The sequence below is a fragment of the Marmota flaviventris genome, chromosome 14 (genome assembly GCF_047511675.1).
Source record: "Marmota flaviventris isolate mMarFla1 chromosome 14, mMarFla1.hap1, whole genome shotgun sequence".
NCBI classification, from domain to species: domain Eukaryota; kingdom Metazoa; phylum Chordata; class Mammalia; order Rodentia; family Sciuridae; genus Marmota; species Marmota flaviventris.
Genome location: NC_092511.1, coordinates 53,918,352 through 53,990,440, shown reverse-complemented (window position 1 = coordinate 53,990,440; position 72,089 = coordinate 53,918,352).

Sequence of the window (72,089 nt, the reverse complement as noted above, 5' to 3'; positions counted from 1 at the left end):
AAGACTACTGGGGGAGAGGAAAGAAGCCCTGTGGCAAGTCACACTATAGACATTGAAATCCAACCCTCTGGGGTTTGGAAAGCACGTCACCCACCCACGAGAGCCACTCTCCTGGGGGTCAGACCCTGGCGACTGAGATGGATCGAAGTGCTGCATTTTGCAGAGACACCACAAGTTTACCTGTGGTTCTAGGGTCCCCTCTTAGGCACCCATGATGGGTGCACTTTTTTTCCCTATGTTTTAGCACAAGAAACAGAATTTATTAAATAATACCTGATTCATTCTTCTTTATTTTATTTTTCTATTATTAACTAAGCTTCAGACTTTGGCTCTTCTCAGTTTTCCATTGGTGTCATTCTTCTGTCCCAGGGTCCTCTCCAGGCTCACTCTCTGCACTCAGTCATCTCCTTAGTGTCCTTGAGTCTGAGTTTTCCCTGGCTTTTCAAGACCTTGATACTTTTGAGAACTGGTCCAATATTTTGCAGAATGGCCCTCAATTTACATTGGCCTGATGTTCTTCTCATGAGTAGGCTGGGGTTACGGATCTGGGGGGAGAACCGCAGAGGCAAATGCCCTCTCACCCCATGTGCTCAAGAGGTGGATAATATCTATCCACAGGACATCACTGGAGAGGGTCACCCTGACTGCATGGTTAAGGAAATATATTTCTGATTGCTCCCTTTCCCTATTCTTTCAAAGCATGTCACTAAGTTCAGGGAACACTCAGGGGGAATGGAAAATTTTTTTATCACGTTGTGCCTTAAGGATTGACTCCTTAATATGAAATAGAAATTCCACTGAGAAATCAAAGTATGGAAGTCAGGCCTTTGGGCTCCAGTCTGAGCTGTGTGGCCTGGGTCTTCACTCAGTTGCTGAGAGTGGTTGCTGCAGTCCTCCTTCTGTAAGATGCTCAAGGTGGCCCTGCTTTTCCTAGACAGTTAGTGGCATCCAAGGGGTAACACATACGAAAGGACTTTTAGCTGCCAGGTGCCACCCCATGATGTCAAAAGTTGAATAGCTGCTTTTCCTGTGGAGCCCGATGTTCCTGAGAGCAGCCAGTATTTTCCCACTTCTGACATTTGTAGCTGCCCTTCTTCTCTCTCCTGCATTGTAGATCTTTCTCCCTCATTCCACATGAGTATCTGTTCCAATGTCATGTCCACAGGAAGGTCTTCTTTGGCCCTCCTACATTCTTGCATAGACTTGACCTCTTCACCCTTCTGTGGTGTGTGAGTGTGTGTGTGTGTGTGTGTGTGTGTGTGTGTGTGTGTGTGTGAGTGTAGCTTTCAGCACTACTTGACATTATACTCTATATTATCATTTCAGTCCTTTGTCCCCTGCACTAACTTTGCATCATGAAGGACAGGTGTTATGGTTTTGATACCATGTTTGAGACAATGCAAGAAAGTTTAGAGATGAAATTTTGGGGTCATAACAGCCTTAATCTAATCAGCACATTAACTTGTTGATAGGGATTAACTGGGAGGTGACTGTAGGCAGGTAGGGTGTGGCTAGAAGAGGTGGGTCATTGGGACATACTTTTAGGGCATATATTTTTTTTGGTGGTGAGAGAAAATGGCTCTCTCTGCTTCTTGGTGGTGACGTTTCTAAGTCACTGTCCTCTGCCACACTCCTCAGCCATGATGTTCTGCCTCAACTCAGGTGCAGAGCAATGGAGTATGAACTGAGTACTCTGAAACCGAGAGTCCCTAATAAACTTTTCCTCCTCTAAAATTGTTCCTGTCATGTCTTTTGGTCACAGCAGCAAAAAAGCTGGCTAAAACAGGTAGGCAGATATTTGTTATATTTTACTCCCCCACCAGATACCCAGTGACTAGGATAGAGCTTGACATATAATAGTCTGAGCTTCAAGAGATATTTATTGAATGAGAAAATACATGGGAAGCTTTTTTTGTCCTCCTCATGTCTGTACAATGCCTGTTTGGTGCCTTTGTAGATTCAGGAATCCTTGCAATAATTCTATATCATGAAATCTCCCACCAAACTCACAGTGGCTGCTTTTACTTGTTAGTGACTAAGGTTAGAACTTTGGATAGATTGGAGATACTTCAGGTAGAAGAAACGATATACTACAGAGATGGCAAAGAGATTTTATCTTTCATGAAATCTGTGGTCCAGGGGCAATGGCTTCCTGGAAATTCTTGAGAAGGATTCTGAGAGCAGATCTGAATTCAGTAGACGTGCTGTGATTGATTTGTAATGTCTGTCACAGGCAAGAGAATGGGAATCAATGACACACATGGGGTGTCTGGGGGTGTGGATGTGTGTTTTATTCCTGATCCTTAGGTCATTCCACTCTGAGTAGGTCTGATTTCTTAAATAATGCAAAATGATTACCACTTAGCCAAATTCCCACAAGATCACTACCTACATTAGAGGTTTGGCAAATTTTCTGTGTAAAGGGTCAAATAGTAAATATTTGAGGCCTCGTGGACACTACAGTGGCCTCAGTGGCAACTACTTAATTCTGCCTTTGGAATGAAAAGGTTGTCATAGGAAGCAGGCAACCAAAGGCCAACTGGATATAGCTCTGTTAAAAAATATATATATATTTGTACAAAGAGTCTTGGGGCTGGGTTTGGTGGGCCTTATTTTGCCAACCTCTAACCTCCTTCATGGAAGTCACTGCCTTTGCATATCCTCCACCACCCCACTCTTCACCTCCCCCTCAAAAGCAACAAGATCTTCAGGAAATTCAAAACTTATTATTCAACCTTCTCTCCATCATCTGACTCCTTGCTCAATAGTCCACAGAGATTATTTACTTATCAATATTTTCTGGCACTTTAAGAGTTATCAAAAATGTCACCAGTCACCAAATGTTTCATTAATTATTGCAAACATCTTTAGAAAGAATGCCACAGTGGGCTTCTTTCACCGAGTGATTTATTTCAGATATAATTTCAGTTTAATTAATAGGGGATTTTGTTGTGACCCGGAGGGTATAAGAACCAACAGTCTGCGGTTTGGTTAGGAGAGCGGCAGCGACCTGCCTGCCTGTGCCTGTAGAAGGAAAATTTAACAGAAAAAGAAAAAAAAGTGAGCTGTCATTAAGGGCACAGGGGAGCATCTTTTAAAAAGCAAATTAAAAGGTGAGTGGTGGGGCGCTCACAAGTACAAATTGAGGTGGGGGAGGCAGAGGGATTTGGCTTATTTATGATGCCATGTCTGAAAATGATTCCATTTCTTAGCTGGTCTGTGGTCTGTATCTCTGCCATAGTGCATACAAAATCCTAAACCAGCAAAAGCAACAAATCAACAATACCATTTATTAGGCGATGCCTGGCACTCTATAGCAAAAGTCAAAGACACGGTCTCTGCACTTGAGGAGCCAAGTCCTCCTTAAAGTGGCTTCTTTTGAACTTCTGGCATTCTGAAAGCATTTCATCACTTATCTAAGCAATAAAGCTTATTTTCTTTTTGAGGGGTACATTTGGAGGGAAGATGGTTGTTGTTTTCAATTATCAATAAAATGCCTCATCCACATTTCCCAAAACACCAGGTTACATTAGTTTCAGTTTTAATATCCTGCCAAAAAAGAAAAAAAAAAGGTCCCCAAATATGAAGCAAATACATCTGTCTAATATTGCTGCTCAAAATGCCACCGCATTAAATAAAATTCCATGCTGTAAAATTTTGCAAGGTGATAAAACAAAAATGATATAATAAATATAAAACATCTGCTTTTTTTTAACAAGACATTTGGAAACCAATTTCATTTATATTTAAACTTGTTTTGAAGTGTTCTAGTTTTGAAAAACATCCTAGTTACAGTATATTAGATTTTCCCCCCCATGCAAAAGATTAAAGAGCTGATGCCCAAATGGAGGAGGACCAGAGAGGAGAAACCACCATTGTGAGTTCTAGAAGGGACCTCAGATTAAATCTCTAGCTGGATTTTGATCATAAAACAGGGGTACATGTCCTCCATCAGCAGTCCAGAAGATAGATTGTCACACACACACACCCAAAAAAGTGTTAAAACAACATTAAGTTTCTGGCAACAGCTTATGCATATAGATCCCAAGAAGTGAAGAGTTTAGCAGCATCTCTGGCTCCATGTGCCAAGGCAAGGCAGTTCCCAACACATGGAGAGGACAGTAAGACTCTCCTGTGGTGTAGAGGAATAGAATTCAAGAATGGGGCGCTCTCAGCCACCATGAGACTGGGAATCCCCACATCTGAGCATCTGGGCATCAGACCTCACAAGAGCTCCAAAAGGTCTCCGGTTTTTCTCTGGAATACTAAAGCAATAAAAGCAAATGATATTTGAGCAAAATATGTGCATCTCTTTGCTGCAAATTCAAGCAATTCCTCATTCTCCATTACTAAAGAGAAAAGCTTGGATGCCCAGATTCATAGATGGGAAATGCATCATCTCCCACCCACCCCAAACACCTTTTAACACCTATCTTTTGGCCAAAATTCCAGCAGACTGGATAAATTGTGCTTAAAACAATTAAGACAAGAGAATCTTAAGTTGATGACTATCTATTCATAAGTGAGTTTTTGACATTATTATTAGCTATCTTTTCTTGAACACCTTTAGGTCAGGCATTTCACAAACACTACCACTTTTCATTGCTATTCCACAACCGCTATTGTAGGTAAATGTTATTGTCACCTTCCAAATGAAGATGAGCTTCAGCAAGGCCAAATAAACCCCCTTGGGTCACACAGCTAGCAAGAGGCAAAGCAGGAAACCAAACCAGAGTGTTAATCACTCAAAATCTCTACATAGTTATTCCTTAGCATCTGGAACAAAGAAATGAGCTGGTTTTAAGTAGAAAGTTTACTGATTTCAACCACTAAGGAGAGGACCCAAGAATGGACAAAAATTCTGCTTAACAGAATATTTGGAGAGAAATGCAGTTTTTAAATATTGTCCTGGTAAGGCTATATCTGTAACTAGGTTAACCATGTGTTGCTAGTACAAGCAGAAGATAGCGCCTGAATACAGATAATGCTGGCTTGTGTACACTCCATGTCACTTACACATTAATGCATCTTTAAGTCCTTTTGCAAAGAATGTGCTCTCATAAACTCAAACCCTTCTACAATCTTGTCTATTCTTTTGTTTGGGAAACCTTTTCTTCATAACTGGTCTAAAAGTGATCATCATTCCAACCATTATTCCATTCAGACAAATGTTAGTGCACCTTTCCCTCAACACCATCCACATACACAACTATCCACAAAACTTTAACTTTGCCTCTTTACATGACACATATCATGATATTTTTCCCAATTACCTAAATAACTCAGGTCTCAGTATTTTGTTGCTTTCGTGTTTTATAGTTATAGGCAGAGGTATAGATACGAATTCAAGTCAAACATACGTGTCACGCTCATACATATATATCCCAGTCATACCGACACATACACATGTGTACATATTTGTATGTATATGTATGTGTGTGCATGACGGTGGTTATTCTATACTCCCCATAAGATCTGAGTGGACTGACCAGCTTCAGGAATTCATTCAGGCTGTCATGGAAATCTCTTCTCTCTTGACAATCTATCAACACAAATCTAAACCAGTCAACCCAGGATTCAGAAATGATCAACCAGGGTGAAGCTCAGGATTCCTGTTTGATGTTCCTGGGAGGAGAATTCCCCCTTTTTCAAGATATGAATTAGGAAGCAGGTAGCTATAGTCACAGCTGTTTTCTCTTTTGTGTCAAAAGGGAAACCAGCCTGACAATGCAGAGAACAAAATCCAATTCACACTCCAAGGAGAGAGCCAAGAAAAGAATCAGAGCCATGATTGAACTGTATGCTGAAGCTGGACTTCTCAGGTATGTGCACCCATTAATCCCTTCCATTTTTGTGCTGGATTTTATTTTGCTTGTAAATAAAAGACTTCTAACCAGTATGCTGAATTTTTTAGGACACTGTAAGAATGTGCTCGGCAACTTCAGCTGTCCACTTAATTCAATGGAGTTGCATCTTAAGTAAAAAAAAAAAAAAAAAAAAAAAAAGCTAAACATCTAGGGCTGGGGGTGTAGCTCCAGGCCAGAGCACTCTTCTAACATGAGGCTCTGGTTTGATCCCCAGCACTGGGGGGGGGGGGGGGGAGTGCATCTAATTTATCATATCCTAATGTGAAAAAAATCACACATAGCAAAATTTACTCTAAAAAATTATCAAAAGGTGCTACATAGGAAAGGTAGTACAGTAATTTTTATGTGCATTAACATGTGTTATGGTTTAGATGTGGTGTCCCCCAAAAGCTCACATGTGAGACAATGCAAGAAGGTTCAGAGGAGAAATGATTGGGTTGTAATAATCTTAACCCTATCAGTGTTTTAATCCCCTGACAAGGATTAACTGAGTGGTAACTAAAGTGGTAGGGTGTGGCTGGAAGAGGTGGGAATTGGGTATATGTTTGTATCTGATGAATGGAGTCTTTCTTTGCTTCCTGTTCATGATATGAGCTGCTTCCCTCCACCACACTCTCCCGCCATGATGTTCTGACTCACCTTAAGCACTGAGGAATAGAGCTGGCCTTCAATGGACTAACACCTCTGAAACCATGAGCCCTAAAATAAATTTTTCCTCCCCTAAAATTGTTCTGGTCAGATCCTTTAGTCACAGAAGCAAAAAAAAAAAAAAAAAAAAATAGCTGACTAAAAAAACACGTGAAACTCAACTATAAGAAGAAATACTTAAACACGTCTTATTTGACATGACTGTATCTATGGGTTAATTTAACTCAGATTCAATATTCCTACATGGAAAGTTACACCTTAAAGAGGCAGGTGGGGCCCTTCCCAGTCTAAGCCCATCTCCTCCCATGGCATCTCTGGCCTTACAGTTTTTGCACATGCTGTTTCCATTCATGTTCCTTTCGTAGTTTTCTTCACCTGGAATAGAGCTATTTATATTTCAAGGCCCAACTCAAATAGCATCTCCTGCCTACTTGGTTGGACTCTTCCTTGGGGACTTAACTGTGCCCTCTTCCATACTCTCAGAACACTCTGTTACATCTCCACTGTGACCCTTATCCTCCTGGCATGGAACTCACCAGTCTACACATCTTCCTAACTCAGAGACCACGAGCAATTCTACAGAGGGGACATGTCTCATCCACCATCATACCTCTTGCCTTAGTATGTGGGACTGACTCAGAGTGGGTGCTCATTCCATTGGTTGAATAAGTGCCCTTAATTTAGTTGAAGACTTAACTAAATTCATACCTACTTCTCCGTACCTCCCCTACCTGTGCTCTAATCCAAACACTACCATCCTCTCTCCCCTGGGTGACTCCAAGCCCTCCCAAATGATTTGACTGTTTCCATTCCTACCCTTTCTTGATCTCTTTAGGCCCAGAAGTACCTTTGTAAAAATTAGCAAAAACTAGAAAAAGGTGTTCCTACTAGGCTGATACACCTTACTGGGAAACTCTTAAAAAAGAGGTTCTCTTTCTACTAGGGTCACCAAATTGATAGGATAAAAGCCTGGAGGTTCCAGTGGTCATTCTGCTGCTGTATAGGGATGAGGAGGTGCATTCCTGAGATTGAAATCAACCAGAAGGAAGAAAGATGGAAAGGAAAAGATTCTTGTTTGTGCAGCCATACCTGAAAGTTATCCCTGGACTCTCCAATTACCTAACCTAATTATATCACCTTTGTGCTCAAGCTAATTTGAGTTATATTACAGATATTTACCACCTAAGTAGTTCAGATTATATACTATTGTTAAATGTTAAGAGCATAACATGAAAACATAATTAGGGAGAGTGTTCTCGCAAAGATGTAAACTACAGAGGACCAGAGACCAGTCTTACCAGTATTAGTATAGGCCTAGAATCTCCAAGGTCTGTAATTTAAACCCATTTGCAGGAACTGCTTAAATCAGGACTCTATAGTGTAGCTCTGTGCTTTGGATTCGATATGAATGAGCCCCAAATTGCCATACCCTAATTTACCTTTTATTTTTAAACTGTTTTGCCATACACATCAGCACTGAGAGGAGGTACTCATGAGAGGTCATCAGAGACATCCCTCTGTCTGCATGTCACTCTGCCCTCAAATCACCCCCACAACAGAGCTGCCAGATACTTTGTTCCAAAAGGAAACTGCCTGACCTTCTGAAAAGCATTTGAATGTTCAGATGGTTTTATATCATTTTGTTAAGAGTGCTCAAAGATATTGATGCAATCTTATGAAATATTGAACAGAAAGCCTTGAGGGCAAGGCAGAAAGCATCCAACATCATTAGCTACCTTGCCCTATTCTAACCAAGGTTGTAACTGTGGCTAAAAAGGGAGAAACCTGGCCATTGGTTATTTATTTATTTACTGCTACAAGCGTACCCACCCGCCTCCCCACCACAGGCAGGCTGGGTGATCTGACTGAAGAGGACTTTTAGTATAGTAGATAAATGTTGGGTTCTTTTCCTGATATTGCTATTTATTTAGCAGATGACCTGAACCAGCCAATTTCCTTCTCTTAGATTCCCTTTCCTCCCTTGAATGAATAGGGCTCATAATGACGCACGGCTCTTGTGAGGAGAAAATGAGGCACCCAGACCCATTTGTTTGCTTGCCTTTCGTTATCAGTCCGATTTCATCACTTCTTATCCTGACTGAGTTGTACCACTCGCCCAGTTGCTCAGGCTAAGAGCAACGCATAAAAGTGCCTTGAGTCTTCTGCTTCCCTCATATTCCACATTCAATCTATCAGCAAGACCTGTTGACTATACCCCAATTATGTTAGTCAAGTTTTCATTGTTGTGACAAAATATCTGAGAAAAACAACTTAAAGGAGGAAAGATTTATTTGGCTCATGGTTTCAGAGGTTTCAGCCCATGTTTGGCTGGTACCATTGTTTTGTGCCTGAAGTGAAACAGAACATCATGGCAGAAGGGTGAGGAGGAGGAGCACTACTTAGCTCAAGCAGCCAGGAAGCAGAGAGGGGGGGGGGGAGGAAGGAAGAGGCCAGGGGCAAGATATAGTCTCAAAGAACATTGCCCCAAGGATCACTCCCTTAGATGAGGCCCCATGTCCTACAGTGTTCACCAGCTCTCTACAGTCCATTCAGCTAAGAATTTTCAATTGATTGTTCCATTGATGAAGTTAGGAGCCCTCGTGATCCAATCACTTCCCAAAGCTCCACCTTTGAACATGGCTGTATTGGAGACCAAGATTTCAACACATGAGCCCTTGGGGGCATTTCAGGTTCAAATCATAACACCAAGAAATATCTCAAATCTGACACGCTCTCCCTCCTCCTACCACGCTCCCTGTGTCATCTCAGCTGTGTCACACACAACACTTCTAACGGGTCTCCCTGCCTCCACTCTCAGCTCCCTACAGCCTCCATACCGCAATCTGAGTGCCATTTTCTGAAGAATAAATCAAAGCCTTACACTGCTCAAACTTTCCACACCTTCCAGCCCTACTAATACTGAAAAGAAAATCTGTCATTTATTGACCGCTTACTACATATAAAATGCTTAGCACTGTGGACATATCCAATTCTTTCATCTAAAACAACTGTTATATGGCCCGTGTTTTATATATTGAGGTCGACCAGTTAGTGGTACCTGAGCAGGATGAAGCATGAATACTTTCTCTTCCTAGAGACTCCAAAGACCACACCCTACCCTGATAGCTGTCTCATGTCACTTGGTAACACTCTCCTCCCCCTTGTTGCCCGAGCTCTAGCCACTTTGGCCATTTTCTGCCCTCAGACATACCCTAGCCCTTCCTTTCTCTGGTTGCAGGACTCTTGTGTCCAGGCTCTGCTCAAAGGCCACCATCTTGAAGAACCACTCTGACCGCTGATGGGCAAGCAGGCTATGTGTACTCTTCCTTCTGCTGCTGAACAACCAGTGTCTCAGGAGTCCAGAATTCCACAAGGACCTCCTATTCTTTTAGCTTGAAGATCCTGCGGATTTAAAAACATGGGGAGGATGTGGACTCAGTGCTGTGATTTATCATTTATATTTGCTAGTTCATAAATCCTCTTACTTCTGAGTTTGATTCAAGACAGAAAAACGCCTAGAAAAAAAGCAGAAAGTCTAGAGAGTGTTTGTGGAAATTGCTTCTTAGAGTCCTGGTAGTGCTTTTGCCCCTTTAGTGAATGTACTACTCTCTGATAGACAGTACTGAAAACATTCTTATTTTAACTTTAAAAAAAAAATTTGTGTTTCTTCAAATATTCCTATGATTCTTTTTTTTTAAGGCAATCCAATTTAGGGGGCACACAATGACAATATGCTACTTCATGCCAAAAAAAAAGCTCTTTTGTTTTTGGCTTCTCTTCTGTTTCTAGCTTTTGTTTTCCAGCTGTTGTATCAGATTTCCTCATCCAAAACTGTGATTTATCATCCCCATTAAGTCTGGTTTATAATTCTCAGGGTTGCAGTTGACATGAAAACATTCATGGATTAAAACTCAGAGTAAAATGAAGATTTCAGTATTTAGGATCAAGGTTAATATTTCTCAGATTACAAGCAGACCTAAGAGAATACTAGAGTTTATCCAAGATGTCAAATGCCCAGTACTGGCCACTGTACTGAAATGTGCTAAAAAAAAAAAAAAAAAAAAGCAAGACACAGGTCACCCCAACTGCCAACCCAGCCTGGGGAGTTGGTTCCAACCCAAGCAACTAGATGATCTGAAGGAGGGCAGTGGATAAAAACAAGTTCTTCTATCACTTGACCTGTCAATCCAAATAAAAGCATCCTACTTAGGCCCTTGATTAAAATTGATTGAATGGTTATTATATAGTATCCAGTCTACAGTCACTGGCCATAGTAGGTACATATTGATCAACATACCTACCATTTATTGAGTGATTATTATGTGCCAGTCAATGTGCAAGGCAATTTGCATGCCTTATTTTATCAAACAAATATTTATTGAATAAGTGGAACTTCTTCATATTAGGATGAATTATATACAATTGACATTTTTGCAGATAAAATGATCCTATGCCAGCAATTCCTTGCAGTTCAATCTAATACTTGTTCTATGCCTCTCACCTGACCCAGTAAAATACTTCACATAAGCACACACAGTAGAGCTTAGTAAACTCTCATTTCATTTATTAATTTCTTTTTTAAGAAATACCCCTGAGAAAGGGGGCTAAGGAGACAAGATTGCAAGCAAGAATCAATACAGCCAACTCTGCTGCCTTTACCTCAGATATGCAGATTTCTTCTGAAGTGTCTCAGGCTACCCACCTGCCTCTACCTCCGCAAAGCTTACGGAGTATAGCAGAGACCTCCGTCCATGTGCCTCAAGCACAGCAGAGCAGCAGGAAGCCATGGGATACAGCTGCTACTCCCTAAATCACTGCAGTCACCTATTTCCTGGCAACCTGCTTCTTGCTCCCTCGAAAGTCACCCTAAAAGATATTTTATGGCTAAATAGCTACTGAGCAGCACCCCAAGAGAACTGAATTTGGTCCTGAGGTTAACCATAAAAATTGAATTTTAGAATCAATGTGTATCTCAATTAGTAATATTTATATCACTTTTTAGAGGATGAAATGAGATCATTAAAAATATATGGCTTAAGAAAAAAGACTCTATTCCTTAAGGAGTTGGAGGTACAATACTAAGAGCCCCAACTAGAACCCGGGAAATTTAGACTTAAATATGAATATGAAATGCAGAGAAAGCCATACAAAGAAAGGATTGGGCATTTGGTCCATTTTAAAACCGTGCCTGAGGGAGAGTGCCCAGCCCTTTCACAAGGTCTCCACACCCTCATTCCTAAGAAATAAAACCAAACCTTGCCAAAATCAAAAGGCTCCATTTTACCCAGAAGCTAAAAATTAAACCAAAGACTGAACAACAGAACATGCTCCATACCACCCAGCACAGACTTTATTAACCCCAGCCCAGATCAGAGAAGATGGCAGTGAGAGTCTAGATAGCATGTTTTGGATAGGGAATAATTTCCCCTTTGGGATTGGAGGAGGGGCAGAGAGTGTTCCCAAGCCAGTATTTCAAGCCTGCTTATTAGAGAACTAATAGATAGGGAAACATCTGCTTGCCAGCTGTGAATGTGAACCAGCTAATTTATCTACAGACATCAGATGCTCAACTGCCCCAACTCCAGAGTAGGGTGGGGTAGAGGTGGAAAAATAAAGGAAGAGAAGAGAGGGGAAGGAGGGTAAACAGGGCTGGGGAGAGAAGTAAAGAGCTGAGTGGAGAGGCTAGAGGAGAGGGAGTAGAGGAGACCACTTCTTAAACCAGGGACCCAAGGAAGCCCAAGGGCTCACTGTGGTCCTCAGAAATGTCCACCTCTTTTTTCCCACCTCTCCCAGCCCCATCCTTTTAACCAACGAAGCTGATCAATTTCAGCCACAGAAAACCTCACAGGAGTTGTGTGTTCAGCCCCCACAGCGGCATGAACAGATTTTGTAAAGAAAAAATATTTGCAGCATCCATGGCATAAATCCACATGGGCATGTGCCATGGGTTCAAAGCTGCCTCTTACCCGGCCAAAGCTCCCTGTGCTTCTTTCTGTACAGAGTGGCCATGCCCAGCTCAGGCAGGGGCTAGAATGGTGCAGATTAGAGGATATATATATTCTCCACCAAGGTACCCATCAGGCTGATGTTCCCTGGGCAGTGGCCAAGCTTCCAAAAAGCAAAAAAAAAAAAAAAAAAAGCATTGTACCTAAGTCGGATAAGTACAGCACTACAAGAAATCTTATAAAAGACCCTCAAGTCTTGTTCTCTTTTACCAGCCCAGCTTTGTCCTGTACTCAACCCACCTGCTCAAATGGACAAGTGCAAGCTTGATCATAGTCTTGTTCATATTCAAGCAAGAAATCCAAGGTCCGTTGCAGTAATCTTCAAGGAGATCAGCACTGCACTTAGGGCACAGACTTCAAAGTCTGATGACCAGGTGTTGAATGTGGTCTACCCCTTACCTAAGGCAAGTTGATTACCTTCTCTGTGTCTAGCTCCTTTTATAGAAGGTAGGGATAAACACTGATTCTAGTGGCTAGGGTTGTCATATGAATTCAGTGAATTTTTCTAAGACTTAGAAAAATCCTTAGCATAAAGTTTGTGGTCGTCGTCTCCACCATGCGGCCTGCGCAATGGTTTCATTAATGAGGTTCTTGGCATAAAAGTTAGCTAGAAGAGATCGAAATAAAACACACAGACTCAGTTACCTTATTTCTATTGCCAGGTCCGAGACGGCTCCCCTCTCTGGCTCCAACCTCTAACCGCCCAGCAGGGCAGCAAGGATTACTCAGGGCTAGCAGGAGAGAGAGAGAGCGAGCACGCCAGGGAGTAGCCTTTTATTGGGGAACAAGAAATTTAGGGGATAATTCCATGCAATGAAGGTTGAGGGGGGTGCTGCACTCCAAGGTCAGGGTCAGTGATTGGGCCTCCAGGGTCAGTGGTCAGTCACACCCCCACACGGACGGGTTCTCTCATCAGGAAAGGGCCGGGAAGGTTCCGACACAGCCAGAACGCCTCAGACCCTTAACGGGAGCCGCCCAGTCACGTGTCAGGATGGCTTCCCACAGTCATCATTGTCACCATCATGATTTCCCCAACTCCCATCTTTAAAGAAGTGGAAAAGCTCTGTTCTTTGTAGTTTACAGTCTAGTGTGAAGATAAGATCAACACCAAAAAACAAGAGAATGAAATTAACCCAAGTCAGGGTCCATTATGTGACAGAGACTATAGACTCCACGAGATCCAAGGAGGAAGGAACAGGAAGAACTGGGGAGGGAGGCCTCCTCAGGACTGGCATGATGGCAGCATTTTGATAGGTGGAGAGAAAGAACAAGAGGGAGACTCTCAAGTTCATTTTTTTCTGAATGATTCCTAGGAGTGGGGAGTCCTACTATTTACAATAAGGGACTGATGGAAAAGCTCTTCTCTCAATTAGCTCCCTGGTCAATTTTTACTGTGGTGAAACTACACACTGAACACAGGTCGCACTGCAGACAACCAGGGTAAATTCCCACAGAAGCAGCCTCCCATCCACCCCACCCCAGCCTCCCCGCTGCACCCAGTCAACACTGTAAATAGAACTGCCATACTATTACTGAGAAGGGGGGCAGCTCCCATGCAAACTACATATTTGATTAGGATCTGAACTCTTTGCTGAACCCATGAATTCGAAATAATTTAGGTGATACATATAAATTTAATTTCTTTGTTCAAAAACTCCACATCTCGAAATGATGCGCAGCATATATGGAAGTCTCACGGAGGTCTACGAAATGAGTCTCCTTCTAACTCGTCTATACTGTGTGGAAATAATCTTCAAGGAAAGGAATAAACCTATTTTAAAAACAGCTGAGTCCTTTAGATCATATACCCTAACCAATTTATGGAGATAAATGGAATTCAGTATTAAAGAAATATATTTCTTTCCACTCCTCCAGAAAATGTAAATGCTAGCTACAAAATAGAAAAAAAAAGAAAAGAAAAAAAACAAAAGACAAAGACAAAGAAATCAAGAATAGAACAGCACAGAAAGCTGGAAAAAAAAATTCAAGAACTATGGAGGGAGCCTCTGCTTACTAAGTCTCTTGTTGCTTGAATCCCTCACCCCCATTTCCCCATCGACCAAAAGGAATTGTGTATGGGAACATCACAGAGGAGGGAAATCCCAGAGAAAAACAACTTTTGAAGAAAACAGAATTCATTGCCACCATCTGGAATCAGAAGTGGCTTGGTTCTCTGTGGAAACAGACTGCACAGGGGAGCTACCGCAGCCTCTCTTTGTGGCCCCGCCCCATCCATATTTCAGTACCTCTTACATTTACCCCAGGCTAATTACCAGGACTGATGAGAAAATAACAAAGAAGAAAGAGAAAGAAAGGGAAGACCCAAGTAATACCGTGAGTGATCGCTCGTGTCCTGTTAATATAAATGAATACAAAATACTTTAAAAAAATGCATTAGGCAGATATTGGCTTATGATGGGGTCAATATCACGATTTATTTAACTCTGGGGACAATAAATCTTGATATTGACTCAAAACATAAGTCAATATGTGTACTGTTGTGTGCATTCTATTACAAAAATGAGGTTTTTAACTTTAATGGCCACTTTCACAAAAGAGGAAAAATGAAAGAACTCCCTCAAAGTCCCCTGAGTCACAGCCCCACCAACATCTGCTGGGAATGGGCCCTGTGACTGTGGCCCTGTTTCTCAGGGCCATGCTAGTCAACTGGTCAACTGGTCAGTTAATGCAACAGATTGGATTATTGAAAGTTTCATCTTCATGTATCCACGGCCTTATGTTCCTCCTATATAAGTCCACTTCTTGACTTCAGGCTTGGCTTGGAAGTTAGTCAGTGGAATCTGTGCTGGGAGTTTGCTAACTCTTCTCCTAATCTTGGAGAATTTTATGCTCTGCTTATTCTCTTAGGATACTTTTTTTTTTCCAATTAAAAGAGCTTCCATTCAAGTAGATGCTATTTCTTCAGACTGAAATCCAAAATGAGTCCACATGGACAAAATAAGAACCCATGCCATAGCAAGGTACTATGCACAGATGGACCTTCAACTAGAAGCAGAGCCACCTAAATAAGCTTAGCCTAGAGTTGTACCTTCAAGGTGACAGCAGATGCATAAGAAAGAAAGGATCCTTGTGGATGTCACTGAGATTTGGTGGTTGTTATACAGCAGTAGCTGACTGATACAGTTAGCATTCACTAAGGGATAACTATTCTCAGGCCACTGTATATTACTCCCTTGTGGGAGTCTTTAAAGAAAGTCAGAGATATATGACCTGCCCCTTAAGAACTCACAGTACCATAAGAGAGCAGGACACTCAACTTGACACACTGTGCTCCTTTAGGGTATATTCCACTTAAGCCTGATGGTTGTCAGATATCTCTTCACCCCCTTCATCCCTTCCTCCCCTTAACCAGAGATACTAACTTCCTTAGCAAAGGGAGACATCATGAGGAAAAATTAACCCAGGTTGAGGGGATCCATGTGCCAGTCTACACAGGCTGGGTAGCAAAGGCCTCTCTGAGGAGGAGACGTTGAGCAGTGGCCTGAATTGAGCCTAAATCTCAGAGTCTTTGCTTCCTTCTTCCATCTAGTAAGGATTTAATGTGTCTGGTGCACTGTAGGGATTGCATTTGGTCACTGGGGTGCACAGAAAGAACACCTGAATGGACAATCTCCTCAAAGAGACTTTAGTCAAATGAAAGAACTAAGTCACATTTAAAGAAAAAAAAAATATGAAGTTGAGATAGGAAATTACATGTTCTGTGCAGATAGAGTACCAGGGAGATTTGGAGGTATAAGAAATCTTGAAGTCCTTTAAAAATCACCAATTGTAAATAAAGAAAAATCTAAAGAATCTAAGGTAATTTTATTTTAAAACGGAGATATTTTTCTACCTCAAATTTACAGATACTTTGATATCCTTTACATCCCTGGGTATGCTACATGCCACAATTTTATGTGTAAGTCAATGATCTATATTTTTGTTGCAAACATTAATATATAAAGAAGATAAGCAATTTCCATTTTCATGTTTTCCTTCTTTATGTTTGTGGAGTACGAAGGGAATGGTGGATATTTTAGTAAAAAATGATTTTTTTCTATTTTTTTTTTCAAAAGTATTTTTATGTTGTAAAATTTCTAGGCTCAGAAGCACATAAATAAAACTGAGAGATTCAAGCACAGGTGGGTGAGACTTTCTCTGGGAAGTCATAGAGAATATTTTCATACCTGGGTAGCTCTGGATCTCACCCAGACAATGACTAGTGGGCTGATACACAAAATAGGTAGAGAGATCACTACAATCACACTGTGAATTGTCTTCCCACCAACTTCTATAGATTTCTACTGACCATCCATATCTCCAGCTCAGTTCCCCTGTGCTCTTCTAAGAAAAGGTTTACACTTCCTGATGAATAGACCTAGGGTTTATAGGCTGTGGGGAAGGAGTGTGGCAGACATTACCAGTCATCCATCAATATCCTCTTCCTGGTTTTAATTTAATAATAAAACTCTAGAATTTTGGCTGGGTTCATGGCTGTCCAGCAAAAATTACACTTCCTCGACATGAGTGTGGCCATGTAATAATGTTCTCTAGAGGAAGGGGAGAGGGAATGACACATCTTACCTCCAAGGTAGGCAGTGGGCATGCAATCTTCTGGCCCTTCCTCTCTCACCTCCCCATCTCCCACCAACTGGACATGCACAAGCAGAACACTCACTTTGAACCCAGACATGTAAACCACAAGCTAAAGATGGCAGTTACACCTTTTCAAGTCCTGGAGCTCTGACTGTTGTGTTATTCAAGAGAAATAAATTTCCATTGTGGTTAATTCACTGTATTTAAGAGTCTCTTTGTCACAGCATCTTAATCTGCATCCCAAGCAATATGAGGCAGATGTTAGTTAATATGTTGATCCGCAGACCCAGGCTCAGTGAGCACGCTGTTGGCCAGGTTTGTGGAAGTAGTGCTATCAGTGCAGAATGATTTGCCAAAATCTGGACTTTGCATTAATCATCTAGCTATCTTCTCTCTTGGGTATGGCCATGTATGCACAGTTTCCACACATGACTTGTTGCTCATGCTATGTGGCCACTGACAACAGTACTTTCTGGACCAGAAAAAACCAAGCCACTCATTGAAACTAAGCATTGAATGAGCAGAGCTAACATCCAAGAGGCCAGAACATGAGTTCTTAGGGATCCTAATAAATGGAAGCCCATCTATCTACTGGTTTTCAGCTCTAAAACTTAATGCTTCTTGAGTTTCTTAGCTGACATCCTACTCCTACCTTGTTTCCTAACACAGAAGAGAAGTTATTCTCTATGCTGTAGCTTCACAAAAAGTCATTTCGCCATAGGTAAGGAGAAAAGTAAACAAAAGCAATGCAAGGGAACCCAGATATCTTTTACTTGAATGCAGCTTCTCTATTGGGGAACCTATAAAGCAGAGGATTGGAAGGTTTGATCGTTGAGATGGCCCTGACATTTTATTTAAAATTCTGAATAGTTTTTGGCAAGAAACACTTAACTCAATTAAAGTTAAAGGACTTGGGGCAAGGGAGGGGATATTTTAAAAAAGAGAGAGATCTCCTGAAATCTGAGGGTGGGAAATGCAGTAGGAATGGGGATTAAATCTCTGGGGACCTGGGGGAGCTGGACTTGGTGAGTGGTTCTAGATTCAGATGGTCCTGAGCCTTTGTTCTGCTCGACACTGTTGACTTGACTCAGTTATCTCACCGGAAGGCTACTGGGCTTTGTCCCACTCTCAACCAATGTTCCAACCAATATTCCAATTCCATAAAGGCTAGGAGCATAGGAGGTTCACAGGGAAAGCAGACTACAGGTGAGCCAGAAATCCCAAAACAAGCCCTCTGCCCCAGCAATTAGGGGACAACACAGGTGTCTGGGATTTCAGGATGAGTTGGAGGCAAAACACTAGATTCTTTTTTTTATTTTTATTTTTATTTTTTTTTTTGTTTTGGGTACTGTGAATTGAACTCAGGGGCACTTGACCACTGAGCCACATCCCCAGCCCTATTTTATATTTTATTTAGAGACAGGGTCTCACTGAGTTGCTTAGCTCCTCGCTTTTGCTGAGGCTGGCTTTGAACTTGCCATCCTTCTGCCTCAGCCTCCCAGGCCATTGGGATTACAGGCATGCACTACCACGCCTGACTGAACATTAGATTCTTTACCTCTTTTGCTAGTTCTGTGAAAAATACCTTTGGCCAAAGTCAGTTAAGCTAGGAGATCTTAATTCATCTACTTATCATTCAAATATTCCTTCAATAAACATTTATGAGCACTTACTCTGTGCTACGGACTAGGAAAACAAGGTTGAATGAAAAAGAGTCCTTCCTTCAGAATCTCACAGGCAAACACAAAAACAGATACTGTCCAGAGTGCTTCAGTATTTAAGAAAATCAGGAAGGAAGGTCCCATAAAGCTCAAAATATGAATTAAAAAATAACTGGTTGAAATATGGCTTAAACTTATTTAACATAACTGATGTCTAGACTGAATGCTGACTCATTCACATAAGCAACCTTATTGGCACAAAACACATCCACATCTCTTGACGAGGTCAGCCAACAGTAGATCAGCCCACACAGATGTGATCTCACCTTCAGCCAAGCTCTTCCTGGTTGCAGAGAGTATCTACCATGCTACCCACTATGTTACTGTCACTGAGGATCTCAAATGCCAGTTTTCTGAGCCCTTACCCCTGTTTGATATTGTTCAACCAGTAAAATATGAATCAAAGCTACCATCTGCTCCAAGAGTATCAAAGAAGCATTTTCTGTGCTCATCACAGATCTGTCCAGACATATTCCTTTCGCCCATTGCCAGTGGAATTCAACCAGAATTGCCTCATCCCAAGGCTATCGTAAAAGAGGACCTTTTCCATGGTCTTATTCTTTCTTTTTTTCCAGCATTTTCATTGATTCACTGAGAATGCAAAAGAAATAGTGATCACTCATCTTTTTCTTTTTAACTTTAAACCACTTACATTTCCTTGATTTATTTAATTTAATTTGCTTGGTCTGGGTTTTATATTCTATACTTTGACATGTTGTCCCACTTTTTTAACGTTTTTGTAATGCTTGAAGTACTATGGAGGGTTTTTTTCCTTTCCAGTCCTGTATCTTCATTTTAGGTAACTTCACTGCATTTCAATGTACAGCTGTTCACTAACACAGCACTGTTAAGATGCATGCAAGTGACTCCCAGGGTGTATGCCATGTGCCGAATCGGAGAGACGGGAGTAGTTCTACACTACCATGGACAACTTGGCCCCTGTGAAGTTCTAAACCAGAGAAATCTGCAGATTCTGGGTAATGACAATATTTTACAAGTATATTGAAAAACACAATCTACCAATTGATCAATACAAACCTAGATAATAAAAAAAAAGACAATACGTGAATCTTTCCAGATGAAAAGAGGGAATGTCTAATGCCATAGGAAGGTGGGAGTAGGTTGGATATGCGGGTGGAGGCAGGTGTAGAGGAAAATCTCACAGCCAAAGTAACTCTCATTGTACGACTATTCGAGGAAATGAAAGATAAATTATACTTTCTTAAAGCTGAAGTAGGGTAGATATTGGGTTGCCTAATTACCTTAAAAATTGAAGAGCTCTTCCAAAGCAGAGATATTGTCCATGTTATCAATATAAGGTCAAGCCATCTCTGTAGTTGGCAACTGATAGGTAATGTGACGTGCCCTGCTGCATAGGAGTTTTAAAAACAACACAATTCATCCCATCAACCTTCCCTCCAACCTATTATCTCTGGAAAATAAAAAATACCTAAAGGCATTATATAACCAGTGGGCCTTCCACGAAACAACTCCAAAGCTCCATTTAACCAACTTCCAATACAGCAGGCTAGTGTCTGACCCATAAAAGCAGCACCTTTCAGTATCCAATTCAACTTAGCCACACATCATTTAAGAAAAAGTTACAAGTCAAAATAGTGTTGATCTCTTTTAATTAAAAAAAAAATAGACAGGAAAGAGCCCCAGTTAGGAGTTTGTCTCCAAATAATTGAGGAGAAAATGACAAAGTAAAAGACAGTAGCCACAAAGAGGCTCACCTCCTTTGTGACACATGTTCTCATTGTCAGGCCACCTTCACTGGGTTTAAGTCATCGCTAATTTAAATTGCCTTGCTTCTAAAATAAAGATCTTCCCAAGCAGAACATTTCACTTCTTTGTGCACCTGTGAACAGATGCATGCAGAGAGGAACACAGCAACATTACAGCTTACTTATCTGCCTTCCTCTTTCCCAAGACACTGTAAGGACCTGGATATTAGAGGTGGCAGAGAAAGACTTTCCTTTTTAGTATTTTTTCTTTATTTCTTTTTTTTTTCTCTCTCTCTCTTTTCCTCCCTGATACCTTTAAAGACTTCCCTTAGAACTAAGATGGGACTCATCATTTGATAATGAATTTGCATGTCGATCGGCAGCCAGTGTAGCAGCCCTCAGATTAGGGACATTCCGCTGCACACTAAAAGGCACAAAGAACAAGAAGTGCATTTCCATCTGCCCTTCCTTTCCAGTCAGTGCATTCCCAGCCATGTCTATTGACGAGCACTTGGAACAATACCAAAATGCAGGGTAAGATCAATCCTGCTGTTTACTTCGCTGAGCTAAAGGAACAAAGAACAGAAGAAAGGCCTTAAATCCAGCCATCGTAAAGGAGCAGGATGAAGGACAAAAAATGGGTCTGATGGGCAGTTGCACAGAGTAAACGTATTTGGAGAAGCAGCAGCTCCAGCTGAGATAAAAACCAGTGATGATTTGTATTTCATACTGTATCTTCAGGGGATAAAAGTACTTCTAGCAGATAGCATTGGGGGCGAACTCCAAACACTGCAGGAAAGGGCAGTGTTCTCTGCCTTGCCAGGGAGAGAGTCAAAACTCCCATAATTGCTGAGGAGTGTTGAATATCTGATTGTACACGCCTCTCTCCTCCCAGGGTGAGGCAATTCTACCAGGCCCTCCTTTTAGCTCCCCTCGCCCCAGCACACCCAACAGTTGGCTGGGCCCTGCTGTCAACAAAGCAACAGGATACTGGGTTTTACTTGGATAAATACCAGAAACTGTAATTTGTGGGATTATTTGTCTTTAAGCCTTTTTAAAAAGTTATTTCCAATGGGGAGCCTGGCAACTTCATTGCAGCCAAAATAAGAGCTAGGGGGTGGGTTGAGGTGGGGATAGGGTGAGATGAGAGTGCTGAGGCAGAGTTCATGATCAGATGCATTATTTTGAGAAAAGGAAGGCAGAGGAACTGACCATTACAGCCAGGAAGGAATGTTCTCTTTCTGAGCAAAGAGCAGATGCAACACCTAGCTTTAACATTTGTGGCATCAGCCAACCACAAGAAAGGTGTGCTTCAAGTACAGAGGGTAAGGAAGGAGAAGGCCAGAAAGATTCAGGCAAAATGGGGCACATCCTCCTCAACTCTCCTCTCCAAGACATATCTCATCCCCTAGTCTCACAGCTCAAGTGTGATCAAAAGATCCCCAACATCAGCATCACCTGAGAGCTTGCTAGAAATGTAGAATCTTAGGCTCCACCCCAGACCTACTGCCTCTGGATCTCAAGAGCAAAGCCCAGGAAACACCCATTAGTAAGAGTCCAGAACCACTCAGCCTGAGATTATCCCCCAAGAAGTTTTTTCTGAATTCTTCAGCACTCAGCCAACTGAAGTCTGTGTCCCAGTTATTATCTGGTGCCACTCATGAGACACTAACATTCCTTCAATCATGATGGTGATCTAACCAATACATCCATTTGTTTTGTCATTGTTGCTGTTTTTGCTTGTATTTATGTCTTCTGACTCACCGATTAGATGTCAAGGTCTTTGAGGACACGAACTTTCACTTAACTCTTCTTTGAAACCTTCCAAATACCCGGCAGATATCAGTCCTCACTAAGTGTTGAAGGGTAATCTGGGCACTGAGCTTCCTGTTTCCATTGGGAGATATTAAAATAGATGATACTGAGTAGATTCTTCACTGTCAAAGAAAAGTCAGCATTTTCATACTTCAGTTATTTGCAAAAAAGTGACGCTGGTCAGGCTCTCTGACTATAAAGTGACTGTTTCCCCCATTTACAAAGTAAGCATGGAAAATCATAATGCATGAGTAAATGTTTTGTAGAGATATTCAAAATTAAGTACAAAATTTTTTCACCCGGGAAGAATTACTGAATAGATGCAGTCTAGTATAAGCTATGAATTTGTTAAAAAGTCAAATGCATCCATTTAACTTAGCTTTTGTAAGAAAGCCTATTACTAAGTTCCACACATTTTATAGAGGTGACTTAATATAATCCTCAAACAACTAATTGAACTGGCTACAATTTACACTAAAATGAGCTAAGGAAACTGAGGTTTGAACAGATTAAATATATTGGCAAGGTCCACCAAGTTACACAGCAGAGCATAGAGTCTAATACTAGTGGATTCCAGAGCCCATGCCTGCTCTCTCCCTCCACACTGGAGGAAAGAAAGGGGGAAATTAATAGAGTACTGAAATGCAACCTACAGAGCTGGGTGTGATGGTGCATGTCTGTAATCCCAGCAATCAGGGAGGCAAAGGCAGAAGGATCTCAAGTTTAAAGCCAGTCTCAGAAACTTTTGGAGGCTCTCAGCAACTTAGGAGGAGGAGGAGGGGGAGGAGAAGGAGGAAGAGGAGGAGGAGAAGGAGGATTAGGAGGAGGAGGAGGAGGAGGAGGAGGAGATAATAAAGGAAGAAAGAAAAGAAAAGAAATGCAACCTGCAAGTCCTTCTGTATACTTGCAAGGAAGGGAAATGCATGCTGGAGTACAGACCTGAGTATCCACCAGGTCTATCCACCAGTGGTGAAATTACATGTGAGTCGATGAAAACATCAGAGCGTATGACCATGTCTATCCAAGGCCTAACAGCTAGATTCTTTAAATAAAAACATTCTACCAGTAAACCAGTCCTTCAAATATTTGTAAATAGTGAGGCCCTGAACTTTTTCTCACATGTTTGAAAGATATAGACACAACTTAAAAGTCTCAAGCTTCTGAAGGAGATTATTCTCTGAAGAACTTTTGACATTAGCAAAAAAACATCAAGAATCTAAGATGTTTCTTGTTGTATATATTATCTGTGCATAGAAAACACACTAGATACCACAGAGAACATTAAGAGAGACTCAATTTCAGTTGAAAGGGCTCGTAATATAAATTAGAAAGACACAATCTAAATTAGATAAGCAACATCATCAGAGTTCTGATTCCTTCTCAGCAGGGATGGGGGGAGAGGAAGTCTCTAGGAGACACTAATACACAGAAGGGTCTGCATGTCCCCAGGCAATAGGTCATTCGTTATATGTTATTATGTGCCTACTGTGTCCAAATATTGACCTGGGTGTTTTTCTGAATGAATCTAGGATAAATGAAAATAATATTGACTTCATAAGGAGGCTCTAGGATCAAATCTTACAGTCTATTTCATGGAAATTATAATTCTGTGGGACATTTTAGCTTGATTAGAAAGTCCCAGTTATTATCCAATTTGCCCCCCAAAGTAGTATTTACTGCCTTGCCCGTTGAACTCTGTGTTCTTCCCACAAAGAGTGAGTCTGGTGCAGCTGCAAAGGGGTTGCAATATATTTTTCCCAAGTCAGAAGGGCCTGGCCTGCCCCCCCCCCGGCATCCTCTGACATGCTTCAAGAATGAAAATAAGATGATCAGCATCTTGCAAATGTACAGTACTCTTAGAATGTTGTTTTTTCCTTAGGTATCAAAGACTCTGAACAGATCTTTCCAGAAAGACCTAAAAGTACAGAACCTTGAACTTCACCTGTTTAGGGTCACATATTGAATTAGTGCAGAAGCAAGACAGACCAGCTCTGGACCCTGGCCCACCACTCCATCCTATGTCTTGCCCTGAAAGCACATTCCCTGATAGCACTGGCAAAATAATAATACTACTAATAATAATAATAATATGAAGACACATGTAAGACACATATGTGATTTAAAATTTTCTAGTAGCCACATTTTAAAAGGGAAAAAGAAAAAGTAAGTTGTAATAACAGCTATTATTAACCCAAGGTATCCAAAATTTCATTTCATCAAATATTTGTAAATAATATTAAAATTATTAATGAACTATTTTACAGTTTCTTTTTTTTTCAGTCTTCAAAATTCCATGTTTTTCACATGTTTAGTCCATCTCAGTTCACCCTCATTTGCCCAATTTCACATGCTCAATGGTCATACGTGGCTATTGCTGGCCAGCTCAGACTTGGGGCATCTGCCTGAAATATTTTAATAGTAAAGTTCAGCCAAGTCCCACTTTAGTTCCAAGAGTTCTTTTGCAGTCAGGACTAGAAGTTAGATCCATACAACAGCCCTATTGGGAAGTGGGAGGAAGGTTTCCATGCAACCTCCAACCCTTGAGACTTCTATCCCTCCTATGAAGCCCTAGAAGCCTGGAACCCCTCCCTCCCTAGGGAGCCAAGGAGCCAGCACTTTGACTCAGCCTCCACGCAGGTCTCAGAGGGCACATTGTGCAAAGGAGATCTGCATCATGGGTTCTTCAGAGAATCATTTTATCCAAAAAGAAGAAGGAAGAAAGTACATATAGTTTTTCAGCAAATACCTGCTGAGGGACAATCACGGATCAAGCATTGACTCACGTTCTGGAGATACAGTAACCCACAAAGTGACAGGATCTTCATGGAGCTTATCTTCTAGCAGGATGACCTGAGAACCACACACACACAATTGCAACCTGTGATAACTCTCCAAAGGAAATAAAGAGGCTAAGAACAAAGCAGCATTTAGTGAATGTCCACTCCATGCCAGAAACTGCCAATCTCCTTTATCTGAGATAATACAAATAATGGCCACCATTTATGAGTGCTGAAAACACATCAGGAAATACGCTAGGTTCTTTATATTGCCTCTCACTCTCTTAATAACCTTGCAAGTTAAATCTTGCACTTGGAAACCCATGGCTTTTAAAGATCATTGCCAAAGTTTACACAACTAGTAAGCAGAGGATCCAAGCTCAGATCAGACACCCTTCTCTTTCTTCTCCGTGATGTGATGTTTATTTTTATATCACATGGGTTTGTTGGATGACAAAGGAACAGAAACTGCATCTACACTATGTGAACCAATCAGTCTTTCAGCACTGAACTTCAAGTCATTGGGAATAGGATGTCTAAGAAGCCCTGAAATAAGGTCATCAATTCCAACATCGGGACACAGTGTGTCAGGGATAACCAATATCCTAATTCTTAAGGCTGCCTGGGGATAACAAGGCTACATCTGGGCTCAAGGTCAAGTAGGCCATAATCAATTAGTTACATCTGCCATGAGGGCAGGTAGAGGTGACACGTGCTGTGTATTTATCACCCCTGGGTCTAAGGCAAGACCATCATGGACTGAGTAGCAAATTCCTGAATCCTGGAGTACCTAAGAAATGGATCCATCTTGAGACCACATTTGGTCCAATGTAGGTCAGATTCAATGGAATCTGTCTGCCCTGGCTGAGGGTGTACTGAGCATCCCTAGGCCTGGTCATCAGACCCAAGACCCTGATAGGATCCAAGAGTAAACCCATGGACAGGAGTCTGCCTACAAGTTGGATTCAGCCCAAAACTGTCCCTGGCTAACATCTTACCAAAACTCTAGTGAGGCACGTTTTATTGTTTAGCAAACAAACTACCCTATAGTGATAATTTATTTGTAATTTGCCAATGACTTATTTATTGTTAAATTACTTTCTATGAACTGTTCTTAATCTGCATCAAAGCATATGCTTAGTCACTTTTCTCTTTTCATTTTGTTCTATTTTAAAAGCTGCAAGCTAAAAGAAATTATTTTAGGTTATAGAAGCACAAAGACCCCACAGGTGTTTTCCAATCCTAATTCTGATGTCCCTAAAGGATAGACCTGGAAAACATCACTTTAGATCAGCAGAATGTCCAAATTGAGCTTGAAACAACTAGGTGACCAGGGCCATTTTTGTCCCCAGGGACCAGCCTGCATAGAAGGCACACCCACCAAAGCTGGGTGGAGGATCTCCTAACACCAGAAGGAGCACGCATAACATCAGCACACCCCAGGTTAGCGCCTCTCCCTCCCCTGTCCTCTTTAATCCCGGAAAATAGTTGCATTACCTTTCAGTGGCCAAGAGACCACCTCAAAATCTCCTGAAACTCCTACCCTGCCCACCTAAACCCTGATATTACTGTGTTTTCTACAACAGACACAGGGGACGTGAAAATCTCTGTCTTCCGATCATGGCACAGTCACAGAAGGACAATAATCTTGGGATGAGAAAACTTCCTCTTCAAACAAAGGCATTTCTCCCTGTGTGGCGGGAGACATTTAGCCTTCCTAAGAGCTCCTGTTGTAGAAGGTGAGCCTTCCAGGTTTTGGTGCTGGGGATAATTACAAGGGGATTTGCAGGCAGGGCCTGCAGGCGGGTGGGAGGGAGGCAAAAAAGCTAGAGAGCCAACAGCTTTTCCATGTTGGTGAAGCATTTTTGTGCTCAAAATGAGCATCACTTCCTCACCATTGACCCTTCTCTGAAGTGAAATCTTCTTAGTTGTGAAAAAAAAGAAGAAAAAAAAAAGGCTTGTAAAAATGGTTCCCAGAGCCTGAAATGGTGAAATTTCCTGCTTTTAGCACTTCCTGGTCCGGCACATAAAAGTACAATTGCCAGGAAAATAACTCTGACGGCCGCTGCCATCTTGATTTCACATTGGGATGCAGACAGTGAGGGAACAGTCTGACAGGCATTTTACAGCTGAAGCTGGTTATGAAAACAATAAAATAAAATAAAAGCAGAAGGCCCACTGTTTGGAGAGTCCAGGCAACCACCAGTCCATCTGCTCCAACAACCAGGCCACTCTGAAGCGGCATTTCAAGGGCAGAACATCAGAAAAGAGGAGAGATGTAAAAGGCAAGAAAAGACAGACGCCTACCTCCAAGGTGAGTGTCTCTGTGGACAGGCATGTTTCCAGTTCAGTGATCTGAGCTGAAACCAGGGCCTGGGCATCCTGAAGAGCTTGTACAAAGCCATCTGCTCCAGTGAGCAAAGGGACACCCTGCCCTTGTCTGAGTGCATGGGGAAATCTTGTCAACCTCTCCACCACCTGGAACTTCTGCAGTGCCTGGGTAGATGGTAGGCATCCCTCCCAACCACCAAAGAAGTGAGGATGTGCTTTTACAGAACACTTCACAAATCACCTGACACTAGGTGCATTTTATAGTGCATTTGAAACCTCCATGTTCCATTACTTTGGTTGGTCCATTAATTTAATTCACCCTCATTTATACCCCACATAAGCAGGTATCAAGACCTGTCATGAGAAAAAAAATCCAGAAAGATACATGATTCTTCAACAAATGGTACACTGGAGTCTATTATTTCAAAAGTAGAGCAAAGTTGAAAAATAGCACATAATGTTTTGGTTTTGTCACTCAGAATCACATTTGGCCTCTTTCCTGGGTGGGGGAAGATGTCCTCCCTCAGCCCTGCAGCTCAGAAGGACAGGAATCCTTCCCTCATGTCCACACTGCTCTACTTTTATGATGTTAGTTGAGCAGTCCTCACAAAGTGACCAGGAAAGAGCTATCAATTGAACTTTTGATATTTTATTGCAGATTTTAAAATGCATGTCCTTTCAATATTATTTATTCATAAACCACACAATTTTTTCTTTTCTTTTAAACAATACTGGGGATTAAACTCAGGGCCTTGGATGTGTGAGGCAAGAGTTCCACCACTGAGCTACATCCCCAGCCCCAAACACACATTTTTTTGAAGAACACAAATAATTTGTACCCTCATTTACCTCTGACCGGTATGCACATTCTGAAGGACAGCAACTCTCAGATGCACAAGTGATTTTTTTTCCAACATGCAGGTGGAGAATCTCAGAGCCAAGGGCAGTAAAAGACTTGGCCAAGGACAAGCAGGTAGTTCCAACTCTTAGGCTGTAGTTTACCAACATGTTGGATATAAAGCCAGAAAGTGAAGACAAAGGAAGCAAGAAGATGAAGAGAAGGGAAAAGAATGGTTCTCAGTGCCCTACAGACTCTTCCCATTCTTGCCCCACTTTGTGCTACATAGTCACTAGGGGCATAGGCAGGGGAGGGGGAGGGGGTAGACTAGGGTTGGAGCAGGTGGGCAGAGCCATTCTTCTTGCACACCTTGACCTTTCTATCTGCTTATTCTTACCAGTTCCCTGTCTCTCTTTCTCTCTTTCTTTCTCTCTCAAGAATTCCTTCTTGTGTGTACTATCCCTTTTTCTCCCCACATTTTCCCGCTTATCCAGTGTCCTTTCGCATCCAATTTCCAAAATTACTTGCTTTTTTCCAAACTAAGCACTGTACCAAGAGCCACAATAATTTTAAGGATTATCCATTCCTCTGCAGCCTTTCTCCTCCTTCATACCTTAAGTTTCCCCACCCAGTATCCTACCCACACCCATAGTGACAAGAGATCCTAAGTCTCTGGGCTAAAAGTCACCTACTTCTCTTCGAAGATCCCCCTATGCTCAAGCCAGACTCCACCATCAATCAGTCCAGGTGCCCCCAGGACAAGTATGGTAAACAAATGCAGGGATCAAAATTGCAATTAATAATAATTTCATTAACCAGGGCCTGGCAGGCTGGGGTTAATCTGGAAGCACGCATGCTCATCACACAGGAAGCCCGTAAGACACACAGGGAGGACCTTCATGCTCCAACTCACCAGCAATCATTTATATTCCAAGTCTCTATCTCTCTCCCAATGGAATCATTCAACACACTAGGATTTTCTCTGCTCAAACTCACCTTCACTTTAAAAGAACGAGAAAGGATCAGCTTAGCTCCTGTCTCTGGCATCAAGATTTTTTTTTCCCCTTTGACAACTGGCCTATGGATCTGCAGCTTCCTCTCTTCATCTTCTTCCCCCTCTCTATGCACCTGTGCAAAACCCACAGCATCTTTAACATAAGCTCTATGAAATTCTAGTGGATTCCTATTGACCTAGCGTTGGTTGGTGTTGCAAGCTAGAATAATGAGCTGCTCATGTTCTATTGCTCTGGATTAAATGGGCTGGCAGCCCCAGAGATTTTGTAACCCCGGACCTAGTCTATGTCACCTCTTCTGGCTCAACTTTAGAAGAAGCTGCTTCAACATAGAAACGAAGGCAGTGACAGGAGCTTTTTTGTTGACTCAGGAGCTGTCACCCTGGAAGCAATTGCCCTCCCCCACCCCAGGTGAGGTCCCTGTGTGTGTGGCTTCAGTGGCAGCCACACAAGCAAGCTAGGGCTGAACACACCAAGGCTGCTCCATACGACTATTACCAAGTCCCACCTGGAACTTCCCAGAGCTCAGGAAGGAGCAGCATCTTCCAAGCCCCCATCTGTTTGCTTGAAAAAGCTGTCACCTGTGGAAGAATTCTAGCTGGGATGTCCCTGCAGCGACCCAGAAACACGCCCTGCCCTGATCTGCTGGTTCCTGGGCCTCGTATTGCAAAACGGCAAGGTGGCTTTCCTCGCCTCAATGTGTATCCAAAAGTTTTTGGATACTAGACTCAAAACAGAGCTTACTCCATACCTTTTCATTTTTGAAGGCGTTTGACACGACATGTAAGAGGAAATGGAAAGTGAATTATGTTAAAATTAAGCCAAGGACTACTAATAGTGTTGTGGCCCACAAAATAGTCAATGATACTATAAAATGTATTAAATATAGAACAAAAAAAAAATTCAGGCCATCCAATTCACCAGGTACCTTCTTAAAAAAGTAGTGGTCCTAGCGGTTTTAAAGTAGCTGTTTTGCTTTGTGCATAGAGATGCACTCTAATGCATCCAACTGCATTTTACCACACAGTACAATCCAGTCCGTCCTTCACAGATGTGCCCTCAGACTGGTGAGGACTTATACTACTAACTTCTATATTCCTTCCCCAAACAAGCCTCACATGAACACAATCTAAAGACAGATTTGCTCCCCCAGGGAAACACTGGCCACGTCTGGAGATGGAATATAATTTCAGCTGCTGCAATCCCAGACACGTCAATGTTTTCATTGATTCATTCACACAAATTCATTCAACAAACAGGTATGGAGCCTCCAGCACTAGGTGACTAGGATACATACAGCAGTGAACAAGAGCAAACTATCTTTCTTCCTAGGAGCCAGGATTAATGAACAGTAAATGAATCCAGTGATTACAAATTAGAATAAGTGTTGCAAAAAGACAAAGAAAGGTCTCAAGTAAATGCTAACAGTTGGAATTGACTTGGATGGAGTGAAGGCCTCCCTGAGGAGCTAACGTTTAAGCTAAGGCTAACAATATATGGAGAAATTTACAATGCTGAAGTTCAGGGCATTACCTTCTGCTTACATGCAAGAAGAGGGAAGAGAAATTTCAAAAGCCCTGAGATTGTAAAGAACGTGCGCTCAGAGATTGAAAGAAGCTTGATTTTCCTGGTGCATAGTCATTGAGAGGATGAGACAATGTCCTTTACCTGATATAAGGTGTTCTTAGTGCTCTGGTTGCTGTCCCTTCTGAAGGAAATATGTCAGAATGCAAATAAAGAAGAGGATGACCTAGAGAGTCTTGAGTCAACTCTAATTTATGAAAAGAAGCAAGCGAACTCTGAGACTTTTCCTCACATGGGTAATGAATTGTTTGTGGTATGCATCAGTCCTGGGCATACCACGACATCATCTTGGACCACCAGGCTTGAAAGGCAAAGATTTGGGGCATAGGCTCTGGAGTCCCACAGTCCTGCTCCTAAATCAGCTCCGCATCCCTGAACCTCTCTGAGATTCAGCCTTTTGCTGACACAAGGTGAGATTTGCTCAAGAAACTGACTCTGAAGGGCCATCTGCACCAAAGGCTACTTTTATAGTAACCCTTTAGATATCTACCTAAAAGTCACTTAATTGGATACACTATCAAATAAATAACTTATTAATCCAGATTTAGTTAATAAATTAACTTCTTAATCCAGCCCACTTGCCAAATGAACACAAAATTGAGTGTTCTACTGCCAGGCTCTCTAACAGAAACACAGCGTGAGCCACAAGCGTGGACCACTGTGTGGTTCTAGATGCTCTGTAGCCATATTAGAAAACGTTATTTAAAATAGAGAAATTAGGGGCTGAGGCTGTAGCTCAGTGGTAAAACGCTTGCCTCACATGCGTAAGGCACTGAGTTCAATCCTCAGCATCACATAAAAATGAATAAATATACTGTGTTCATCTACAGCAAAAAAAATACATAAAAATATTTTTAATAAATAAATAGAGAAATTAATTTAAATAATGTATTTAACCCAGTAGATCCAAAACATCATTCCAACATGTTATCAATCTGTTAATTAAAAAGTTTTAATATTTTCAAAATTATTGATGAGATATTTTCCATTCCCTTTTTTGTATTGCATTTGAAAATGAGTGGGTGTACCCTACTTATACACATCACCACTCAAACTAGCCTGCAGTAGAACCAGCTACTATATTGGAGAACACTGCTTTATAGAAATAATTGGATTTTTAGATATGGGAATTTCATATCTTCAGTATAAGTACAAGAGTGATGAAAGTTAAGAAGAAAATAAGGCAATCAAGATGAAACCAATCCCCTGCTTCACACATTTATTCTGGTTTCAGAGCACTGTTCAAACTTTCCTCTCTCTTACCTGCCAGAACTATTAGTGGGATATTCACTTCATCACCTACTCAGTCATTTATTCATTCAACAAACATCCATTGCACACCTCCTATTGTCCAAGTATACTAGGTACCAGGTTCCAGGGATGCAGACGTGAACAAACACAACTCCTGCCCATAAAGACGCTCAGTATCAGGAGGGGAAACTTCCATCCTAGCAGGCAGTCAGAGATGCTCCCAATGTCTCCCTCACCAGCTAGAATTTGGGAGAAGCAGATTCTGGTTTGGACTCCTCTGCTAATAAGTTAAGCACCTCAGAGAAAGCATTTCCTCATCAGACCTTTGCTTTCTTGTTTGTCAAACGTGCAAGAGCCGATCTGAATAACTACAGAGATCGCAGCTGCAGCCTGAGCCCTGTCACCCTGTGCCTCATCCTGGCATCTGTGGGAATGTGGGAGCCAACCAAAGAGAACCCCACCCTCAACAAGAGAAGTGGCAATTCTATTCACTTTTGCATCCTTCCCCTCCTGGGCCTCTGTGGTTGCAAGAATGGGCTAGCTTTGTTTTGCTTTGCTTTGTTTTAATTACATTCAAAATTAGCAAAACAATCCCCATGATCCACCTAGAAGAATAATTGGCCCATTTGGTGCTTCTGACTGTGTGGCGAGACCTCCTTGTCATCACACCAGAGCCACACACACATTCTGCTCCCAGATAGATAATGTCTAAGAAACCCAGAGAGCTCATTGGGCCCATCATTAACCTCATTTTGAGACAGCCCCAGAGGCGGTCCTTTAGCCACCGGCACTGCCGGCTGTCAATTGTGTCAAGCCGGTAACATATTAGTTAGCAGGGGAGCAATCCAAAGAGGTAGCCATAGATCCAAATGCCTAAAAGATATTCTGGAATGTGGTAATTATATCCTGCAGCTGCCAAGGGGGTCCTCTGTGGGCTCACAGACAGTAGTTGTACCTTGGAAAGAGGAGGACAGAAAACAGCAACCAAGATGTTAATGACAAACAAAAGATTTGGGTTCTCATCAAAATGGTCCTCAAAACTCACATCATGATTCTTCTTCTAGTCCGTACAACTGTTCCCAGGAAACTCTGATCCCCTTAATGTGGGTGCTCATGTTCCTGAACAGAGGTGATAAGGGGCAGGGTAAAGTGGGGTACAGGGAAAAGTAAATAGTAAGAAGGTAAAAAAGAGAATCCCTGTTTTTTACTAAGCCTTCCATGGCTCTGTTTTTACAAGTAATATTTCCTCTTGTTCATAATTTTTTTAAATGAGTCATTTTTCATGCTCTACCTCAAAATAGCTTTTGCTTAGTTAGCTTTTTTTTTTTTTTTTTTTTTTTTTTTTTTGACAGTGAGTGGAATAACAGGGGCATCAAATAACACAAAATTCAAAAGTCAGTGGGATCACTAGAAGGTAGTGGAAGCAGGGACTAAATATCAGAATATTTGGGTAAAGCCAACAACTTTCCCTTTTCCAGAACAGCTTATAACCAGCTTATCGACAGCTCTGAAAGATGAGCCCCATCTTGGGAAGGATTCAGATGGAGATAGCCAAAGTACAGGGGTTTCAGTGAACAATACTGAAAGAAACCCAGAAAGCTCATCATTAATCTCATTTTGAGAAAGACCCACAAGATTTAGGTTTGAGTCACAGGTACATCCTAAACCCAGTCATGGCTGATTGTGGCAATGTTCCTCACTGAGCAAAAACTCATTCTCAAAATCATTCTAACCCAGAATCATAGGCACCACCTATATACCAATCAGAGTTCACATGCACCTTGGCCTAGACTCTCCCCTAAAACTAATACCACATGTATCAGTTTCCCACAGCTGCTGTAACAAATTACCATGAACTTTGTAGCTTAAAACAAAGCACAAATTTATTACCTGGAGGTCAGACATCAGAAATGGATTCATAGGACTGCATTCCATCTGAAAGTATTAGGGAAGAATCTATTCCCTTGCCTTTTCCACCTTCCACCCATATTCCTTGGCTTATAACCCATTCCTGCTCCTCAAAGCAATGTAGACTACATATAGCATCTTCTTTCCTCTCTGACATGTTTCCAACCCTACATTCTCTGACTCAAATCCTCCTGCCTCCTTCTCATAAATATTCTTGCAACTGCATTGGGCCCATTCTGGTGACCCAGAAAAATCTCCCCATCTCTAGATCCTACTTTAGTTATATCTACAGCCCTATTTTTCCTGTAAGATAACATATTCACAGGTACTGGGGATTAGGATGTGGACCTATTTCAGGGAACATAATTCAGCCTAACATATCACATCTTACAGAAAATTCTGTGTAGAACTATAGAAGATGTCTGTTGGTGAGATTTATCTGTAAGATTCGGATATATAACAGTATAAGCTGAGAGAATGGTTGGCTATGGTTATTAATATACAATGTTTATCTTTTGACCAAAATTGGAATCAAAACATGTCCCTGGACCAGTTCACTAAAGGACACCATTAAAAAAAAAACTTGTTTTTACCATGTAGGGTATGAAGTCTGGTATCATTTGCCCTTTTTCTCTCCCCCTTGTATTATGTCCTGTTGGTATAATTGTTCCTTTAATGCACAGCATTTGAAAATTATGTTGTAACTAAGCCATAACTGAATTTCTTACCTTTTGGGGCTTCAGTAACTACGTGACAATTTTCCAGAACCTAAGGCAAGAAGAATGTAGCCCTCAGTATGCCCTGTTCTTTTTAGGTTTTTATTAAGAGTCCAATTTTTATTACATGTAATGGAGGTCAGCTTCATTACTGCCAATCTGCAAGCCTCTACAGTCACTCTGGGACACATTAGCCTGTCACCACTGAACCAGCTGGGTCACTGAATCCTACCATAGGTCTCTTACTTTTTAACTTAAGAACAAAAATAAAGTTGACCACAGATATCACAGCATTGCTTGACTTTCAGCATCTCCCCCAGGAAAATGACAGTGATAAATTGGCATCATCTAATAACCTGCCGAGGTACAACACCATGACCAGAGGTTGCATCCTTTTGGTAGACCCCAAAAAAAACTTTCCAAAGAAACACATTCTGCATACTTGAAGCCTTAAATACTTAAAATGTCTTTTAAGAAGGTCTTTGTTGAGCAAGACTATCATTATATGAAAAGACATGTCCAATATTCCACTGTGATAAAATGGTGTCACTTTGCTTAAAATGTGTTTTAAAAAAAATTAGAAAGAAACATACCAAAATATCAGTGATGGTTAGCTCAGGAATGTTATATTACAGCTATTTATTTTAAAATTCTTTGTGTTTCTCTATGTTTTCTAAATTTTCTACAATGGAAGTATTAATTGTGTAAATTTAAAAAGTGTATCTTAAATAGCAATCATCCACAGTAACCCATCTTAGTGAGAAGTCTGACCAAGTCATGCATCAGCCTTGAATAAGTCAGAGGCGATAATCTATTTGAATTCGTGAAGCTTGAGCAAATGTCTTAATTTACCTGAGCCAAATATGAGGTATGTACTCAATGTCACATACTGCTCTTAGAGGTGGGGATACAGAGGGAATGAGGTATGCAGAATCTTTGTGAGAGCAGAAGGAAGGTCTTTAAGCTGAGATCCAAACAATGAGAAGGAGCTGGCTATAGGGAAAGCAAGGAAGAGCATTTCAAGCTAAGGGAACAGGCAAGCCAAAGCCCTATGGTGGAAACAAGCTAGATGTGATCACAGGAAGAAAAGAGACCAGAGTGGTCAGAGCTTTATGAAAGAGAAACAAATGGAACAGCATGAGGTCAGAGAGGGCAGCAGCAGGCCAGGTCAGAGGGGAGCCTGTACACCAGCATTAGCAATGGGATTCTATTCAAAATGTAGTAGAAAATCACTAGAGACCTCTCTAGCCATGATGATGACATAATCTGACTTACATTTTCAAAAATTTAATCTAGCTGCTATGAAGAGATTGGGCTGGAAGGTGAAATATCGTAGCAGAAAATCTAGATGAAGGCTAGTGCAATAGTGCCCCTGACAGATGGCAGAGTTTGAACTAAGATGGTTACAGTGGAGGTGTAGGGAAGCAGATGGAAATTGTCAAATAGAACTTCAAGGGCTTATTGATGGATTATATGGCAAAAAGAGAAGGAAATGAACCAAGGATAAGATGCATCTATTTACAAGTATTTATGAGCATCTAGTGTGGGCTGGGCACCCTCACATTGCTGAGCTGCTGATGAATGGTGGACCATTTGCTGAGATGAACAAGACTGCATAGGAGCTGGTTTGGGGTAAAGACAGCCAACTTGCTGGGGAGGTCAAAGCTAAGAATCTGTATTCATTGAGGTGATTTTAGCTGCTCCTGTAGACAAACACAAAAATTCAATGGTTTAAATAAGATTTTATTTCTTGCCCAGATGGAATCCAAATTTGTTATTTCTCATCAATGGGTAGTTGTTTTCATTAGCTTTCACATCTGTGTGACCAAAATACCTAACAAGAACAACTCAAAGAAGCAAAAGTTTATTTAGGGTTCAAGGTTTCAAAAGTCTCAGTCTACAGACAGCCTACCCATTGCTCTGGGCCCAAGATGAGGCAACAGTCATGGGAGAAGGGACCAGTTCCTGGCAGGGTCAGAAGGCAGAGAGAGGGAAATGGAAGAGGCCACAGGGAATATGTAGGGCTTGCCCTCCAGTGACCTATCTCCTCCAGCCATGCCCAACCTGTCTACAATCACCATCCAGTCAAACTAGGATGGACTGACTAGGTTACAAAGATTTTACCTCTGAGTATACCGGCATTAATAGTAACAAGGGACCTACTTTCCTTCCATATTGTGGCCCCTCCATCTTCAAAATTTGGCTTTAAAAGTGACAGTGCTCCTCCACCATTTGACCCAGCTATTCCCCTTCTTGGTCTATTCCCTAAAGACCTAAAAAGAGCATGCTACAGGGACACTGCTACATCGATGTTCATAGCAGCACAGTTCACAATAGCAAGACTGTGGAACCAACCTAGATGGCCTTCAATAGACGAATGGATTAAAAAAATGTGGCATTTATACACAATGGAGTATTACTCTGCATTAAAAAATGACAAAATAATAGAATTTACAGGGAAATGGATGGCATTAGAGCAGATTATGCTAAGTGAAGCTAGCCAATCCCTAAAAAACAAATGCCAAATGTCTTCTTTGATATAAGGAGAGTAACTAAGAACAGAGTAGGGACGAAGAGCAGGAGAAGAAGATTAACATTTAACAGGGATGAGAGGTGGGAGGGAAAGGGAGAGAGAAGGGAAATTGCATGGTAATGGAAGGAGACCCTCAGGGTTATACAGTGGAGGGGGTAGAGAGAGAGGAGGGGAGGGGAGGGGAGAGGTGGGGAGGGGGGAGGGTGGAGGATGGGAAAGGCAGCGGAGCACAACAGACACTAGTATGGCAATTTGTAAATCAATGGATGTGTAACTGATGTGATTCTGCAATCTGTGTATGGGGTGAAGGTGGGAGTTCATAACCCACTTGAATCAAAGTGTGGAATATGATATGTCAAGAAATTTGTAATGTTTTGAACAACCCACAATAAAAAATTAAAAAATTAAAAAAAATTAAAAAAAAGTGACAGTGCTCCTATAAACTGGTCTATGAAAGACAAAGATATGGAAAATCATGTACAGAAGGTTTTAATAGGCCAACCTAGAAGTGTCATACACCACTTCTCCAGTGCCATTTCTAGATACCTGCCAGATGGCCACACTTATTGGCCCAGGAGGCTGTAATTTGCATCTAGGTGAGTGTTCAAGAAGAAAATTTAAGTTTGGGAGACCTCCCAAGAGTGTCTACAGAGATGCTTATTAGTCGTGCAATAGAGAAGTCAAGTAGCCATTTGATGTGGTTTGGATGTGAGGTGTCCTCCCAAGCTCATGTGAGACAATGCAAGAAGGTTTGGAGAAGAAATAATTGTGTTATAACCTTAACTGAATCAGTGAATTAATCCCCAGTGGGATTAACTGAGTGGTAACTGGAGGCAGGTGGGGTGTGGCTGGAGGAAGTGGTTCATTGGAGCGTGGCTACAGGGTATATATTTTGTATATAGAGAGTGGAGTCTCTCTCTCTCTCTCTCTCTCTCTCTCTCTCTCTCTCTCTCTCTCCATTCTGATCTCATGTGAACTGCTTCCCTCTGCCACACACTCCGCCATGATGTTCAGCCTCACTGTAGCCCCAAGGAATGGATCCTGCCCTCTATAGACTAAGACCTCTGAAACCATGAGCCCTCAAATGAACTTTTCCTTGTCTACAATTGTTCTAGTTGGGTTGGTTTAGTCACAGCAGTGAAATAGCTGATTAAAACACCATTGAATATACAAGTTCAGGGGATAGTCTAAGCTGGAGATAACAATTTTGCACAATCATTGTATAGATGATGAGATTATCTAGCTATCATATATATATAGTGAGAAGTGATAGGCCTGGGTTGTGCTATCTTTTGGAGCTCAAGCAATAAAGGATAAAGACCCCGCGAAGGAGGCTAAGACTGAGATGTCAGTGAGGTAGGAGCAAAATCAGAAAGCAATGGTCATGGAGAAAATGAGAAAAACTTCAAGGAGAAAGGTGCTCAGCTATATTGAAAGCTGCTGAGAGGGCAGTAAGATAAAGACCCAAAAAAGGCTGACAATTGGATTTGGAAACCTGAACATCATTTCCCTACAGGTGGAAAAGTAGAATTGGGAATAGATAGGGAGAGACTGCAAGGTGCGGAGGTAGAGAGAGCAACCACAGACAACACCAAGACGTTGCTATAAAGAGAAGCAGAAAAATGAGGCACGGTTCCAAATGGGATGTGGAACAAGAGAGCTTATACATGGAAAATGCTCAAAAATATTTAAATGCTCATGAAATCATCCAGCCTCAAGGAATTATGGTACAGAAAAGAGAAAACTGTAGCATGCAGTCATTGAGAAAGGATGCGGACAACATCTAGAACACACATGAGAAGGCTGGGCTGGAATGTTCCAGAATGTTTCAGTGTAGCAAGAGGGAAGATGGAGGGTGGGAGCAGAGATTCAGATAGGCTGTTAGATTTGGTTGGGTGGGTGTGTCAAGGTTCATTCTTAACTGACTGGTTTTGTTTTCCTAGAAAAGTACAAGGAAAGCTCTTCATTTGGAAGTGAACCTGGACGAAAGGATGCAAAAGATTTGAGAAGAGAGGTGTTAAACAATAGCTCAGAGGGACAGAAAGCTTTTTCCTACTCCACAAATGCAGTGGGGATGTCCAGAGAATGAGAACTCATTTGAGATTCATGGTCCTGATTTTAAACTGAGATTAGTTGGTCCAAGTTCCAACAAGGTTCAGCTTCTCACGTGCGGACATGGAACTGACAGTTGGGTGCTGTTAACCAAAGCTGGGTGTTACCAGGAGAACCGCAGAGTCAGAAAGGGGCAAAGGAGAAGGGTCTGAGCATGGGAGTCATCCTAATGATGAACCAGGAAATCCTACCTGGGGAAGGTAGGAAGAAAAGACACGAGGACAAAAACATGTGGCAAAAAAAGGGATATATGCCCTTGACTTGTAATTCTCCATGAATATAGAGAGAGTGCTGACGATGGGGTTATGAGTGAGACCATGGGAGTGGGCAAAGGAGTTGGGAGGAAGTCAAGATTTGGGAGGTGAAGAAGAAAGACAACTGAGAGACCTCAAAGTTCATGGATCAATACTTGAATACTGAAGTCACCGTCACCAAGAATGGAGAGAGGACTAAGAGAAGAAAGGACCGCAGAGATCTGAACATTACATCCACCAAGCAGCATGGTGGATACACTGGATACTTTCCACCAGCCGCCCACTTTGATTTCCTTTCTCCACCATGCTTAGTATGAAACACGTCAGCAAGCTCCCTCCTCTCTGCCTTCCCAGTGGTTGGTCAGAAGGAGGGAGAAAAGTGACCCCAGAATATTCATTCCCCTTGTTCCATTATTGCAGAATTACCGGAGCCCAACTTTATTCCTTTACAGAAAGATTGAATTCCTGTTGACAGCATCCTCAAACATCTTCTCTGCCCCCTCCCATCCATTTTCTCCCTTCCCCTCTTATTTTTTGGCTTTCAACAAAGAAGAAGTACCATTACTAACCTTAGGCACACTATGCTTGGGATTTCCCTCGCCCTAACCACACTTTTGTTAATAGTGCCTTTATTAAACTCATCACAAATTATCCTAATTTGAGTAAGCCATCTGTTTTCTGCTGGGAGCCAACTGATACAGTAGATGACAGCAGTGTAAATACCTACCTTGAAGGATCCCTGTAACGATTAGGAAAAATATATACAAGGAATCTAGCACAGTGTGGGGCATGTTATAGACTCAACTAATAGCAGGGTAGAAGGGAGAAATAGTAGTTGTTTTAGTTGTTGGTAGCAAAAAAATATGTATTGTATTTAGGTCCAAACACATCCTGAAACCAGCTGTTAAATCAAAAGTTAAGCACCTGGCTTCTACCCAGGAACTCTCAGATCTAGTAGCAGCTAGCAAGGTCAATAAAATACATTCCAAAATAAAAAGAAAGAAAAGTGATTCCAAGAAAATATTTTGACCAAGTAATTGGCTTCTAGGGTGATCTCTGTAGGTAGGTTGGCTGGGCATGATAGGTATAAATGGTAAAAAATGAATCATCTTGAACAAGTAGGAGAAGTCTCTGGAGAACCAAAGAAGCAGAAGCCCCATGCCTGGCCTCTCCCACACACCTCCCTACTCCTTCATTCTGTAACTGCAGTGTTCTTCCAGGGTTCAAGAATAGAACTGCCACTGAGATATAGAATCCAGAACAGGTCTGCAATGGTGTTCAGAAACTGACTTTGTAGAAGGACAGCTTCAAATCCATTTCCCCAACTCTGGAACAGGGAACATGGAACCCACTTGTTCGGGACTTCCAAGTGCAAAGCCCAGATTAAACCCCCCATAGATGGGGGACAAATTGAGATGAGTTTGATGAAAAACATCGAGGAAGGCAAGAATAAACTCAGAACAGATTCAACTTGTTTGTCCATTTTTCAATACAAAGGGCATCACATATATGTCACTACCTATGTTCCATGGAAACCAAAACACTCGAGATTGGTTCACACTGAACATCGTATGCATATAAGATTGCTCCCTGTTTTGTGGTCCATCTGAGCAGGATCTGCTGCTTTGGTTAAAGCAACTCCCCATTATCTTTCCAGTGGAAACCAAGATCCTTAGTGGTACCTCAACTTGTGTCATTCTTTAGTACCCACCACACATGACTCCACCTGGCTTTTCAAGTTCTCCTTTGTATGCTCTCTCTGGCACCAGAGCACATCACTTCACACAAGCTGTTCCCTTGTCCACTCCTCCACTCCTCCACCCCCTCTACCACTCCACTTGTCTCTAGGTAACTCCTCCTGCAACCCGGACTCAGTCAATTTTATCTCTTTCAGAAAGCCTCCGTGACGCCTCAGGAAAGTTAGACCAGCCTGTAATGCCCTCCTCTAGCACTCTGCCCTGATAAAAATTCCACATTTTTGTAATTATGATATGATGTCTATCCTCCCCCGCTGGACCATCTGCTCCATGAATCTGTCCTGCTCTAGATTACTATAACCAAATATCTGATACATAGAAGTCCCTTAGTAAACATTGATTGAATGAAGTTTATAATGTCTATAAAAATATAATGCAGAACTGCTAAACTCATGCAAATCACACATGCCATTACTCCTCTCTCCTTTGGTGTTAGAGGCTGGGTATTGAATCCTAGATCTTGCACATGCTAGGCAAGTGCTCTACCACCAAGCTAAACCCGCAGCCCAGTCATGTTCTTTTAAAAATAAGTGTGCTGTAATCTAGAGTGTAAGAAATTGGAATTTGTGCTTCTCTGTTTCTAATTTAGGTCAAGCTCATTGATTTACAAATAGGCATTTTCATTTACAATTCCTTACAATTTTAAAATAAAATCTTTTGTTACTAGAAAAACATTGATAAGAGTTTTTTTTTTAATTTTTCTCTTTTGTTTTTGATTAATGTGTATTGATTAATGGGCTTCAGTGTGATATTTTAATGCATACATTCTGCGTGTGTGATCAAATCCAACTGTCCTTATTCACCTTGCCTCCTCATAACCTTTAGGAATCATTATTCTATATTCAGGTCAACTGTTATTTTAACTTCCCCCTATAAAAGAAAACATGTAGTACTTATCTTTCTATGTCTAACTTATTTAACATAATATTCTTTATTTCCATCCATTTCCTGCAAATTTCAGGATTTTCTTCTTTTCATGGTTGAATACTATTCCATTGTGTATGTAGACCACATTTTCCCTATCCACTCATCCACTGATGGGCATCTAGTTGGTTCCATATCTTAGCAATTGTGAATAGTGCTGTAATAAACATAGGCACACAGGTATCTCTTTGGTATGCTGATTTCATTTCCTTTGAATATATACCCAGAAGTGGGATAGCTGGATCAAATAGTAGATCTGTTTTCAGTTTTTTGAAGTTTTATACTACTCTCTATAATGACTGTAGTCATTTACATTCCCACCAACAGTGAATAAGAGGTCCTTTTTCTCCCCACTCTCCCCAGCATTTGTAATTTTTTAAAATTTCTTATACCATTTATTATAACAGGCATGAGATGGTATCTCACTGTAGCTTTGATTAGCCTGTCTCTGATGGCTAATAATAGTGAACATTTTTCATATATTTATTGCCCATTTGTATTACTTCTTGTGAGAAGTTTTTATTCAGATCATTTTTCCTTTAGATTATTGGTGGTTGTTGTGGTAGTTGTTTTTAATTTTCGAGTTCCTATATATTCTGCATAATAACCCTTTGTCAGATAAATAGCTGGCTTTTTCTTTTTTTCAATTCTGTACATTTTTCTCTTCACTCTGTTGATTGTGTCTCCTTTGCTGTGCAGAAGCTTTTTAGTTTGATATAATCCCATTGCTCTATTTTTATTTTTGTTTCCTGTGTTTGGGGGTCATATACAAAAGATCGTTTTCTATATCAATGTCTTAAAGTGTTTTCCCTGTTTTATACGAGTAATTTCTGGTATGAAATTCTAGTAATTCACATGCAATTTGGGGTCTTTGATTCATTTTGATTTCTTCTGCCTGTGGATATCCAGTTTCCCAGAACCATTTCTTTAAGAGACTGTCCTTTCTCCAACGTATGTGTTGGCACCTTTGTTGAGAATTGGTTGGCTGTAAATACGTGGGTTTGTTTCTGGGACCTCTGTTCTGTTTCAGTGGTCTGTGTGTCAGTACCATACCATTTGGGTTATTATGGCTCTGTAGTATATCTTAAAATGACATATTTTGATGCTTCCAGCTCTGCTCTTTTAGTTCAAGATTGTTTGGGCTATTTGGAGTATTGCATACTTCCATATGAATTCTCAGCTTGTATTATCTAGTTCTGTGAAAAAAAATGTCATTAGTATTTTGATCAGACTCAACGTAATCCCCATAAAAATACCAAAGAAAACTCTTAAGAGAGAAAGTGATTAGCACTTGCAGTCTAAAACATTCACCAACAAAAAAATCATTCTACACCAATCTGTTATTTTTTAATGAAGCTAATGAATGGTATGTCAGAAAAATGTGACAGCATTCAAAAGACATTTTATCCATTCAACCATATTTGTTGAGACTTCTCCGTGTACCAGAAGCTGTGAATGTGGCAGCGGACAAGATCCCTGTCTTTATTTAGCCCACAAGTGTTGTAGTTTTTGTACCATTGAACTGAGAGCAGTATGACACCACATTGAGTTCAGTGTGCAGTGGCTGCTTAATCAGCCAATAACTAGTCATGGCTTTTCCATCACTGGTGTGAATGGAGACCTAGCAAGTCTTTTGCATTTCTGGTAGAAGTGGTATTGGAGTTTAGAAAGCAATGGCATTGCACTTAAGCAACCTTAAAGACTACTTATCTTCAACCTAGTAATTTGACCTCTATAATTTAGACAAGAAATTAACCCTGAGAAAATAACACAAAACTTATAATGGAAAAATGCACAAAATAAAGATCATGGTTACTGTGTTTTGATAATCGTCAAATGTTAAAAAAAAAAAAAAGAAGAATAGCCTGAATATTGAAACACTGGAATAATGGCATGGTATATTGTGACATAACCACATTTTAGACTATTAAGCAACTAAATTTCATTTTGAAGATTGTTGCAAACCAAAGAAAACATGTGAGATGTGTCATTTTTAAAAAACAGAATACAAAATTTTTATCTATTTTATGATTATGAAGCTATGGTTTCTTTCTGCATATGAAAGACAGACAATCTAATATTAAACTAAGACAGACAATCTAATATTAAAAAATTTGTTAGAAAAGCTGGGTCGATTTTTTTATTTTTTTTAAGTTTTACTCCCAATCTTGTTAAAATAAAAATCTTTTTAAATGCAATATGGCTTATTATTGTTGAGATGGGCACATCAGAATTCAAATAATAATAATAATAGACACAAAAGATTAAATTCTTATTAGAGTTCAAACTGTCAGTTATACAGAAAGAGAAATGGCTTCTTGCCATTGACATGAAAGACTTGGAAGTTTATATTGTGCAGGTTTGAGATCAGCAAACAGTGCAATGTGGCCGTTAACATGAGAATAATCCAGAGCATGCAAATAAAGCAACAGGAAAAAAATCTGCCCCTGCACTCACTGACAATGAGACCATACCTCAGGAATGTGCTAGCTTTCTGGGTCTCCCCTTGAGTGGGACTCTGATAAATCACATTAGGGCCAGAGGGAACAGATCAAGATGAAGAAAGATTTGCCACCTCTCTATTTCAACAACCAAAGGATTGTTGAGGCAGGAGGGAGTACCAGCATCACATTTTTGTGATTCTCATCTTGCAGATGGGAGTTTTACTAACAGGTACATTTTCATCCAGTTAAAAAAGATTTTCTCCCCCTATTAAGTCTCTTGTGGTCCATTTCCACTTCAACTGAAGCACCTACTGTCCCTAACTGAACCTGTCCTCTCTGCCCAGCATCAACATGCACTCAGGTGTGCAGGGCTATACCAGTTGTCCATGCTCCTCTGGGATCCACAGAGATTGCTTCTTCAACACTCACTCCCCAAACCAGCCTGAAGACCTCAGCCCCTCCTCCTCTGTGTTCCATGGCGCCTGGTCCGAGCCTCTACTGGGAAATATTACTTACAATGGAAGGGTTTGGTTACTTCCGCACCTTCACCCTGAGTTTCCTGAGGCAGGAGCCTGACATTTCATTGGTTCATCCCAACAACTTGGCACATCATCTCACACAGAATAGATGCTCTGTTCCTACTTGGCAATGAATTCATTTCTGTTTACAAAATCCATTTTAACCATTTCCGCAGTACACAGATGTCTCTGATTGCAGAATACCTGGGGCAAGTATTGGAAAAACACTGCCTTTGAACAGATACAACATGGCCTCTTTCTCCTTCCTTGTCCTGAGCACTGAACCTCCAAGGGCACAGCCCCCAAAACCACTACAAATGTGTGGAAATCCCATCCTCTTAAAACGCAAAACATAGGCAAAGTATTTTAACTCACACTGTGAACTCTGCCATTGTTGGGTTGTTGGTTTAAAAAAAAAAAGCATTCCATCTGCCATAAATCTACATTCCCCCCAAATGAAATATAATACCCCGCTTTCCTCTAGCAGTCAGATAATCATCTCCTTGTTTTACGGGAAATGATTTAGAAGAGAAAAGAATTGGTCTGACAGTCTCATAAGTTTCAGAAAGTGCTTACCCTGACAGTCCCTTTCTTGCTTGCCCTATTTCTTCTCATGCTATATCTGTCCTGGCATGCACACCCCCTAGACACACGTACACATTCTTGCACACATGCACATAAGCGCTTGCACATGCTCACACATGCACTGAAATCAGAATCTCTGCCATTTTAAGACAAGACTGGAATTAGGCTGTTACTAGTCTATCTTAGACCTAAGCATATTATTCTACTTCTAAATTGTTTCCTGGCTGTTCTTTGTCTTCTGACTATTTTCCCAGCTCTCCATTGATGACTGAAGTCCTGGAAAATATAAAAGGACCCTCAAGATCATATAGCCCTTCAACCTTGACAGTAGAAAACGCTCTTCTGGTACAGTTAGTATGGCCAAGAGATAAGGGAGACCCACTATCTCACTCTATTTTGACCCTACCACAGTATGTCTCCCCCTGAGGCCACAGACAGAGTTGTCCACCTGCCTCCTGTCCAGCAAAGACACATCCTTGTAACGGGAGGCAGTCATTTCCTAAATGCTTCCACAAAACCCTCCTTAGGCTGATGCTTAGCAGTGTTCACCTTGAGACAGCAGGAGATGACACCGTGTAGGTGAAGAGAACGTGACAGAGGCCACCACCGCTCATCACCTCCCTGAGATGGAAAAGCCCTCGGGGTACTCAAGAGAATGAGAAACTTTTTTTCTTTACCACTGATGTTTATTGATTTGTCCAGTTCATAGAGAGCATCCCTTAATGTTCTGCTTTCATGTTTCTGCTTTGTTGCATGCGTGCAGAAAAGAATATTGCAAATTGATCTGTCTTCCCGGCCTTTGTTGAGAATGGACTCCTATTACTTTAGTTTCTCAGGCCTGTCATCACATGCTCACATTCCAGGGCATATATAATCAGCCTGGCTAAACACTGAGAGCTGAGCTGATTAATTTCTAACATTCTCGCCTGAGTCCATTGATGGCATGCCTGTTTGATGATCTCTGCAACAGATAGCCACTTCTGATTGTTTGACCTTTGCCCTTCACCCCAGAGCTGTCTATTCTAGTACCTGTTTAAGTTGACAGCACGTAACATTGCGTCCACATCACGTTTGAAGAAAACCGTAATGTCTTGGTGCTATGAAAGCATGAAAAAAAAGGGTGGGGGGGGGGGCTTTTAAGGGAAACCCATTTCCAGTACCAATTGAACAGCATTTGAGAACCAATCATATAGCCATTAACAAAAAGAAAAGACATTACCCATAACCTATGATATTATACTTGTACTTTAGAATCTACCCATTCATTCTGATTTAGCTTATTGCTAATTATGATCAATGGATTTCCACAAGAATGTAAAACTATATCATAGCTTTTAATTTCCCATTCTACCACTTCCCAGAATTCTGCTATTTTAATTACTTTATATGCCATTTACTTCTAATAGCTCAGAACAAAAGGGTCATCATCACCATCATCAATATATCTAAATACCTGCAATCTTAGGCATGTTGGTCCATTTCTAATGTAACCCTAATGTTAGGTTAGACGGGTTTTATTTTTAGTTTTTATTATAGAGGTGGAGTCTCTAACAGTTTCAGAGATGTATTTCATTTATCCTAAAATACCTTTGGTTGTAAGATAGGTTTGGGTCTATTTATAGAGCTAAGTTCTCAAAAATGCACATAATTTACACCCTAGCTAACTAAGAACCAAGCAGTTAAAGAGCTAATGCAGGTGCACTTGGCAGCCATTTTTTTTTAAGGTCACACCAACTCACATCCACCCCACAAGAAAATGGAAGGTTATGAGCATACCAAGGTCACCCAAGGACAAATCACATATTCATCTACTTTAATGAATCACATATGTGTCCTGTCACTGAACAGCAGACTGAAGTGAGAAAAATCTTAAGTAGGAAGGTAAATACACTGAGCATTAAACATGCCTAATCGTGGGAATGTAATTGTACTATGTCTCCCTTTGAAAATGGCACAGAAAAGAACACGTGCTGTGTTGGTGGAATCACAGAATGTAAGAATTCAGGGGACAGCTAAGACCATAAAGCCCAAACCCTCATTTTTGAAAGAGAAATAGGGACACATGAAGAAGAGCTGAGATGGAATCACATCTGGTCCTCCTGGTGCTAGGGCAATGTCCTGTCACTGTACCAGGTCATCACCCTTTCTCAGGTACAGACCCCCATCTCTCTCACCCCATCTCACTGTATCAGTCTTACCCCATGTTTCAATTAAAAATTAAATACTGAAAGTTTATAACCTTTTGTTCAATTGGATCTGGAGAGACAGCCAAATGGGCTTATGGTCCATGACTGAAATCTGGGCGCTACCAAAAAGCAAACACAATTTCCTTTAGTTTGTGATCAACCTGATTAGTGAGATTGGCTAAATAATTTTTAGAAGAAAAATGACTGAGTCAGGAAAAATGCTTAAACAGCTTAGTTGTTAGCTTTATTCTGCCATGATGTGAGATTCCATATAAGCTTAACTTAACGTTGGGGCAAACATATCCATATGTGTCATTTAGACTTCAGTTTATGTGCTACGCATTTTAAAAGAAAAAAATATCTTAGGATAAATATGCATGTAGACATCTATGTATGAGTTTAAAATAATATTTTTCTCTTATTCTTTTATGAAATATTTCAAACACTAGAAAACAATGTCACAGCTATCACATCCCCCACCCTGCTGCTTGAACAAACATTTGCACTTAATATATTTGTTTCAGCTCTTTCTCATTTTATTTTATTTTTTTAATATTTTTTTAGTTGTAGATGGACACAATACCCTTATTTTATTTTTATGTGGTGATGAGGATCGAACCCAGTGCCTTCCACATGGGAGGCAAGCACTCTACCACTTGAGCTATAATCCCAGCCCTCTCGTTTTATTTAAAAAATAATAAAAGTGCACTTCAAACTGCCTGCATACCCATATCCAAACACATTCCTTTCTTGCCCTCTTCAGAGAAAACCAATGTCTTGAATTGGGTGTTTATCATTCCCATAAACTGTCCTTACTTTTATTACTTACGTACCTATAAATAACATACAATACTATTTTATATGTTTTAAATTTTTATATAAATGGTATCTAAACTACATCATTATTGAACTTTCCTTTTCAAGTCCATCTTTAAGTTTTGAAATTTAACCATTAGATAAATGCAGCACTACCTGTTAATGAAGAATTCTGTATTGTATTTTATCATATGAATATACAGTAATTTAATTGTTCCCCTCTTGGTGGATATTTAGGTCATTTCCAGTTCTTCATTGTTCCATACAAGATTTCAATAAATATTCCCAGGCACATGTTCTTATGCACATTTAAAAAGAAATTCTCTGTGGTACATTCATAGTAATGGTAGCTCTGAGTTATAAGGTATGTATATTTTTAGATTTTTTTAGATATTGATCACCAAATTACTCTCTGAATTAGTTAGTTATAGTAATTTTTAATTTTACACTCACACTGGCAGTATATAAGAAGTCACATGATTCCATACCCTTGCAATATCAGACTTCAATATTTTTGTCACCTGATGGATAGAAACTTACCTCTTACACTGTTTCAGTTTGCATTTTTGTAATTACTTTGAACATTTAACATTGAGCATCTTTTTACATTTATTAACCATACAGAGTTCCTCTATTATTAATTCACATCCATGGCTCTTTTTCTATTGCACTATGGTTAATCTTATTGATTTAGAGCAATTTTTATATAATCTGGATAATATTAGTAATATTTTGGGAGTGCTGACAAATGCAAGACATTATTCTTAGGGCTTCACACATATTAACTGATCTAATCCTCACAACAAGACCACAACACTGTCAAGATCATTATCCCTTTTGTAAAATGAAAAAATTGAGGTTATGAGAGGTTAAATAACTTGCCTCAGGCCACACACAGATAATAAGTGATGGCGTTAAGATTCAGACCCAGGAATCCAGATCTTCTGCCTTTCTTTGTTTCAAAGGATGCAAATTCCTCATCAGCTTTAGGTGCTGCAAATATCTTCTTCCAGTCTACAGCTTGTCTTTTCAATATATTTCTTGTGTATTGCATTGTTTAGAAGTATATGCATACATATGTTTGTACATGTACATGTTAGATGGCTATGTATGATATGCTATCTATGTATCAAATTTTCAAGTACCTATACATGATTTGTGCTTTTTGTTTCTAGTGTAAGCAACATTCCAAACCTCAAAGCCAAAAAGATATTGTAAAATATTTTCTTTTAAAATTTTTGGAAATTTATTTTTCATATTTTTTGCATTTATAATAAAGTCAACGTTTAAATGTACTTCTTATAATATAAAAAAAACTTGCCTTCACATCATTACCTAAATATCTTTCCCTTGTGTTCTGAAATACGATGCCTGTCAAATATCAAGTTTCTATATATGTGTGGATCTATTCTGAGTTCTCCTTTCTCTTCTATTGACCTATTTGTTCCTATTCCAATACCACCTTGTCTTAATTACCATAGCTTATAATAAATCTTAATATCTGATAGCCATGTCTCCCTACTTTTTTCTTTTTAAATTATCTTTGCCAGTTGTAGGGTTTCATTCTTTCTTATAAATTTTAGGACCAGATTGTCAGGTTCCATAAAAAATCCTGATGGAATTTTTATTGTAATAGCACTGAATTTATAGATTAATTTGGAATAAATTAAAGTCTTTATGATATTAAACCTCTCCACACAGGAACATGGTATAATTCTACATTTATTCGGATCCTTTATGTCCTTAAATAATCTTTGGTTAAATTCTACATAAAAGTCGTTTTTTATTATATTTATTCCTCACTGATGCTGTTCCTTTTGTAAGTGGGAGATTTTTCTTATATTATCTGCTTATTCGCTAATTATACTATTTGATGATTTCTGAAGTAGATGGCCTCTTCTGAAAGTCTGACATTTGCCCTTCACTTCAGAACTGTCCCCTACAGTGCCTTCTTAGGTTTATAGTACTTGTATTTTCTCTACATTTCCCCCAAAAGAAATTATAATATCTTAGCTCTATGAAAACTCTAGAAAGGAGAAATTTAGGAAGCCTATTGATTTCTATATTGACCTACAATTCAACAATTTTGCTTAACTCTTTTTATTTCTAAAAATTGTCTACATACTCGCTTGCATTTTTAATGCAGATAGTTATATTGCTTAGAAATAAGACATTTATGTATTCCTTTTAAGTTAGCATATCTTTTTTCTTTTTCTTATTTTATTGCATTGGCTATGATTCCAGAGCAAGACAATAGAAGCCAGGAGTAAACATCATTGCTTTGTTTGTGACATCAGTGGAGATGTATCTAAAGTTTCACCAACTAGATAGGTTTACTGTGAGGTTTTAAAGACAATCATAACAAGTTTAGAAAAGATTTCCTCTTTTCCTTATTTCTTATTTCTTAGAATTCTTATAATAAAGAAATATTTCATTAACTGAATAATTTTTCTGTATCTGTGGAGCACATTAAATGACTTCTTCCTACTATCTGATAATAGAATATGTTGTTAATAGATTTTCTGATGAGTAATTTATTTTCATACTAAGGATAATCTTTACTGAGTTACCACCATGCATCACTTTTTAAAGATTCTTTTAATTTGGAAAAATACTTCCATATTCCTACAAAAAAAATGTCTGCAATTCCACAGCTCACTCTTGTTATATTCATGTTCATTTTTACTAACATTAAGTTCTGAATGCATTCAATAATATTCATCTTTTATTATTCTCTGAAAATATTTGTATAAAGATCACACAGGCCTTAAACATAGGCTAAAAATCCCTTTCTGAAATCACCTGGGCCTTGGATCTATTAAGAAGAAATATTTGTGATCGCTATTGGTCTATTTGGATGTTAGATATTTTTCTAAATAAATTTCTATAAAATTATCCATTTTTCTAAGTCTATAATTCACTATCATAAGGTTATTATAGTCTCATTATTTTAAATCTTTATCTGTAGTAATAATTCTTTTTACCTTTTTATCTTTCTTTTTTATCTTTCTTGAAAGAGGTTCATAAATACATTGAACATGAGTCCTCTCTCAAATAAGTAATTTGATTTTATTGATGATTTTCTTTATTTTCTGTTTCATCAATTTACGTTCTTGTCTTTATTATATCACTCACCCTACTTTCTTTAGGGGTACTCTGTTGTTATTATATAGCTTCTAAAGTTGATCACTTATTCTAAAGTTGATCATGTATCTTATCTCTGTACTTCTTGGTGGCTAGTAAATGCTTTTAAAGTTCTAAATTTACCTTTAAATGCAAATAGTTCCATGACCAACAAATGCCATATCTAGTACTTTCTTTGTCATATCTGCCACTATAATTTCCTCTTTGAAACATGCATTATTAAGAGTGAATTTTATTTTTGCTGTTTTTACTATATTTGTATGATTTTTAATTTAATTTTATTAAGATTCAAGGGCATGATATCTATGATATCAATTCCTTCAAATTTGCCGAGAGTTCCTTAGAAATCTAGAACATAGTCAATTTTGAAAATGTGTCATATGTACTTGAAAAAAAAATGTATATATATTCTGTACTTTGGGGTATAAATTTTTCTTCCAGATTTTCTATATTCATGTTAATATTGTGTATAATAGATAAAATAAACAGAAACCTCACATATTAATTCCAGATTTATCCAATTTATTTTATAATTCTGTGAAGTTTTGATTCATATATTTCAAGACTATATTGTTAAGTAATATGAATTCATGACTGTTTTGACTTTGGTGCATTGTTCCTTTTACTATTGTGTAGTATCCATAACTATACTTGTTAGTGCTTTCTTCTTAAATTCTATTTTGGCTGGTATTAATATCATTATACAAGATTTCTTTTTATTAGTATTTTCCTAGAATGTACTTTTTCCCATCTCTCTATGTTTGGCATTTCTATATATATTTATTTTAGGTTTCTAAGATCTAGATATTGATTTTGTTTCATTTGATTTTCATTCCAAGCTCATCTCGAAAAGTTTATAACAGATGTCTATTCCACAGATCTTAGCTTGCTGAACTACCCCCTTGGAATATCCTCATATTTAATGATTAGCTAACATTCTACTTGGTCCTGTTTTAAACACATACACCAAATAACCAAAGTAATCTTAAGCAAAAGAACAAAGCAAGAGCCATCACACTACCTGATTTCAAAATATATTACAAAGTTGAAGTAATCAAAACAGCATGGTAGAGACATGAACCGAAACACATCAACCAATGGTATAGAATAGAGAGCCCAGAAATAAACCCAAGTATCTACAGTCAATTGATGTTTGACAAAAATCACAAAACACACATTGGGGAAAGGGCAATCTCTTTAATAAATGGTGTCAGGAAAGCTAGACATTCATATGCAGAAGAATGAAATTGCACCTTATTTCACCCCTATGCAAGAATCAATTCAAAATAGGTTAAAGACTTAAATGTAAGACCTATGTCTCAAATAATACTGTAAAACTTCTAGAAAAAAATAGGGAAATCTTCTACAATGTTGATCTGAGCAATAATTTCTTGGATATGATCTTAAAAGCACAAGAAACAAAAGCAAAAATAGACTAATTGGATTATACTAAACTAAAAATTTTCCGCACAGCAAAGGAAACAATTAACAGAGTGGATAGATAAACTACAGAGTGGAGAATATGTTTACAAATCATATAGGCTAATACCCAAAGCACATAAGGAACTCAAACTACTCAATGAAAAAAAAATAAACTTATTTTAAAAGTGGGTTAAAAAAACTGGACATTTCAAAAAAGAACTCATACAAGTGGCCAATAATTATATGGAAAAAAATGTTCAACATCATTGGTCTTCAAGGAAATGCAAATTAAGCCACAATGAAGTATCATTCCACACCTGTTAGAATGGCTATTATAAAAGATGAAAGTGCTGGTGAGGGTGTGGAGAAAGGGGAATCTTTGTACGATGTTGATGTAAATTAACACACCATTTTGGAAAATACTATAGAGGTGCCTCAAAAAACTAAAAATAGAATTTATAATATATGATTCAGCAATCCCACTAATGGATATACAGCCTAAGGAACTGAAGTTGTTATATTAAAAAGATTTCTACACTCTCATGTTCATGGAACCATTATTCATAATAGCCAAGATGGAAACACTGTAAGAACCCATCAATGAATGAATGTATTTTTTTAATGTAGCATATACACAAAATGGAATACCATTCAGCATTTTAAAAAGAAAATTTTATCTTTTACAATGAAAAGGATGAATCTAAAGAACATTACACTTAGTGAAATAAGCCAAGCAGAGAACGAAAAATATCACATGATCTCACTTATAACTGGAATCGAAACAAGACAAATTCATAGAAGAGTAGAAGAGTGGTCATCAGAGATCAAGGTGGAGAAGGTGAATGGGGAGAGGTAGATGTTGGCCAAAGGGTACAAAGTTTCAGTGAGACAAGAGGAATAATTTAGTGATCTATCACACAGCATGTGACAATAGTTAATAACAACGTCTTGTGTATTTTAAAATTGCTTAAGTAATGGATTTTATATGTTCTCAACACAGAGACATGTTTAGGTATGTGAGATTGTAGATATGTTGATTAGCCGGATTTGACATTCCCTAATGTATACATTCATTGAAACATCACATTGTACCCCATAAACAATGCAATTATGATTTGTCAATTAAAAATTAAATTATTAAAAAACAAACTAAGGAGTTTTTCAGGCTATAACCTAAAGTCAATCTTATTTGAATGAATTAATCTTCTTTCTTTTGGTGTGGTTGACTATCTTCTCTTTACTATCTTGTGATTGAAACTTGCTTTTAAGGCTTAAGTGAGAGAATTATAGTCATTGCTTTGTCCTTCCTCATTCCCCTCTTCTGATTTCATCCATTTCTGTGTTTTCCCACAGCTGGCCTCCTACAGCCACAGTCCAGAACATGGTTTGATAAAAGTAGTTTGAGGTCCCTTCTTCATTATTTATACCCACAGAACCAACAGGAGCCATATACCAGCTTGACTGAGTTCAGAATCCCAAGGTTCTTAGTCCCCTGTCTTCCCTAGCTATGCAGACAGATCCTTTCAAACTATAATCCCAGCAGCCTAAGGTGGCATTTTTCTTCCTAATCTTTCATAAGTGGGAGCTAGAGTACAGGGAACCCCCATCCTTACCTTTGGCTTCAAGCCCTAAGCCCAGATCCAATCCCCCATCCTTCCACTGAACATTTTTAGTTTTGGATGGAGCAAAGCCTACAACCACCATTATTTGCTTCTCAACCTGGAGCCCAGCAATCCTGGGCAGCATTTAGCTCAATTCTCCACCTTAGGTAGCTATGCTGTTGTTGGTTTTGCTTATGAAATTAGCTGTGTCATTTTGGTTTCATCTTTCACATAATTGTTATTATGTGTACATATAATTGTCAAGGACAGGTCAAAGCATGGACTCACCATGCAAACATGGTCCATGGATTCAGCTTCATGCTTACAACCCATTACAAAGCATGCAATATGAGGTTCACTATTGTATCCCTCATAGGAGAGGCTCAATGAAGATGTGTTGAGCAAACAGGTACATACAAATCATTTTCCTAGAAAGAGGAGCAGGCAGCAGACACCATGCTTCAGTTTTCTTAGTACACCACAAGCTCTTGAGGACAGAACCAATATCCGATTGATCATATTGCCTAGCTTATTATTTTGCATGTGGTAAATGGGCCATAAATATGCCCAAGGGCCAACACATCTCTCCTGAGATTTTCACATCTCTCCTGTGGATTTTCACTAGGTTTGTAAAAATGATGCCCAGGATACACACAGTACTGCTCCAATGGGTTAAAATCACCATCTCCTGGGAGATTTCATAACGGGTTGGTTCTTCCTCACAAACTATCCTTTTTAAAAATGAATTGCTCCTATTTAAAAACTTTTGATTCAAGCATAGAGATTATCAGACAAAAGTGGAAGATGTCCACCAGAATAATGTAAAAGTTAGTATATTTCCTAAGAAATCAAATGAAAAACCTTTTCCTGCTATCTGATGACAGTATCAGGGACCAATTGTAAGGGAATGCTAAGTGATCACATTTCCTCTAGCCGAAATAACATTTTTCATACCACAATCCAAAGGACAAGGGGACAAAGAAATAGTCCTTGTTGATTAATTACTTTTGGAACCAGGCCCAGCATGAGGAAAGTGTAGTCTAGTGATAAAGTGACAGGTCCACTCTTTGTCCCCTCTGCCCTCCCAAGAAACGATTCTCTGGATTTTTAAGAGACAAATGCATTAGCTGCTCTAAACCATGATACCCATAAAGAAGAGACATTTCCATATATTTTCAAAATGAATTCATATCCTCCCAATCAACAGCTCCTTCAATCCTGTATATATGGGGCACCTATTGTATACCAGGTGCTCCGGTGGCTATGGAAGAATTAGAAAACAATGCATTGAGGGGAATGAGTTAGACTCAGACAAGCCCTGCCACATGTAGGTAACACCTTCATAAGAGCTGCAGGTACAAACAAGATGACAGGTCTGCAAGGGTGACATGGGTGTGGAGGGCTTTGCCTGGAAGCCAGAAAAAAATCAAAGGGCCCTGAAGGATGGTAGGAATTGTGGGGAGACACTCAACATTTCTGGGCTTTGGCTGTCTTGTCTGTTAAGTGAGGGTTGTTGGTTAGGTAATTTTCGTAAAATCCTTTCCAGTTGAAACATCCACAAGTTCTCGTCCTCAGAACCACCGACACCTGTGGGCTGGGCATTTGTAACCTAGTAAACAACCTCCACTGTCTACAAAGAAACTCTTCAGGAACACAGTGAGAAAACTTCACAGACATTTGCCTCCAGGCAAAGAGAAACTTCTCCCCTCCTTCAAAAGATCTTCTTCCTAAAATTGAGGCTGTCAACACCCAAAGCCCCCCCTCAAGGACTGGAAAAGGGATTCCAGGAGCCGATGAAGGAAAATAAATAGCACAGAGCAACACAGGGGCACTTTTAAACGTATAGGTCGATTGCTCGCTTCGAATCTCTGGCCCTGATACGCCTCCATGGAAAGTGCCATCTGAAAAAAATGACATTCAAGATTGACAACTGATTAATATACAAGCTTGATTATATGCAAATCATCACTTTCTGTTGACTTAATTGTGACCTGATGTAACATGTATAATTAACACATGTATTTAAAATAAATGTATATTTAATTGATATGCATATTTAAAAATGAATATTTACATTTATATGTTGTCTTGTATTTTTTTTTCATCGGGGGTGAATTTATTTCCCACAGAAGTAGAGGGTTAGGGGGCTCCATCTTGAACGAACACAAGAAACAGAAACAAAGGAATGAAGACTGCAACAGGCAGAGAAAGCAATGAGCTAGCAGTCAGAAAGCCTCATTGGAGACCTGTCCTGCCCATGCCGGGTGACTTTCATGTCTGGGCCTCGGTTTCTAAGGCTGTGAAAGGAAAGGGTGGACAGACAATTGCTAAGTCACCTTCTCGTCCTTCGGTTCCATTGTCAGCTCACAGAATAACTCTGATCTTTAACCTCTTCAGTCAAAATGAGTGGACTCCAGCCACAGATATCCAGAGTCTCTGATGGCAATTAACACACCTTAAAATTGCACTTGGAAGGTCAAAGAGCATTCTGGAGCCTGAGGCACCCCATCCGAGCACATAACACTCAGAGGACAGCAGTCCTGAGAACAGTCTCCATAAACAGGCAACTATGGAACAAGAAGGTCACCCATAGGTAATCAGCAGAGGGCAGGGTGCTCAGGAAGGCATCCAGGAGTGGACTTTTGGTTTTGGGGTGTTTTGGGGAGAATGGGGAGAATTACTGGGAATTGAATCCAGGGGCACTTAGCACTGAGCTACATCCCCAGCCTATGTTCTTTCATTCATATATATATATATATATATATATATATATATATATATATATATATTTTTTTTTTTTTTTTTTTGAGAAAGGGTCTCGCTAAGTTGCCCAAGCTGGCCTTGAACTTTCGATTCCCCTGCTTCAGGGCTGGAATTGCAGGTCCATGCCACCACACCTGGCCAGGAATGGTCCATTTTGAAGGGAAGAGAGAAAGAGGAAGGTGTAGGGCATCATTCTAGAGATACTAGCTTCATGGAGGGGGTCCTTGATGGGTAGCTCTATGAGGAACAGCATGAAAAAGAAAACATAATAGGGAAATGTACAACCCCCATGCCCTTTGACAGGCAAAACAACATAGAAAAAAATTAACCCCACTTTCATCATTAATATACGCTTTTCTCAATCTTTGACAAGTAAAGTAAAGGTAAAATGATTTATGGTAAAATATTGTAAGGTCAACTGGTGAGGAGGATAACACTCCCAATGATTCTGAACATTTCTTGGAAGCTTAGTGAGACAAAAAGAACCAAAGAGCCTGGGCAGCTGGGCAGTGCCACAGTCCGGCTGCAGCAGAATAATCAGGGGGGTGACGAATAACTTCTGTAGCTTGATACAGCAGGAGTAGGAGCCGTTTATTGCAGGACAGGAGCGGTATTTATACATTCCACACAGCTTATCTTAATTAGCATAAACTAGATACATCAGTCAACCAATAAGGAATCTCCACACTTAATGGCTTGTTTTTGTTACTTCTCAAACCACTCCCTCTGGCATTTTGCCAGGCACCATCCAGACTTGTTTACAGACTCTAACAGGGCAGGCCACCCTGTCCCAGCTAGGTAATAAGCAACCTTGAACAAACTGCCATTTCATTCCTGCGCCGTCATTTCTCCTTTGACTTACTTGTCTTTTGGGAAAATACAATTTCGCCTTCTCCACGCACATGTTCAAAAGACGTCCCTGATTCAATGCCGGGATTGTAAACATGAACAAGACATGGTACCCAAGGAAATTATAATCCAGTGAGGAGACGACTCCTCCTGATGCAAAAAGAAAATTGCTGTGTTAGCAATGCAGATGGTGTTGGGGCAGCGAGGGAGACAGAAGTCCACTTACCTGGGGAGGTGCTATTTGAAACTCTGGGTCTTAAAATAATGAGCCCCTTTCCATGGAAAGTATCATTATGGTGTGCGGCATTGTTATTTTAACAGTCTTCTAGACCTCCCTTTTCTGCCAATGCTTCCTGGTACGCTGGACTTCCCTCTGCTCTGGGTGCAACAAGGGAATGAACTACACTGGGACCTCTAAACCAGCCCCTCTCTAAACTCCGCTATTGTTTGGAGGGATTTTATATCTGGCCCATTCCTTTTCTTGCTGCTGAAAGGCATCAGACTCATTGATTAAGCAGAGAGGACACTTTTCATGAAAATTGCCCATGCACAATGAAAGTTCCATTTTAGCCACTAAGCCAGGCTACCCTTGGGCCAGTGTCCACATTCCATGGAAACTGGCTTACAAATCAAAAGAACCTTGCTAACAAATTTTGTTGATCAGTTGAAATCTACATAGTACTAATCAACATGCCTACCAGGCAAGAACTGCACACAAGCTACTGGTTCTCCGGTACATCCTCTCTCTCTCTTTCTCTCTCTCTCTCTCTCTCTCTCAAACACACACACACACACACACACACACACACACACACACACACACAACATTTTACTGTATGTTTCAACACATGCATATCATCTGGGTAATGGTGCCTTTTGCAAGCAGATGGGAGAGAAAGAGACTTTAAAAAGATGGACTCCTATTGTTCTACCAAACATCTTAAAACTGATCGAAGCCTCAGAGGACAGGAAAACAAAGCCAGCTCTCTGAGGCTTTCCGTCTACCCCTTCAGAAAGTGGTTGGCGTCCCGGCAATACTTAGAAAAGTATTAAAATTTGAGCAACACTGGTTTACTTGTTTATATGCATCCCCATAGAATTTCCCACCACGTCCACAGAAGCTTCAAAGGCTCCACAGTGAGACCCGTCAGGATGTGGAGAGAGACAGAGACAGTGCTCTAGTGTTTGGAGACCCAGCCTGGGCGCGCGGGCTCTCAGGCATCTGGTTATCCCAGCCTGACACCGCGCCTGCAATTTCAGACTGTTTAATTAATTCTGATAATACCACATCGCAGGTGCTGCAGGAAGTATGTTAATTTAAGATCACATCTTACCAATTCCCACAGGTTTCATTCCAACCTAATAAATGAAATAATCTCCACTGTGAACGCCTTGCTTACCTAATTAGGCAGAGGGCGACGAAGCAGTCACACTCAGGGTACATCAGCGCCACTGGCCACCTTCAAAAGCATAACCGTGACCTGCCCACGGGCTCCTTCCCCAGGCATCTAGCACACACACATCAAAGCCAAACAAATAAGGCACCACATTACCCTTTGCATACCCACAATGCTTTTTCTTCTTCTCACCCGATTTCTTTTTTTTTTAAATGCATCTATAGTGCTGGATACCATGAAATCTCACCCTGCTTAAACTAAACTTTAGATCCAATTTCTATTAAATCACTTACTAATTACCATAGATTTGGGGAATTTTCAACCAAATGGATTAATTCTGGCCAATAGGGATTTTTTACAATGATAAGGCAGTAAAAGGAACTAATTCTTTTTTTTTATTTCACCCCCATGGAAATGGGAATGGGACCAGGGGTGCTCTACCACTCAGCTACATCCCCAGCCCTTTTTATTTTTTATTTTGAAACAGGACCTCACTGAGTTGTCCAGGCTGGCCTCGAACTTGTGATCCTCCTGCTTCAGCCTCCCAAATTGCTGGGATTATAGGTATGTGCCACCACCCCTGGCCTAAAGGGAACTAATGCTATCTGAACCAGTGTGATTGTAGCAAGATAAGTGCCATTACACTTCCCCTGTCTCCCACCTGCTCACCCACCTTCAGAAAATAGCTTCATGTTGCCAGGTGGGTACAGAGCGGCTTGGAATGCTTTTCCCACAACCCCCATCTCAACCCTCCCCCTCACTTCCTTCATGATGATGCTCAAATGTTAGCCCATCAGCAAGGTCTTCCCTGACTACCTCAAGGAAAGAGCATCCCCATCCCTACATCTGCACCTATGGTCATCACCCCTGGCTGCTCATTAGACTCACCTGGGCAGATTGAAAGTCACTATCAGAACCCCACTCCCTGAGATCCTAGCTCAGCTGCTCTGGAGTGGACTCCAAGCACCAGCATGTATCAAACACGCCCCCAGACGGGGTGGGGAATCTTCTGATGCCAAGAGTCAAACCAACTCAACCAGGAAGGACTAAGCATTCATTTAATGAAGATCAGGTCTATTTTGAGCACCTAATGATCAAATAAATTGATGATTTCCCCAGTCACCACTGGACTGAGGAAAAAGTTATTTTCGTTTCACTTTGTTTTTCACAGGCTCCAGTATCAGAGCCCCCTGCTGGGAAGAATTTATTTTAATTACTGGTTCTGAGCCTGATTTCTCAATAACTAGGGAACAATAGTGACATCTAGCCAATGGGTATTTTTCTTTGCCCAATGTCAAAACTTACTAGACTGAATGAATAAGATATAAAAACTTGGGGGCTGGGGTTATGGCACAGTGATAGAGTGCTCACCTAGCATGCATGGGGCACTGGGTTCGATCCTCAGCACCACATAAAAATAAAAAAGATATAATGTCCACCTAAAACTAAAAAATAAATATTTTTAAAAACAAAGGATATAAAAATTTTGATCTTCAAACCTCGGAGGTCTTGTCAAGGAGATGAAATACAGAAAAAGAAAATGTTGCCCTAAAGATTCTCTGGGTAGCTTGAGATTTATGAAACACTATTTGCTTTGAACTGCTAAGTCCTTGCTCTCTCCCTATTGGCCCAACCTCTGATTCTCCCTGCTCACCCTCAACACACCCAAAGTGAGGACTGACAGTCTGTGCTAGAGTCATGGCTCCACATAATGGTTCTCCCACCAGGAAGAGATTGTCAGCAGCAGCCCCTTCTTAAGGGATCTTGACCTTAACAGCAAATGGGCCTCGGAGTGGCTCTCTTTCCACACTGTCTACAGGCACATCATCTAGGAGTGGTCCAGCCTCAAGTTTCTAGATTCAGTTGGCTTCTCCCATTTTCCATTTTCTGAACTTGGCTTTGAACAAAAGTTGAACAAATCTCTAAACCTCCGAGGGGAAACCCAGAAAACACTGCCAGATTTTTTTCTAACCCCTGCTTGAAGTAATCAAACCCCCAGTGTATGCTCCAACTCAGCCAATGCCGGTTCAGCCGCCAGGCCCAGCCTTGCTAAAAAATTCATAAACCACAGAACAGCTGGGCCACAGTCTGCTTTCAGAGCAAAGCGTCCACTATCAGGTTTTCATCTGGCACTACTAAGGAACTCAGCATTTATTCCCTGACAGAGACTTGAAAGAGGAAATCTTACTGGCTGTCTACTCAGAGTCACACGAGGACATATTTGATGGGAATCCCATGCATATTCCAACGAGATAAAAGATATTATTCATTCCTAAAATGTCTTCAGAGACTCCATTAATGGAGAAATTCCAAGTGACAGATATAACCAAAAAAGTGCCCTAATATCTACCTACAACCACATTAGGATGGATCAGGGGAAGGGATGCTTAATAACAGGCCCTCCTTAGAATTATGTTTCTTTCTTTATCATCACAAAACTGGCTGGGGAAGTAATGGAGGGGGAAAGAGGTCCCCTGGAAAACATATGGGACCAGTTAAACACAGGTTTTCCCTACTGGGAGGGATTTCATTAGGAAGCCGCCATATTTAGACAATTTCTATGGAGACATGTCCTCCCAGGAATTTCCTCCATCATGACAGGCTTGGTAAATGATACCTTGTTATTTTGCCGTCAGTGGTCTATGTGTGGATAATCTGTAGTTTAAATGGGCATTTTTAAAAAATCTCTAAATAAAATACAAAATAGGACTGGGGATGTGGCTCAGCTGAGTTCAATCCCCAGTAGCCAAAAAGAAAAAAAATAAAAGAGAACCTCTATCCTTTCTCCAAATATTATGTCCTAAGGAAAGAGATGGAGAAGCCAAATCTCTGAAATCTTATATCCAGTTCAAAGGGGAACAGAAAGCAAAATGCTCAGATTCAGGGAAAACATTTTTTTTTCTGATACAAGGGTGTGTGTGTGTGTGTGTGTGTGTGTTCAGATTGAAAGATAATTTTCTTGTATTCCAATCACAACTCTGTTAACTAACATAGCTACATGTCTCTATACATTGGTAATACAGTAATAATTACTGCTCATGATAGTGATCTCAAAGTTCTACAAGATTCTTCACAGTTGTAACAACAGAAATATAATGTTCTGTGCTTTTGATTGTTTTCTCAGTGTTTGAAAACAAATTATCTAGCGATAATCCACAAAGTGACCCTAAGTTAATTGCCTTTAATTGGATCTTCCTGTACACTAGATAGTATGCCTAACTCATCAAAGAGCAAATGAATAGATAGGAGGAAGGAAGAAAGGAAGAAAGACAAACAAGTTGATTACAGCCTAGAAATACTGTACACCGCCTGCCTTAGACAAACTGACTCAGGAGAAAGCTAGCTAACTCAGGAATCAAAAGTTTAATTCCCCATTTTCATAATTCTTATAACCTACATAAATTCATTGTTTATTTTCATAATTTGCAGAATAGCCCAACATCAATTAAAAGTGAAACACTCAGTTTTAAATTAGGACAAAACCACTCTGGATGCCATAGATGATGCTGTGCATTTGTACTAGAACTTCATCCTGGTTCAAATGCTTCAAAATGCCTTCACAAATATCACCTTGGATTCTTGGGATAACCCTGAGACAGATGTGGCAGGTAAATCCTGGCCATTTTCAAATGAGGCAGAAGCAAAAATAAATCAAATGCCTTGCTCCAGTCCAATGGCTTGTTTGAGATGGGATCCGAATTAGACCCAGGAATCTTTTCATCCCAGTGGACGTCTCACTCTAAACAAGTTCTTGTATTAATTAGAGAGCATGCCCTCTGGCCAGGAATAAAAACAGTGGCAGAGCACCCGCTGACCCCTAGGCACACAAAAAGCTAACCCTTTCTCCGGAATCAGTACAATGTTCTATCTGGCTTGTGCCTCCCCGAGCCATTGTTCTCATTCATTTCCTTCTCTCCTTTTGTCAGATTAGTCCATGAAGTGTCCCCAGTTCCTCTAGGCCAGTCACTTCTTCCTCCTTGGAACTCTTCAGTTTGCACCTCCAGCGGCACTTGTCACGTGGAATCTTGTCACATCTCTCACGTAGCTGACTCAAATGTCAATTTACACTCTGCGTGGCCATTTGACTTCATGTGACTATTCCCACAAATGGACTAATTTCCACCAGGACAGGGAGGACATGCAGTGGGTATCTTCTCTGCCTACAGCACATGATTCCCATCTTAACCAACATCCCAGCCCCTTGTTCTGGCCACGGCACCACTGAGAATCATCCTCTCCATCCTCAGCCCCTAAGGCTTGAGAGTGATCAGGATCTTCTTCCTGTGTCAGGGATAGATATGTGATCCCCCCAACCCACGAGACTCCGTTCTGAGATTTATGATGGAGTGGACAAGAGAAGCCCACTTTGTGCTACGACAGCGATCAGAGAGGATGATTGAAGCCTAGAGGTGTCGGAAGCCCAATGTAGGGTCCAAGTCTAAACCTTGGATGCAAAAAAACAGAACCATGGGAGGAGCAATTCCAGATCCTGATGAGGACATTTGAGCCTCTGGATCCAGCCATTTTAAACCCTTAGACTATTTTGGGAAATGAACCAGGTGTTTCCTTTTTTTGCTTAAGTCAATTAGAATTGGGTTCAATTAAAACCCACTCATTTCTTTTTAGGAAAATATTTGGAGGATAATCTAATTTAAAGAGACACTACAGGACTTACTTAGAACTGAGTATGCACAACAAGCTTGTTTTTTACATAGCAATAAAAATGGGGAAATTCTTAGGATGCTTGTATTCACAATTTACAGAAGGTTAAGAAAAGTTCCACTGTCCATACCAGAGTAAAATAATAACAATTACACCAAATTATGTCAATATGCTAGTCGTGAAAATCATTTTTATTACTATTACTGTTCTTCATCGATTCTCATATGCACATTATTCTCACATTTTTTACCATCCCTGAAATCAGAATGTATCATATAATCAGTGGGATCGTATAATCTCTGGACTGGCAGATGAATTCTTCTAGAGAGGAATCGCATTTGCTTCTGCCAATCAGCGTAACCTGAGACAACTTGAAATTAATTTTTTTGTGCTTGAGGATTACTGGACCCCCACAATCGTGTGATTTTTCTATCTCAGACCTGTGAGTGTCCATACAAGCTTGTGATTTAAACTCTCTGAAAGAAAAAAAAAAGTGTGTCTTCTTGCCTCTGGTTGACCCAAGGTTGAGAGGGGCAGGTTTCCCTGCTGGTCCTTAGGGGATTTCCCTTCACACTTACACTGCATATATAGCCTATTGGTATCCTGCTTTTATGTAGGGTCTCCTGTTAGAATTCCCATCTTGGAAATTAACAGTGCTTTTTATCATACATGGCTATCTTGACTTTCATGAAATATGACACTGTGACTAACATCAAAACTGGCATGGGACAGCCAAGGTGACTATGAAGTTGAAGAGGGAGAATCTTCTTGGACAAATTCCTCGATGCTGCCACTGCCTCTCACAAGAAACCAAGAAGTCCTTCTAAACCTCTAGGACTGGGGTGGCGGGGTGGCTCAGTACTAGAGCACTTGCCCAGCCTGTGGAAAACCCTGAGTTTAATCCCCCCCGCACCACAAAAAAAAAAAAAAACTTAAATAAAACTCACTGAATCTAGAACAAGGCCAAAAATATAGTAGTCACTCAAGAAAATGGTTCATTTCCAAATTAATGATTGATTAGAATCTGATGAACCAGAATCCAACTAAAAGAGCCAAAGGAAAAATGCTCCAAAGAAGCTCTGGAGCCAACTGCCCTCTAAACCTGTGCCCAAGATGTGGTTGTTATCAAAGGGGACTCTCTTTTTGGAAGAGTCCAATTAAATATCCCTCCACATTATGCCTCACCGTGGGAACACAGTCCCCCCATGCCCAGAGCCACCGGATGCTGTAGTAAAAATGATTTTTTTTTTGCCCTTTCATTTGAACTTTATTGGGTACATGGGTAGTTTTCCAACTGCCCACTTTGCTAACAATGGTTCAAGGACCAAATGAGTATTTATCTTCATTCATTTGAGCTTCTAGAAATGCCACAAATTTACTCTCCAGTATCGTAGGAAATGATTCCAGAGAAAGCTGAACAAGATGCCACCTTTCACCTTCTAACTCTATTACTGCTGGGGTGAAACCTTTGTTAAGTCTGGATTTATAACCCTTCTCCATTCGCATAGGCTAGTGGTTCTGCAAGCGTTGCGCCTGCATTTGTTGCCAGAAAGAAAACATTTGCTCAGTGAATTCTCTTGGTCTTTATCTCCTTTCTCTTGAGGATTGTTAGAAAATAGAGCATTGACTCCCGGTCACTTTCTTTCTTTTTGTCCCCTCTGAGCCTGTTGCCGTATAACAAGATTGTTAAAGACAAATTGCTAACCATCCCTCTTACACACACACCTCATTAAATTGGTTGCACAATTTTCTTTCATTCTTTCTCCGGGGTGGCTGTAGGAATATAGCCATTTATAATAACTGCCACTGTCGAGTGTAAACGGCTAGACTCAGGTGAAGAGTGTGGATATGCTCTTTGTTTTGCAAAAGGCTTTTCTTCAGATACAAGCAATTTAGTTCTCTTTCCTTAGATTAATGATTGGCATGTTAGGAGACCTTAGGTTACCTGGGGGGGTTCATGTGTTTAATGAATTCTGCTGAAATGCTGGAAACTCCAAGAGAGATTTTTGAATGGACACAATTATAGGTGATTCATCATCATCATCCTCATCGCCAGCATTATTGACAAGCTAACATGAATGGATAAGAGTAAGCCTCCCTCACCACATCAGCTCACCCAACTAAAATCCCACATTTCCAAAAGAACTAATGAAAATCCAGAGAGAAAACACATAATATTTTGAGCAAGCGCACTTCACCTCAATCTGAGAAGCCCAGAGGAAGACTTAATTCTACTACTCTAGTGTGTTATGACCTTGGGACCTCAGTTTCACCATTATGAAATGGAAATTAAAATGCCCTCCAATCTACCCAACAGAGATCCTAAAACGATTCCAAATCATATTTTGTGTGAAAGTGCTTTGGAATGTATAAAGTAGCAGACACGTGGAAAATATTACTATCAACATATTCATGGGCTGTCATGAAGCTTGGCAAAATGCCTTTTCTGTGCAACTTGAAGGGGCTTAGTCAGGAGTCAGATAGAAAGAGGCAGGAAGAAAAGGAATTTTCAGGTGGCAATGTACTTTCTAGGATTCTTGGAGTCTCCAAGATCCAGTTCTGAACATCATAGATGATAATGTTTAGTGCCTTCTGTGTTCATCAGCTTTATGTTGCTGACCAACATGCCCATCAAGAGAAACTTAAAAAAGAAACAGTTTATTTTGGCTAATGATATCAGAGGTTCAGTCCGTGGTTGGCCAATTCCATTGCTTGGGGCACAATGTAAAGCAGAACATCATGGCAGAACGTCATGTTGGAATAACGTTGTTCCATTGATAAAGGCCAGGAAGCAGAGACAGAAAGAGGAAGGGGCCACAGAGAAGATGCACCTTTCCATGGCACACTCCCAGTGACCCACTTCCTCCAGCCATAGTCTACCTGCCTGCAGTTACCACCCAGTCAGTCCATTCAAACCAGGAATGGACTGATTAGGTTACAGCTCTCACAGTCCAATCACTTTACCTCTAAACCTTCCTGCATTAACTCAGAAGCTTTGGGGGACACCTCATACCCAAACCATAACACCCATCTAGGAGTTCAGAGCCCATAAATACATCAGATCATCAACTAAGTGACTTCTTATCAGGAAAGTGATGGAACTAGATAGAAGGAACTACAGCTAATGAAAGGGAATAATCACAGAACCCAAAGAAAATGTAGTGACCCTGGCCAGTGAACACAACAGTAAGAGAACAAGAAGGAAAACAAAGCCTCTCAGTGGTCAGCCCAGTAACTTGGGCCCTTGGCTACTCCTAGCCTTGCCGGCTAGACAGCACTGAACCCTTTAAACATCCATCTCAGCTCCATCCTGGGCCTGAGCCAGTGCTTCTGTGTTTGGTTTCAGTCTGGGAGCCCTGCCTGACCACTTGGTGAGGGTGGAGTTGATCTTGCTGCCCTGCTGTCCCAGGTACCCACATACCCAGTCAATAGCAGCAACTCCCCAAGACTCATCACTATTGTCTTCCAGGACTGTTACTGAGATATACAATGGACCTAATCCAAAGCCAAGTTCACCATATTCTTTGGACATCTTTCTTGGGATCACTCTAGAGCTTGTTAGTGCCCTTGGCAGAGCCGACCTTGTCTCTAGTCTACTGCCCCTGTGCTCATCTACTCACCAGTATGATGGCCTTGTCTCATCACCATCTCACGTGGGACTTTGGGAACCCAGAGGCACTCTTCCAAGCCTTTGTGATTCTGTAGACAGCTGTATTATGGTGGAAAGCACCTCTCTGCCATCCAGGGAACCCAGGTTCAATTCTCAAACTCCACCATTTAAAAATTGGCGGGACCCGGAGCCAATGTCTCAACAAACTTCACATCCTTCCCCTGAAAAAGTGGAATAATAGTATCTACCAATAGTGTTACCCTCAGAATTGAGTGAACATATTTTTTAAAAATGGCACAAACCATAAGATACTATAAAGCTGAAGAGGTGTTTTTTTTTTTTTCAGTTATCCAGAAGCAAAAGATGTAGAATTTATATTATTGGACTCTAGGTTCTCGGTAATGATTTGTTAAATGATTGTATGAATGAATGAAGCCTATATTTCAATTTTTTGCTTAAATGAAAGCTATGAATCAAATGAAAATATGCATTAGTTTTAGACATCTCCATATATACAGGATTCTAAAAGTGATACAATTATTTTAGTAAACAACTTCTACTATGGCAACTGTCCTTCCTCTGAAGTCCCACTGTCAATACCTATCATTAACCCCTGACACATTTATCATCTAGTTTTATGGTAATAAAAGTTTTTGTGGGCTGGGGATGTGGCTCAAGCAGTAGCGCGCTCATCTGGCATGCGTGCGGCCCGGGTTCGATCCTCAGCACCACATACCAACAAAGATGTTGTGTCCGCCGATAACTAAAAAATAAATAAATATTTAAAAATTCTCTCTCTCTCTCTCTCTCTCTCTCTCTCTCTCTCTTTAAAAAAAAATTTTAAAAAAAAGTTTTTGTAAGGGTCTCCCTGAATGTCCTGTTGGGATTGGAGGCTCATCCAGCAGAGGCAGCCAGGGTTACGGGTTTGTAAGTCATAAATAAACATAAAAGGTAAATAGGTGGAGGTGAGTTCTGATGGATATCCAAGCTAGCCAAGGCAGTGAGCAGAAAAGAAATGTCAAGTCATGAGGCTGAACTCAGGCTAGGCAAGGAGAGAATCAGAAACATCAGAGCTGAGGAAGCTTTCAGAGTGGATGGTGACAGACAGAAGACAAGGTTGAATAGATATGGGGACCTGAGGCACAACACAAGGAACCAGTTTCCCAGGTTATGGCGTGAGACCAAATCGCACGAGCTTCAATTTAATGCTTTTGAAGGCCTTCACTCCATTTTTCTCCAGCTAAAATTGTCTGCCTTTTGCAGGTGGTCAGCAAGCAGCTCTTAACATCCCCACTCTCCATTCTACAATCTGTCCTGTGTTCAACTCACCCCCTAAGATCTGCTTTGCTTTTCTCCCTCTCTCCCTCTCCCTCTCCTTTTGCACCAAAGTTTCCCATGTCTTGCCCTGGCCTCCTCTATAAATTCCCTCTCCTTCCTTAGTGCTCAAGATGCCCACACCTGTCCCTAAATGACCTATCCGCTTTTCCTCCATCCTGACAGTCCCATGTCTTCTCTTCCAGGCTTTCATTCTCCAATGCGTCTCACACCTTCTCATTTCCATGTTTTTTTAATACTATTCCTCCCATCTAGAAAACCATTTGTCTTCATTCTACCTCCCCAGATTTTAGCTGTTCTTCAAGACAAACCTGAATTGAAGTGGTAAAATACAAGCAAGCAAACAAACAAAAAACAGACGCCAGGCTGGATGCTATAGTGCACTCCTGTAGTCTCAGTGGCTCCGGAGGCTGAGGCAGAAAGATCGCCCATTCAAAACCAACCTCAGCAATTTAGTGAGGCCCTAAGCAACTCAGAGAGACCCTGTCTCAAAATAATTTTTTTAAAGGGTGGGCGATGCAGCTTAGTGGTTGAGCCCCTGGGTTCAAACCCTGGAACCAAAAAAAAAAAAATAGATTTTATTCAGGCCTATTGCAACACCAAGAAATGATCTCAGTAGAGAACTGCACACCATTCAGAATATAGCAGGCAAGCGGGAATTTATAACCAAGGAACAGGATGGTAATTGGTGGTTGTAAGATTACTGAGGGAAAATCAGGGCTAAGGGAAGATTCTGGCTAAAATGACCCAACAGGATTTTTACTGAAGATGGAGGATGAGGGGTCCTAACAGGTATCAGGTTGATCAAAGGATGGGACATTCCAGGTCAAGCAATCTAGCAAGGTTTTTATTCAAAATATAGTTTTACAAAGAACTGCACAGACAGGTGTAGGAACAATTTGGTCAAGCAAAAACTCTTTGTCAGGTCCCAGTGCAAACCCCTGCTGTCCATGAAGCAGCCCAGGAATGCTGGGCCTATAGTTGCTGACTCCACTCTGAATCCCAAAGCCCCAGTTCTCTGGTATTGGTTTGGGATAAGTCTCTTGTGCAATGGTATTGCACTGTTATCTTTTGCCATTTCTATTATTTAATTTTAATGAAAATAATCTTGTCACATTATTTGTTGTATCTCACAAAGGCCCCAAATAACGCCCCAATTGTAGGAACTCTTAATAAATATGTTAATTGTGATATTAAAATTCCTGGCTTTGCACTTCCTTCTGTTCATCCTCAGATCATTCTAAGACAATAAGCAGCACAGTGGTGATACTGACCATGCTCTGGATACCACCAGGGTTTGAATTCTGGTGGTATCATTTATCTCCTGTGTGACCTCAGAAAATTAACCTTTCTGCGCCTATAGAGTTGCACTGGTACCTAAGTAAACTAATCCACATAAAGTACCTCTATGGAGGTGAGCACTTAATAAGTGACAGCTATTCTTAAAGGGAGAGTCCAAAAAATGCATTTGATGTTTGCAAATTTTATATCTTCTATTTGGTCTAGTACTATGAGCTGAAGAAAGATATAAAAATGTGAATCATTAAGTTTATTATGTCTCTTTGAATGCCAGAATGAACTGGAAATGCATTTCCTGCCTATGGACTGACGCTGTATCATTTCTTGAGTGTCATCAAACATATTTTGGTTGACTCTCCAGGGCTCAGAATGAAGTCTTGGAGCCTTGGATCTATAAAAGAATTAAAGTCCTTTGGTTCAACAAAAGAAAAGTGAGAGAGAGAGAGAAACAGAGAAGCAAATCTGCCTTCCCACTATCCTTCAATTGTTCTCACTCCTCAAAATGGAGTTTGATTATTTTTAATAGCGAAAATGTTGCCTTAGACCAATTCAAAATCGATTTATTAAAATTGACAGATTATCCAATCCTTTGCCATAAAAGGATGCACCCACATGTTCTGTAAGCTTTCCTCCAAGAAACCCGGGGTTGCAAATGCCTTCCTAGAATGCTATCAATTTAAATGATTGAAAAAAACAACACATAATAAGTGACAGATTTTTCAAATCAGATAAAGATGGGAACCAGATTATCTGTCTGGGGGTGATAGATTGCTGCAATAATAAATTCACTTGAAGACACTGGATCAATTTTTAATCAAGCCAAGAATTATTATTGCAGAAAGATAAAATGACCCATGAGAAGATGCCTTAATTTTCCACCAATCAAATTATAGCCTTTCTAAATAAGATGTAATGAGATCCATGGAATATCCAGGTTACACATCCCACCTAATTACCCGTGTTCCCTGTCATGTAGTGATATACTAGTGGTAAACTGACCTCTGAATTTGCCCAGATGAAAAGGTAATTAGTTTTTCCACCAGGCTGTAGTGAAAATAACAGCAGTGACACATGTCATCTC